Source organism: Lactuca saligna, chromosome 9, assembly GCF_052625555.1.
Source record: "Lactuca saligna cultivar CGN05327 chromosome 9, ASM5262555v1, whole genome shotgun sequence".
Lineage (NCBI taxonomy): Eukaryota > Viridiplantae > Streptophyta > Magnoliopsida > Asterales > Asteraceae > Lactuca > Lactuca saligna.
The window spans coordinates 87,301,576-87,373,664 of record NC_136425.1 but is presented as its reverse complement, the minus strand read 5'-3'; the positions used below and the strand labels follow the sequence as shown (position 1 = coordinate 87,373,664).

The 72,089-nt window shown below is 38.5% G+C and overlaps 2 protein-coding genes across 2 annotated transcripts; one reads left to right on the top strand and one right to left on the bottom strand.

The window, feature by feature from the left end:
• Nucleotides 1–21,040: 21,040 nt before the first annotated feature.
• LOC145018493 (protein SIEVE ELEMENT OCCLUSION B-like) lies at nt 21,041–24,049 on the bottom strand. Its single transcript, XM_078976377.1, has 7 exons — nt 23,702–24,049; nt 23,517–23,621; nt 22,914–23,362; nt 22,719–22,834; nt 22,485–22,627; nt 21,920–22,411; nt 21,041–21,827 (listed from the first exon to the last, which is right to left on the bottom strand). Exons 1-7 carry the CDS (start codon nt 24,023–24,025, stop codon nt 21,186–21,188), a joined length of 2,271 nt encoding a protein of 756 aa, XP_078832503.1. The 5' UTR covers nt 24,026–24,049; the 3' UTR covers nt 21,041–21,185.
• A 9,284-nt stretch (nt 24,050–33,333) lies between these two features.
• On the top strand, nt 33,334–35,923 carry EMB1968 (ATPase family associated with various cellular activities (AAA)). Its single transcript, XM_078972226.1, has 12 exons — nt 33,334–33,510; nt 33,605–33,683; nt 33,951–34,030; nt 34,198–34,317; nt 34,435–34,510; nt 34,601–34,674; nt 34,777–34,897; nt 34,990–35,052; nt 35,133–35,192; nt 35,296–35,421; nt 35,532–35,615; nt 35,699–35,923. Exons 1-12 carry the CDS (start codon nt 33,467–33,469, stop codon nt 35,795–35,797), a joined length of 1,026 nt encoding a protein of 341 aa, XP_078828352.1. The 5' UTR covers nt 33,334–33,466; the 3' UTR covers nt 35,798–35,923.
• Nucleotides 35,924–72,089: the final 36,166 nt, after the last annotated feature.

The following is a 72,089-nucleotide window of genomic DNA, read 5'->3' as shown; positions in this document are numbered from 1 at the left end:
TAGAAAGCAGTTATAAAGCAGTTATTTTCACTCTTTGTGACAATCTGAAAATTTTCCATCACTGTAACCCGTTCCCGTTAATAAAATCGTTTGTATTTCAATTTTTTAGTTAACTTTTGGATTAAGTTAATTAATTGAGACTTTTATTATCACCTCATGAGTGTCCAAACACATTCGAAACACGTGAAAACATTCTCGATATTCAATTGGAAAATTTTTAGTTACGACTAAGTCGGGTTACGACAACTTAATCGGGTACGACCATAAACCCTGTTTAACGTCGATATCGGGTAGATTTCCACTGGGCCATAAACTCAAGCCTTATATAAAGGATGAGTGACCTTAATTTAAGCTTTTTCCCACCTCCTCATAACTTTCTCTCTCTACTCTCTCTCTATTTAAAACTCGAGTTTTTATCCAAAAACGCCCCTTCAAGCTCCAAAAATCGTAAGGGATCTATCCTAGCTTGTTGTTTAACTTGTTAAGCATGAAAATCTGTGTTTAAACTATCCAAAACTCTCAAAAACTTGTGTTTACATTTGGGGAATATCTCCCAAAACCGTAAACTCCTATAAAGGGGTTTTGAAGCCCCGAAACCCTTCCAAGTCCCTTCTAGTGCTTCGATACGACTTAAGGACTTGCATGTACAAGCCTAGAACACCAAAACCTTGTCTTTTGGGTAGTAAACATGAGTTTACGGCGCAAGAAAATTCTTGGATCATAAACACTCCTTCATAGACCGTAAACACCTTTTAAGGTGATAAATTGCCCCTTAAACACCTCCAAAAGCTTACATGAGTACCTAGAACCTTGTATTCCTTCATGTGATGCACCAAAACATGCACAAATGATCCACACTTGAGTTTACGGTTTGGGAAGGTCTCCCAAAACCGTAAACACCTCCAAAGGGTGTTTAAGTGCCCTTAACACCTGGCATGGCTTATATTTGGGTCTAGAACTTTGCATGCTTAACCTACAACCACCAAAACAAATGAAGAATGGACCAAGCATGAGTTTACGGCCGTAAACTCATGTGTTTACGGCAGGAAACTCCCAAAGTGCCCTTCAAGAATCGTAAACCCTTTTTCCAAAGTCATTTCAAGTCCCGATCACTTCCTAAGCCACGGAATCAACCCCAAAACCTTCCCTTGTGCAATGTAAGACCTTTAAACATCCAAGAACACACCAGCCATGCGTTTACAGCCATAAAATCATAGGGATATGGTCTATCGGCTGTAATCTCCCCTAGGAGTTTACTCTTGAAGAGCAAACTCCATATCTAGGCCTTACACCTCCTTAGATGCTACCCGGATCACTCCTAACACTTGAAATAAAGTGTTTCGCGTCTCGGAGTGTACTATCTTAATTAATTAGTAGTTCAAAATCTAATTAGATACAATTATGTATCTCTTCATATTACATAGGAACCTCGCGTGTATTCAAACCCCGAACTGACACATAGCATCCTAACCGGCACATTTCTCGACTGGTGAGTTCATACCCCTACACCTTTTTCCGTGTTTTCAATGTTTTCAGGGGGGAATACAAGCAAAAGTACAAGGAAATCTTGTACTCAAACTTATTATTTCATTTGAAATGTTTCATATTTCGTATGCTTTTAACAATGAAACCCGTATTAACCAACCGTTTGACTTGCAAAGTTAGTTTTCAAACTAATTGAAAATCTCATTATATAGTGTTATATTGTATATTTCACAAATGATTTTCCATTTCATTACTGTTAAAATCATTAACTTAGAACTTTAGATACGCCCTCAGTAACACTCCACAGATATACGCGAGTGGAGGACCCCCTTTGTAACTAGAACTTAAAATAGGATTTTCCACATTATTACTTGTAAATTTGTTAATCTTAAAAATTGGAGACACGTCCTCTGAAACACTCCACAGAGATACGCGAGTGCAGGACCGCCCCTGTAACCAGAATCTCCTGGATGGAGAGCGTGACTTGAGTGTATAGATTTATACGGGACTGACTACCCCGCACCTTGCTGCTAGTTACAACGGTACCGGCAGGTCTACGGGTGACAAAAGTCATAAAATGATACTGGACTTCTTATTGCCATATCTAGTCTATCGTATGGTTATGGAACTCGCAATTTAGATTACAGATATTTACTTGTTGGTAATAATGAACTTAGTAAGCTAATAACCTTAAGAATTAGTTTACATCCCACACAATAGTTTTATATACGTGTTAAAATTAACGTACTTTTCAAGGATAACCAGGCTTTCAGGAAACTTCACACAAACATTATAAGTATGGTAGATACTTGTACACTGCATTCCGAATCGATAACCAACTACAAACTTTTAAGGAAAATAAGGGTTTTTCCTGGGATAACTGAACTGTTCATAACCAGATTGTGTAACAAATGGATAACTCAACTTTTCATATAAGAAAATATGGGATTTTCTTGGATAACAACTTTTACAAAAAACCAAAGGAAACTTGCACTTTTTACAGAAACAAACCGCTTATGAACTCACCAGCTTTATGCTGATATTTTTAAAACTGCTTGTATTCTCAGGTCCTAGTTAGATAGGTATCCCACGATCTTTTGGATAAGATGGAGTATTTTAGCAGTCTCGTCTTCACTTTTGTTATACTAATGTATAGATAAAACATGTATTTCTTTACTTTCAAACAAATGTAATTATTCCTATGTAAAGTAATGTTTTGTGTTTACTATGCTTACTATGTATATTGGTTGTGATACTTTACATGACGTCGTCCGCCCCGGAACGTTTCCGCCATCGGTTTCGGGGTGTGATAGATTGGTATCAGAGCCCTTGTTTATAGTGAACTAAATACACCGAACCTCACATGGTATAAGACTATAAACACTAAGGGGCGGAAGCGCTCTGAACTAAAAGTGTAATTTAAAATATAAGTATTTTTCAAAAGTATACAAGAATACCTAAACGTCAGAGACCGTAACCTCGAGTAAAACAAAACATAAGTAGTTGGGTGTTGTGCGTTGCGGTTAAACCTGGGCAGTTATGTAGTCGTGTCTAGGGTCAATATAGCCTGATCAACTATATTCATTCGAGACACGACCAACATGTGCTTGGGAGTGACTGTAGTGTGCAACATGCCTAAAACTTACCTAATATCCAAACAATGATTCTTCATTGCAGCGAAACATAAAATACTATGGGAGTATTTTAGCCAAAACTGAATACGTTGTAGGAATTCATTCCGAGTGTTGCTACTCATTCTTTCCTTAGTGATAGTTTATCTGCTTTGATAACTCTTTCCTATTTTATCACTTAATAGAACTATATATCTATCGTAAAGAGATATCTCTTGTTCCATATCTCTTGATTCAATTCAGAGGACTTATGATCCTCTCTTTCCTAACTATTTTAGATCAAGATGCCTCCAAAGAAAAGAGCCAGCTCAAAGAATAAAAATCCTCCTCCACCACCACCTCCCTCTCCATTTGATCCTGCCATGTTCCAAGCAGACGTTACTGATGTTGTGGCTGTTGCTATGTCACAAATGAACCCCGTGTTGGATTAGTGTCTAAGTCCATAACTATTTTGGTATGTACTTGACCCGATGGTGCATGGTCCTTTTGGGTTGCCTTCACCAAAGCAACTTGATTGGAGAAATGAATAAAGAGAGAGAGGATAATATGATTTATTAATATGTTATAAGAATAATATATTAAAGGAGAAATCATATTTGTTTAATTAATATTGGTCAATAATTAATTAAGAATTAGTTTTGTGATCAAATGTAATTAATTAAACTAGAGGGGCTGATTTGTAATTATGTGATAGTTACAAAATAAGGTAAGGATTATCTTATTTATATGGTGGACGAATTAAAGGTTGGAAAGCCTTAGAATTCGAGTATGATAAGGATTCAAGGATTATCTTATTGGTTGCTTAATGGATAATCAACTAGATAAGGATAATGACTGAAACCCTATCTCTACACCTATATAAACACCCCTAGGGTCATGAATTCGTGAATCCCTTCCCAAGAGGTCCTAGATACGAATTCTAACCTCTCACCTCTCTCTTTATACCTTCTCCATTTGCTTATGGTGTTTGTGAGCCATTAGAGGAGTGACACTTGTGACTCTAAGCATTCCAAAGTCAATCCAAGGTGGAGTTGTGATTGTTATTGCTATATAACAATCAAGGTATATTCTTAAACCTAATTATATGTTAATGTCAATTTCCATATGTTAGAATTAGGGTTTATAGTCTTGGATTCAAAGCATGTACAATAAAGAAACCTAGATCCAAGCATTAGGGTTTGTATGAGAACATAGGATGTCTTATGACCAAAACCCATCAGTGTGGTATCAGAGCCTAGCTTGGTTTCAATTGTATTGATGCATTGTATAACTGGAAAATCGTTTTTTGGGCTTTATGGCTGAGGAACTCGGCGAGTACCACAGTGTACTCGGCGAGTACAGGGTGGTACTCGGCGAGTTCGAGCGTCAGATAATGCTTATCTCAGGATTTCTTGCTGTTTTTGCATTTGGATAGTTATCTTATCATGTTAGATCAATATAAATCCAATTTTATGATATATATGACTATATTCTTGATCTAATTAAAGATAATTATCAATTAACAAGATAATTGTTTCCTTATAAGATAATTGATTAATTATTTTGAGTAAATTGATAAATTGTTTTGCAAGAAATCATTAAACAAATCAAATATGGATAATTATGTAACTAAATGATAGTTTAGATTATTTGTTATTTGATCCTTGTTGTTATGAAAAGTTTCATATTTTCCCCTTTAGGTTTTATAGTTTAAATTTGAACCCAAAAGTTTTGAAGTTTTGAAATTTAAATAGTTAAAACCCTAATGTTTTGAAAAAGGTTTCAAAACTTGCCCTCAAGTTTTGGAATTTAAAAGTTGATTAAAAGGTTTAATTAGAAATGTTAAATTCTAAAACTCTAGTAATGTTTTGAAAAGTTCAAATCACACCCTTATGGTTTTATTAATTAATTAAAGAGTATAATTAAAAGAGGTTTAATAAATCCATAAAAGTTTAGGTTAACCTTTTAATTGAATTAAAAGTGTAATTGTTAAAGTTAACCATATAGTATTTTAAAAGTATAAAATACACCCTATACTATATATATAACATTAAAAGTCTAACATTATATATATGTATGAGTAAAAGTCAGTCTTACCGTTAGTAGGCCTCATTCACGAAGCTGGTCTATAAGGGGTGTTTAAGGAAATTGCCTATAAAATGGCGATTGAATGAGTATCCACTCTTACCCACCGCACTCTTGACTAGTGGAGGGTCGTTAGCCGAATGGGTAGGATAGGACGAAACCTTCCATTATAAGTATAATGAAATACAAAGTAACTAAATGTTTTTCAAATTCCCAATCTTAGTTACTTAGGCAAAAAGTGAATTGATGCAATTCCATGAAATTACACTTTGTGCCCTTGCGAAGACGTTAGTGGAGCGTGTGTGGTTTACCGGCACACTAAATGGTTCTAAGCAAAGGTAGCATAGGGTGACTCAATGTTTGTCATAGTTCGGTGGAGCGTGTGTGGTTTACCGGCACATCGAATAGGTGATAGTAACATGTGAGGGCACCATGTAAGTTTGCATGGTTATTCACACCCGCTTTGTGATCCTCGGCATCCCAGTCACAAACTAGAGGGGCATATCGAGATTTAAACATGCCGTTGAAATGTTCAATGAATCTCAAAGGATCTAGGAGTTTTCATAGATTTAAAACTTAAATTTCTTTTTCGTTTTTCATGGTGGAAATTATTGAATCGTCATTCACTTACCTTCAAATGTTCTGCAATTTGGGTTACGGCATCCCTCTCCTGAGTTGTAGGATATTGTGTTGGGTCCTAGCCTTGGAATTTCATTTGGGTGATTTACCAAGGACTCAATCAATCAACTAACTTCAATTCGTTTTCTCCCGATGTCAAAGTTCGACAACTATGGTCTTCTCAAATCCCGTGGAACAAGCATTCCACATGAAGATGATATTCCACGATTCGATCGAGGAACAAGAAATCATGCTTCACTTCCTCCTCCTCCTCCAATTATTCTCCCTAACCCACAAGATTGTAAAATTGAAAGGTTCAATATCACTCAAGCCCTTTTGGCAAGTAAACATAAAGAGGGCAAGTCGGTGTGTGCACACGTCTTAGGGATGAAGTCACACATTGATAGATTAAGAATGATGGGATTCGTTGTCGGTGAAGCGATGGCTGTTGATTGGATTCTTCAGTCACTTCCTAACTCGTATAGTGAGTTCGTAAGAGAGTACTATATGATGAGCTACGACGTGACCCTTATAGATCTCACCTATATGCTTATTGCTGCTAAATCAGCAATGGTTTGGCGCAATAGAAAAGCAAAGTTGATTGGTGAATCTGCCTTCAAGACCTCTATGGATATAGACAATGGCAATGAAAGACATGCAATGATCGAAAAGTTTGATCATAAGAAAAAGGCGATGTCTGAAGTAGTTCCATGTGTTGTTCCAAAAGAGTCAATTTGCTTTTATTGCCAAGAGAAAGGGCATTGGAGACGAAGTTGCCTAAGAGATCTAAGAGATGGGAGAGTCAAAAGTATGACTACGCTTTAGGTAAGAATCTACTATCTAACTCCATTAAGTTCCTATTCATTGATTCTTAATACATGATGTGATAAGATTGCATTTGAATGTTTTGAAGGATCGGTGAAAAGAAAGGAAGCTTGATAAGAAAGCAAGATGAATCTAATCACAAGAGATGGATCTTGATCGCATGGACTTGAAGATTGGATTTTGAGCTTAGATAGTTATGATAGAGTTGTTAGAAATTTTCTTTTTACATAGTTTTCAATAGATTTTGCATTGTAAGGACAAATGATTTTCCGCTGCTTTTATAAATGAAATAAATTTTGTTTGACTTATTTATTTATTTGTTTACTTCCTTGCAATAAAATCGTTATGTGAAAATTGATGTTTACATATTTCTACAACGAATGGATATGATTCTTAGTTATGTTATTTATGGAAACATCGAGAATTTACCAAATAGGGAGAGTTTCTCATCGCCCAAAGTTTCAATTGGACAGAAATTTGGAATCATGCAACTTGGTTGCATGATGAATGAGAAATTTCGTATTTGGAAATTAGACTAATTCATTGACAAAGTGTCAAGTGAAGGATTAGGAGATCGAGTACACAAAGTTGTGTGTTGATCAAGTTCACCATAAGAGTAACAAATATATTCGTCATGATTTACTAAAGGCTTAGTAAATATGATTACACTTACAAGATTAAGTGTAATTTTGAATTGATTAAAGGGTTTAGATCAATAGCAAAACGAATAAGAAGAATCAAGTAGGCAGAAAGATAAGAGTTTCTCCATTCTAAGAAGAAGGGAGAGTAGCTTTTATGCTTTATGATAGGTCTTAATGATTTAGAACCATATCTCAATTGATCCTCTAAGTGAGTCTTGGTACAATTGTATGTCCAAGAAGAGGAATCAAAGATTGAAGAAATGGTCAAATCAAGAAGTCAATCATACTTCGTTCCAAAACAAGTCTTAAAGTCAAGATTGTGACATTGAGTGAATAGTATTAAGAAGGTTTATAACATTCATCAATTGTGGAAAGTTTTGATGTCTTGGATAAGACAAAGACCAACTAAGACCATTTTATGAAGTGTTTTGATAAAAGCTACACTAACTCTTGAATATTTGGTTGTCAACAAATGTTTATTGACAAGAGAATCTTATATGTCAAGGAGTCAGTGGGAGTCTTAATGGTCTTGAAAGTTTTCAAGAACAAATCGAATAAACCTTATCGATCATCACTAGCACACGAGTTGAGGTTTACAACCTATCGTGAAGACATTATTTTGTTTCTGTGCCAATCCAATCGAGTTAATTATGCATGTGAGTCCTATGAGTTCTCATTTGAATGCATAAAAGGCAAGGACCTTGATCAATGGAAAGTACATTGATAGGAAAAGGTGAGCTACTTAACTACTTGGAAGACGTGGTGGGCAGTTGTCCTACCATAAGGCAAGAAATCAAGATTAAGGAAGTTCGATCCATATGAGTTTGAATTTGTCATAAACTTTGGTTTTAACAAATTCACATGGATAGGAACACATACACCGTTTAAATCTAAGTGTCATAAGATTTCCTCCTTCATGAAAATGATTGTGAGGAAATGCTTTCACTAAGAAAGATTTTAAAAGATAGTGATTGTAAAATTGCATTCTCGAATTCGATCATGGTTACGGCATCCCTTTCCATAATTTGAATTGTGAGGTTTGGCAATTAGTCTTAATTGTTAAGACACACATATGAACTATCTAAGGCAAAAGTGTATAAGTTCAAGAAGCCTTGATAAAAGATTATCAAAGCACTAAGTATTAGAAACATGAACTTAAGAAATTCAATAAGTATTGTTTTTCTGAAAGTTAAGATGTTTATGAATACATGTCGAAGCTAGTGGGAGCATAAGTGTTATGTTTTATAATAATCATCATGATAGTGGGAGCATAAATGTTATGATTGTATGATTATTAAGACACGTATTGCAAAGTTAGCAATATTAATTATAGAAAAACAAGAGTTATACCTTGCAAAGTCGTAAGGGTTGTATAGTTGTTTTGCTATAATTAAGGGAGAGAATATTATGCTTCATTTCAAATCTAAAGGATTAGGTTGTGGAATGTTAATAAATTTAGTCAAAGGTACATAGTGTGTTCTTAAAATTTCGATTATGATTACGGCATTCCTCTTCACAATTCGAATTTTGAGAACATAGCAAATAAAACATTGTGCATCGTGTCCCATACGCTATGGGTATAGGATCGATTGCAAATGCTTTAATGTTTGACCATTCTAAAATTTTCCAAATGTCTAGTGCATTTAGAGGGAAAAGGGACTAGAATTGGTTTTGACTAAAATAATTAAACAACTATCAAAGGACAATCCAAAGTTCGACGAGGATTGGTCGCTTGTGAGTAGTTGGAAGTATAGTATTGGAAATTATGGAAATGTTTCCATATTGGATGGACAATATCAACATCATTACGAATAGATAAGATTCTATTAAGAAATGAGTTGTCATATGGAAAATATGGAAGCGTGTCCATATTAGGAAGTAAATATTGAAAATCGATGTCTAGATTAGAAACTTTTATGCAAAAGGATGTTCAAAGGAATGTACTTTGAGTGAGAGACATCATATCTAAGGAATTGTCTTGTAACAATCTCCGATAGAGGACTTTGTAATATCATTGGCAATAGTCTTTGAGACTTTAGTGCAGTGACATTACAAAAGGATCGTTGCATAAAGTGTTAGAATCTAGTATATTCTATAAGTAACAAGAATTTGATATTCTTACACTTAAGAAAATGGATTTGGAGTTGTAAAATGAGAAGGATTGGAAACGTGTTCAATTTGTCTATTTCACAAAAGTAAGAACCATAGGTAAACATTGTGTGCATGCTAGGAGCATGGGACAAGTGTTGGAATTCAAGTAAGAAGTTGATTACCCGAAACGACAAATAATGAGTAATCGATATGGTGATAAATAAAATGTGTTTTGTTTATACTCAAAGGTTTGAGGCCATATGTGATTAGTATTATTCTTGTGTTTCACTTTGCATGTTTTGACTTCCAGAATAATTGAGTTTATTAAGAATAATCGAATTATTCAAACGGGCCACAGTCGTTCATATGTTGGAAGTAGATATGAATGAAGACTATCGTGAATTGGTGTGTGGATTGTCTAGAAGAGTATTAGACATAAGCAAATGTTTGCTGCAACGTTCATGAGTGCTTATGAATATGATTTGAGTATTGGATTAAACCCACGCTCACTTGGATCACTCCATGAATTGTATTACGAGTGATTAGTGAGACGATAACATCTTATATTCTTGAAACCGAGATGTGTGAGTTGTATCTTGCTAATCGGTTGCACATTGATAATATGTAAACGCACTAGTAACTTGGTGTTATAAAACATATTGTTGTGTGTGATTTGGTTAATGAGTGCAAGCAAGCATTGTATCAAAGTTTATCCGTTCCTTTTATTCAAAGAATAAAAGCGATATCTTTGGGCCCCTCGATGGTTTAGTGATGACATACGTAAATGCTCGGCCGGGCTAGGGCTAATTTGATTTGTTCAATTAGTCTGTCGTCATAAATCAGAAATCGAGAAGTAGTACAAAGAGAATGATTAGAAATCATATCTCATACGATATCTAGAATGGAGGAATATATGATCCCTTATCTAAGGACATGCGTATCTGATATGATCAGAGTTGACAGCGGCTTTGGAAAGCTACGACTGCAGATCAAGATCTGAAGTCATACGCAGAATAGTTGTTAGACTTATCCAAGTGGGAGACTGTTGGATTAGTGTCTAAGTCCATAACTATTTTAGTATGTACTTGACCCGATGGTGCATGGTCCTTTTGGGTTGCCTTCACCAAAGCAACTTGATTGGAGAAATGAATAAAGAGAGAGAGGATAATATGATTTATTAATATGTTATAAGAATAATATATTAAAGGAGAAATCATATTTGTTTAATTAATATTGGTCAATAATTAATTAAGAATTAGTTTTGTGATCAAATGTAATTAATTAAACTAGAGGGGCTGATTTGTAATTATGTGATAGTTACAAAATAAGGTAAGGATTATCTTATTTATATGGTGGACGAATTAAAGGTTGGAAAGCCTTAGAATTCGAGTATGATAAGGATTCAAGGATTATCTTATTGGTTGCTTAATGGATAATCAACTAGATAAGGATAATGACTGAAACCCTATCTCTACACCTATATAAACACCCCTAGGGTCATGAATTCGTGAATCCCTTCCCAAGAGGTCCTAGATACGAATTCTAACCTCTCACCTCTCTCTTTATACCTTCTCCATTTGCTTATGGTGTTTGTGAGCCATTAGAGGAGTGACACTTGTGACTCTAAGCATTCCAAAGTCAATCCAAGGTGGAGTTGTGATTGTTATTGCTATATAACAATCAAGGTATATTCTTAAACCTAATTATATGTTAATGTCAATTTCCATATGTTAGAATTAGGGTTTATAGTCTTGGATTCAAAGCATGTACAATAAAGAAACCTAGATCCAAGCATTAGGGTTTGTATGAGCACATAGGATGTCTTATGACCAAAACCCATCACCCCGGTGGTTCAGGCGGGCCAGGAGGGGTACCCAGTCTCAAAACCAGGAAGGTAGTCAGGAACACCGGAAGGAGTGTTCCTACAAGGACTTTATGAACGCGAAACCCACGCCCTTCAATGGCACTGGAGGTATCATTACCCTAACTCGGTGGTTCGAGAAAATCGAATCTATCTTCGAAATCTGTGCCTATTCAGAATCCGACAAAGTGAAGTTCGCCGCCTGTACGTTCACCGATAAAGCCCTAACTTGGTGGAATGGCCGAGTCAAATCCTTAACCCTACCTGTAGCCAATGCTATGGGTTAGGAGATCATGAAGGAGCTTCTGCTTGTGGAGTACTGCCCTCATGGCGAAATGTAGAAGCTGGAACATGAGCTCTGGAACCTGAAGATGAAGGGTTCTGATATCGCCGCTTACACTTCCAGATTTGATAACTTGGCGCTTCTCTGTTCGGGTATGGTTACCCCAGAGAGTAAAAAGATTGAGAGATTCAAATGGGGTTTGACTCAACCAACCAATGGTAACGTTTTAGCTGCGAAGCCAGACACCTACGACAGCGCCAAATGCTAGTGCAAACTTTGATTAACCATAGTGATGACCTTGAGGAAGCGGCCAACACTCCTAAACCGAAAAAAAGGAGTGGTGAGAAAAGAAAATTTTAGAAGAAGAAGAAGAGTCAGTCTTCGTAGGAGTCCTCGAAGAAACAGCAAACTGTGGCAGTCCACGCTGCTACTACCCCTCCTGTTGTTTCTATCGCCGGATCCACGGACCAAACACCTACTAGTAGGTATGCTGGTACCTTTCCCCGATGCGACAAGTGTAACTTCCACCATAACCCCGGCTCCTGCCATGAACTGTCATGCTCCAACTGTGGTAAAAAGGGGCATACGATTCGATTTTGCAAAGCACAAACCCAATCAACAAATCAATCTTCCGAAGCAGGTGTCGGACAACCTACTACGGATGTGGTGAAGTTGGGCATTTCAATCGAAACTTCCCCAAAGCAGCAACAACTGGCAACACTGGGAGAGTCCTAGCTATGGGACGAGAGGAAGCAATCGCCGACCCCACCGTTGTCTCGAGTACGTTCCTTCTCGACAACTCTTATGCTAGTATCCTTTTCGATTCTGGTGCTAAAAGAAGTTTTGTTATCCATTCATTCAAACATCTCCTTAAGCATAATCCCCAACCATTAACCGAAACATTTAGCGTAGAGATGGCTAACGGTGAAAAAGAAAATGCTAGCGATATATTCATAGGTTGTACCCTTACCCTGAACGATCATTCTTTTCCCCTTGACCTAATGCCAGTTTCCATAAAGAGCTTTGATGTTATCAGTGGCATGGATTGGTTGAGTCCCAATGATGCTGATATCCTTTGTTATGAAAAATCCATTTATCTCAATCTCCCCTCTGGCCAGACTCTTATGATCTACGGCGATAAACTTAGTTCCAATCTTCGCATCATATCTTGCATCAAAGCTCAAAAGCTTCTGCGAAAGGAGTGTCATGCATTGCTAGCTCATGTAATCAATGAGAAATAGGAAGTTAAAGACCTCGAGAGCATCCCCGAAGTCTGCAACTTTCCTGATGTCTTTCCTGAAGAGCTCCCGAGAATTCCTCCCGAACGTCAAGTCGAGTTTCGCATCGACCTAATTCCTGGAGTTAATCCTCTAGCCAAGTCTCCATATCTCTTAGCTCCTGCAGAAATGCAGGAGTTATCCAGTCAGCTCAATGAGCTGCTCGACAAAGGGTTCATCATACCGAGTTCCTCGCCTTGGGGAGCCCCGATATTATTTGTGAAGAAGAAAGATGGATCTTTTCGAATGTGTATGGACTACTGTGAGTTGAACAAATTGACCGTCAAAAACGTTATCTGCTTCCTCGAATAGACGACCTTTTCGATCAACTTCAAGGATCCAGTTACTTCTCAAAGATAGACCTTAGATCAAGGTACCATCAGCTTCGAGTTCACAAGAATAATGTTTAAAAGACAGCATTCAGGACTCGATATGGTCACTACGAGTTCGTAGTGACGCCTTCGGCTTAACCAATGCACCGACTGTGTTCATGGACTTGATGAACTGGGTGTGTCGCCTCTTTCTGGACAAGTTCGTAATTGTGTTCATTGACGACATACTTGTCTATTCCCGAAGCAAAGAAGATCACAAACAACACTTGAGGTTAGTGTTGCAAACTCTTAGAACGGAGAAGCTATACGCGAAATTCTCCAAGTGCGAATTCTGGATTCGGAAGGTAGCTTTCCTTGGTCACGTGGTAAGCGAGGAGGTTATACACATGGACCCATCCAAAATCAAGGCGATAGAGAATTGGTCGGCACCGAAGACACCCACAGAAATCTGTCAATTCTTAGGTCTCGCTGGCAACTACCGTAGGTTCATCCAGAATTTTTCCAGAATCGCCAAACCCCTAACCACTCTGACACAGAAAGGTGTACCATTTTGTTGGAATGAGAAACAAGACACCGCATTCCAAACATTGAAGCGAGCCCTGTGCAGCGCACCTATCCTGTCCCTGCCCGAAGGAACAGAGGATTTCGTTGTCTATTGCGATGCGTCCAATCAGGGTTTAGGCTGTGTGCTTATGCAGAGAGGAAAAGTTATTGCTTATGCCTCAAGACAGCTAAAGGCACATGAAGTTAACTACACGACTCATGACCTGTAGCTAGGAGCAGTGGTCTTCGCACTAAAGATTTGGAGACATTATCTCTACGGAACTAAGTGAACGATTTTCACCGACCATAAAAGCTTGCAACATATCTTCGATCAGAAAGACTTAAACATGAGGAAGCGGTGATGGGTAGAACTACTCAGTGACTATGAGTGCGAAATCCGCTACCATCCTGGGAAGGCCAATGTGGTAGCAGATACCCTTAGCCGAAAGGAAAACTCAAGCAACAAGGCGAAGACATTAACGATGACCATACATTCCCACTTATCCATATAGATCCGAGAAGCCCAGTTGGAAGCCCTAAAACCAGAGAATGTGTTGAATGAAGCCTTGAGGGGAATGGATGAGAAACTTGAGATCATAGGTGACGGGGTCTATTGTTTCATGGATCGAATCTGGACCCCAAAGTTCGGAGGGTTCAGAGAGGTTGTTATGAACGAAGCTCACAAGACCAGATACTCTGTTCACCCAGGTTCGGATAAGATGTACCTGGATCTCAAGAAGCTATACTGGTGGCCAAACATGAAGGTCGTAATCGCTACATTTGTGGGCAAGTGTTTGAGTTGCGCCAAGGTGAAGGTTGAATACCAGAAACCCTCGGGTCTGCTCCAGCAGCCCGAGATACCTGAGTGGAAATGGGAGATGATTACCATGGATTTCATCACCAAATTACCTAGATCTCCGAGTGGGTACGATACCATATGGGTAATTGTCGATCGTTTAACAAAATCCACTCACTTCCTACCTATCAAAGAATCATTCAAGATGGAAAGACTTACACGAGCCTACATCTAAGAGATAGTCCGACTGCACAGTGTGCCTACGTCCATTATCTCTGATCGAGATAGCAGATTTACTTCAAGATTTTGGCAGTCCCTTCAAAAAGCTCTTGGAACAAAGCTGAATATGAGTACAACTTATCATCCTCAGACTAACAGACAGAGTGAGAGAACTATCCAAACCCTGGAAGACATGTTGAGAGCATGTGTCATCGAGTTCTTGTATAACAACAGCTACCACACAGTATCAAGGCTGCCCCGTTCGAAGCCCTCTACGGTCGCAAGTGCAGATCCCCTCTGTGTTGGGCCGAGGTAGGGGACACGCAGCTAGCCAAGAGTCGAGTCCCCAATAGTGCTCTCACTGGTCCTACAATCATCCGCGAAACCACCGAGAAAATCATCCAGATCCGAGAACAACTGAAAGCTTCACAAGACAGACAAAAGAGTTACGTTGATAAACGACGAAAACCCTTAGAATTTCAGGTAGGAGATCGTGTCCTATTGAAGGTCTCACCCTGGAAAGGCATGATATGCTTTGGAAAGCGCGGAAAACTTAACCCGAGGTACATAGGACCTTTCGAAATCCTCGCTAGGATCGGTCCTGTAGCCTATAAACTCCGACTACCTCAAGAATTTAACAACATCCATCCTGTCTTCCACGTCTCTAATCTTAAAAAGTGTTTATCTGATGAAACCCTCATGATCCCTCTTGATGAGATCGAGATCAACGAAAGTCTGAACTTTGTGGAAGAACCAATCGAAATCATGGATCGAGAGATCAAACGTATGAAACAAAGCCGTATCCCGATAGTGAAGTTTCGCTGGAATGCCAAGCGGGGACCCGAATTCACTTCGGAGCACGAAGACTCGATGAAACAGAAATATCCGCATCTCTTTCCAAATCTATGATTTATATCTTAAATTCTAAATTTCGGGACAAAATTCCCTCTAATGTGCGCGGGGGGGGGGGGGGGGTAATGTGACAATCCGAAAATTTTCTGTCACTATAACGCGTTCCAGTTAATAAAACCGTTTGTATTTCAATTTTTCCGTTAACTTTTTGATTAAGTTAATTAATTGAGACTTTTATTATGACCTCATGAGTGTCCAAACACATTAGAAACAGGTGAAAACATTCTCGATATTCAACTGGAAAATTTTTAGTTACGACTAAGTCGGGTTACGACAACTTAATCGGGTACGACCATAAACCCTATTTCAAGTCGGTATCGGGTAGATTTCCACCGGGCCACAAACTCAAGCCTTATATAAAGGATGAGTGACCTTCATTTAAGCTTTTTCCCACCTCCTCATAACTTTCTCTCTCTACTCTCTCTCTAAAACTTGAGTTTTGATCCAAAAACGCCCCTTCAAGCTCCAAAAATCGTAAGTGATCTATCCTAACTTGTTGTTTAACTTGTTAAGCATGAAAATATGTGTTTAAACTATCCAAAAATCTCAAAAACTTGTCTTTATGGTTGGGGAACATCTCCTAAAACCGTAAACTCCTATAAAGGGGTTTTGAAGCCCCAAAACCCTTCCAAGTCCCTTCTAGTGCTTAGATATGACTTAAGGACTTGCATGTACGAGCCTAGAACACCAAAACCTTGTCTTTTGGGTAGTAAACATGAGTTTACAGCCCAAGAACATTCTTGGACCGTAAACACTCCTTCATAGAACTTAAACACCTTTTAAGGTGTTAAATTGCCCGTGAAACACCTCCAAAAGCTTACATGAGTACCTAGAACCTTGTATTCCTTCATGTGATGCACCAAAACATGAACAAATGAGCCACACTTGAGTTTACGGTTTGGGAAGGTCTCCCAAAACCATAAACACCTCCAAAGGGTGTTTAAGTGCCCTTAACACCTGACATGGCTTATATTTGGTCTAGAACTTTGCATGCTTAACCTACAACCACCAAAACACATGAAGAATGGACCAAGCATGAGTTTACGGCCGTAAACTCATGTGTTTATGACATTAAACTCCCTAAGTGTCCTTCAAGAACCGTAAACCCTTTTTCCAAAGTCATTTCAAGTCCCGATCACTTCCTAAGCCATGGAATCAACCCTAGAACCTTCCCTTGTGCAATGTAAGACCTTTAAACATCCAAGAACACACCACCCATGAGTTTACGACTGTAAACTCGTGGGGATATGCTCTATGGGCCGTTATCTCCCCTAGGAGTTTACTCGTGAAGAGCAAACTCCATATATAGGCCTTACACCTCCTTAAATGCTACCCGGATCACTTCTAACACTTGAAATAAAGTGTTTTCGCCTCTCGGAGTGTACTATCTTAATTAATTAGTGGTTCAAAATCTAATTAGATACAATTATGTATCTCTTCATATTACATAGGAACCTCGTGTGTATTCAAGCCCCAAATTGACACTTAGCATCCTAACCGGCACATTTCTCGACTGTGAGTTCATACCCCTACACCTTTTTCTGTGTTTTCAATGTTTTCAGGGGGGGGGGGGGGGGGAATACAAGCAAAAGTACAAGGAAATCTTGTACTCAAACTTATTATTTCATTTGAAATGTTTCATATTCCGTATGCTTTTAACAATGAAAACCGTATTAACCAACCGTTTGACTTGCAGAGTTAGTTTTCAAACTAATTGCAAATCTCATTATATAGTGTTATATTGTATATTTCACAAATGATTTTCCACTTCATTACTGTTAAAATCATTAATTTAGAACTTTAGATACGTCCTCAGTAACACTCCACAGAGATACGCGAGTGGAAGACCCCCTTTGTAACTAGAACTTAAAACAGGATTTTTCACATTATTACTTGTAAATTTGTTAATCTTAAAAATTGGAGACACGTCCTCTGAAACACTCCACAGAGATACGCGAGTGGAGGACCGCCCCTGTAACTAGAATCTCATGGACAGAGAGCGTGACTTGAGTGTATAGATCTATACGGGGCTGACTACCCCGCACCTTGCTGCTAGCTACAGTGGGATCGGCAGGTCTACGGGTGACAAAAGTCATAAAATGATATTGGACTTCTTATTACCATATCTAGTCTATCGTATGGTTATGGAACTTGCAATTTAGATAACAGGGATTTACTTGTTGGTAATAATGAAGTTAGTAAGCTAATAACCTTAAGAATTAGCTTACTTCCCACACAATAGTTTTATATATGTGTTAAAACGAACATACTTTTCAAGGATAACCAGGCTTTCAGGAAACTTCACACAAACATTATAAGTATGGTAGATACTTGTACACTGCATTCCAAATCGATAACCAACTACAAACTTTTAAGGAAAATAAGGGTTTTTCCTGGGATAATTGAACTGTTCATAACCAGATTGTGTAACAAACGGATAACTCAACTTTTCATATAAAAAAATATGGGATTTTCTTGGATAACAACTTTTACAGAAAACCAAAGGAAACTTGCACTTTTTACAGAAACAAACCGCTTATGAACTCACCAGCTTTATGTTGATATTTTTAAAACTGCTTGTATTCTTAGGTCCTCGTTAGACAGGTATCCCATGATCTTTTGGAGAAGACGGAGTATTTTAGAAGTCTCGTCTTCACTTTTGTTATACTAATGTATAGATAAAACATGTATTTCTTTACTTTCAAACAAATGTAATTATTCCTATGTAATGTAATGTTTTGTGTTTACTATGCTTACTATGTATATTGGTTGTGATACTTTACATGACGTCCTCCGCCCCGGAACGATTCCGCCATCGGTTTCGGGGTGTGACACTCTTGAATCTCGAACTCGTCGCCGCCTAATACATAAGGCAATATCTCTAATTAACACTCGTAATCTCAACTCTAATTAAACCGACGATTACTCTTTCCCTCTCTAATCAGGAAGTGGGTAAAAGACCATTTTACCCCTCTGAGGTCCCCATTACTTATATTGATAAAAACCCCAAAGTCAAAAGAAGTCAACTCAAGTCAACAATCCACACTTGACCCTACTCGTCGAGTGCATCCTTGCGACTCATCGAGTCCTCTTGCATTATCAGAACTTTACTCGAGTCTCACTCAGCTCGCCGAGTTGACCCCAAACTCGGTAAGCCAACACTAGGTTAAGGCTACTTGGTCAAACCCGCTATAACTCGTCGAGTCACCTCATGGACTCGGCGAGTTGGCTCCTACAGATTGCTCATTCTGCCATCTAAGGTCAGATCTGCAACCTACGCTTATAGATCTAACCTCCCACTACCCAATAGTCACGTAAAGGTTTGAGCTTGAGGCTCATGTATTGTGTCTTTTTCTCAATACACCATTTGGACTCCATTGAAGCTCCATAGCTTCAAAACTCCCAAACAGCTCTTTCATGGCTACCTACTTTCTGGTTCCCTGGACCTCACAAGGTCCAGATCTACACATGACTTGAAAAAGGGTTTGGATGCACCCACAACCCTATCTAAATGGTGATCTAAGCCCTAACTTAATCAATCAAGGAAATCCATACAAAACAAGGAAGGGAAGAGCTCATACCAGATCTGGAGCTTGCAATGAAGATGAAACTGATCTTCTAACTCTCCTCTGAGATCCTTGCAACACCCTTGTTCCTCCTTTCCAAGAATCAACCTCCAATAAGCCATTTTCTTCTCTAGATCACCAATCACTCTAGGGTTTCTCTCAAGGAACGAAAACTCTAGTGGGGAGGGGCCAAGGAGGTTATATGTGCCTTTAAATAGGTCCCAAACCCCAGAATTTAGGGTCTCTCTACCTAGCACCTACTCAGCGAGTCCCTCCTCGGACTCTTCGAGTCCACCCATTAAACCCGCGAGAAAAACCCGGCTTGACTCGGCGAGTTGGACCCTCAACTCGTCGAGTCTCTCCTCTAATCACAAAATTAACTTGCACAATAATAACCCTAAAAATCCGGATGCTACAGACAACAAGGTATGGAAGCGATCGATGAAACTAGGTTAGATTTCACGCCTAAATGATTAGGAAGAAACATCACAATTCTCTTCCGAATGAAATGAACTTGCAGTTGGATAAAATTAGGAACAAAAGGTGTCGAGGTGGAGGGAAATTAGGTCGAAAATTTTAGGATTAGAGGGAAACAAATAGTTTAAAATGAAAATGAATTGAATTTAGGATGGCGGAAAGCTTTTTTCTTTTTTTTGGAATAAGAGGAAAATGAAAATAGAGGCAAAAGGTGACACAAAAAAAATATGTGCCATAAAAAGTATAATATAGTGGCACAAAGAATAATATGTCACTAAAAACTTGTGCCACTAAATGTAATTTTGTTTATAGTGGTGGGTGCTTGTATTTAGGGTTTCAGTTGCCACCCTTTTAGTTTTTAGGGTTTCAGCTGTCATTTAGGGTTTCAGATGAAAATCCTCATGCCGAAGAAGAAGATTTATCATCCTTAACCATCATCGAGATCTGAACATTTAGAGTTTTCTTGTCGTCACCCCTTGATGCTCATCAGATCTTGAAGACGGTGTCGCCAGAGGAGAGACACGATGCCGACTCAACAGATCTTGAAGACGGAGAAGCAAAGAATTCACATGTTCAGATGACGATTTATACTCTGCTTCACATCCCAAATATGCAGATCTTTGTATTTTTGTGTGTGTATTTGGATTTGTGTATATTTGGAGTTCCATTCTAAACCATTGAACTCGATCTCTTTCATGGTTCCAAGTTTAGGATTTAGGAAATTCATATTTTTTATGTGTTCTTGTATGCTAGATTTTTTATTATCTTTTGTGTGTTCATATATATATATATATATATATATATATATATATATATATATATATATATATATATATATATATATATATATATATAGAGAGAGAGAGAGAGAGAGAGAGAGAGAGATATTTTATTTTTGTTTCATTTTTAATTGTTTTTTGTTGTTTAATTGTTGTAATAAAAGAAAAATAAAAAATAAAATAATAAGGAGCAAATCCATCAATATAAAAAAGTTAATAGAAAATTGGATTAAACTCGCAATAAAACGAAATTATTAATCTATCCTTGCAAGCTAAACTCATTTTGGATCAAAGTTGTTAGTTCTAACACGTCACATCATGACCATTCTTACAATTTTATCTTGTCTATAATTTTATCTACTAATATATTTTGCTCTAACTAAATCATTTCACTGAGTTGATTAGGCATTACTTCCAATGATTTTTGGAGAGCTTTGGAAAGGTAAACCCATTTCGTGGCATCAACTGCCAATCAAGCAAGAACAAAACTTGAAAATTTTGTGTCTTCATATTTTTAAAAAAGGGTTTTTTGGGTGCACATGGTATTGATCATACTTCTACCGATAGCAATTGTTCAAATTAGTAGATATACTCTTATGTAAACTGTTTTCCTACATCAATAGCTATTCAGGCTTGAAACTTATTGATCGAAATTTATTCCTCAATGTGTATTAAAATTTATAGGAAACAAACAAACATAGTACACTCATTTATTCAAAGGATCAAGAACACTCATGGTCAGAACCCTTGTGATTGGTAGTTCCATAGTTGTATGTAGATAATTCTCAATCGAGTTCAAGTAGGCCTTCTTGATCATGGCAACAAAGAAAAGCAATGTGTTTCTCCATGACACGATGACACTCAGGGCACCGCATCCCATCAGGGACTCTACCTGCTGCAACTGGAAACTCAAATCTACAACAATTATTCGCTGCAACATGAAGCTTATCATGATACTCCATAAACGACAAATCAAACCCCTTTGTTCCAATATCTTTCTTCCACAAATCAAAGTCAGATGGTGTTTGCATCATAGTGGTTCCATGTCCATTAGTCAGAATCTTTGACCCTCTACACAACAAAGCCCATGATCCATCTTTGTCATAGCTTAGAAGTTTCTTGATCTGTTGCATCATGGGGTCTTGATCATCAGCCTTCTTTAATTGAATCTTGGAGTACAACATGCTTTCTAAACGCGTCCAGAAGAACCACATTAGGGTTGGATCTTGCCAGCTGTAGCTAAGCTTCTCCACATTAATGGTAGCAACAGCCCTACGTACGCTTTCCTTTTTCTTGCTTTTTCCAACATACGCCATCTCTAATGGGATTCGGGCAGCAGTCGCCATTGCCCGAGCTGTGGTTGTGAATTTGCGTATCCACTCGATATCATCACCTCCAAACAAGAATATGTATTTGTCTTCTCTTATCTAAAAAAATACGTTACACATTTACACCCATTCATCACATAAAATTAATAATATTAGAAAAAAATTACTATTATTTTAAAGAATTAACTCACCCAATTATCTATGGTGGGGTCCATGCCACTAACGAGCAACTCTAGCCTCCACGTCTCATCCCTCCATAACAATTCTTCTTTCATGCTGGTGAAAGGGAAGGCATTGCTGCCCCAAATCCACATCATGTGGATTGCATTAGGGCTCAACTCCTTTCCTTGTGGGTCCAACACCACTAGTATAGGCCTTTTCCTAAAGTGCCACCTGTCCTCTATGGACCTGATAACCACCTTGTCTATTATTGAAGGGTGGGATACAGAGTACCATGGCATTTTCACCTTCATCTCCTCGAATTTCGTGTCCATTTCAATGGTGTAGTTTACAGAGGGGTCCACAATGGGCATCCACACGACTTCATAAAGAGCATTCGTTCTTGATCCGTGAATGCGAGACTCGTTGTAAATATCTTCAAGAATTGAAAGCTCCTCACGAGACATGTCTAGCCCTGATATCAACAACAACACGTTCCTCCTCCTCAGGACTTCTAGACTAACCTGTGTGTGGAAAAGACGTAAATGTCCTCCTCAAATAACAAAATCACAAATATTGAAAGTGTTGATAGTATACCTTCATCTTTGTATTGCCATCGAAGAGTGGTTGTATATCATCCCTTGGATTAATCAAGATTTTAAGGATTTTCATGTTATCCATATGGCTTGTTTCAAACAGCTGATTGAAAGACCTCCTGAATTCAATTTCCTTCTTGTCTCCTGCATCAATCAAATAAGATTTAAGATACCCTTTACTATATACATATAAATAATCGAATCTTTTTTATGTTTACATAAATCTGTAGCATACCAACAACACGATTGCAATTCTCCAACTGTCGCCTGAGAAAGTCATGTATATGATCAATCTTTGAAGTCAATGACGATAGTTCCCATGATTGCATCTCTGTTGATGCAATCCCATACCTGAAATCCCATAACTTTATAGGTCTATATATGTACATTATAAATGTTATTTTGTAAAATGGGGTTAAAGTTTATTTACTCATGGCCCATGCTAGTCAAGTGAGCAATCTGTGTAGCACAAGTGATAATGCCTCTGATGTTCCAGTAGACAGCTGTCGGAATGGTATTGATTGCTGATGACATGGCTGGCATATCAGGAGTTATGTACATAGACGGAAGCTCTTTGAATTGGACAATACATATTGTCAATTCCAGAATGGAATGGATTAGTTTCTTAAGAGCTTCAAATCGAGGTTTCAATGGAGCCGTATGCTCCATGATTGTTGGAACTTGTTTAAGGATTGCCATAGATTTTGCTAGTTGATTCGATGAGTAGATTTGAGCCAAAAGCCAGAATTCTCCATAGTTGAGTGCAAAAGCTGCTAGCGTTAGCACCAGTTTCGCATCCCAATGGAAGTTTCCGACAGTGTGGAATAACGCAAGGGCTGTAGTGTGTCCATCTGTAACCGTTAAGCACTTGAACGCCATCTGTAAATAAAATTACATTCCACGGATTAGTTGAAAAACTACTCACAGTTGAAAAGTTAGCTGTTTGTTGATAATAAAAATGGTTTTTGATAAAACGAGTTGATATATATGTAAAATGACATTAAAGGATATGTAAAAGATTGAGTTTTTATACCTCGCTAGCAAGTTTTTCGATTATATGAGAAAGCGAATGGAGCATCATAATGGCATTGTTCTGATTTGGTTTACCATTCGGTTTATCTCCATTTGTATGTGGACCCTACCCCGGATAAATGAACTACAAATGATTAGAAATGTAATTTTAGATTAATAGATGTGAAAAATAGTAATTAATAATACCGATGAAAGAGGATCAGGATTGATGGTAGCATGTCGAAGGATGTCTTGTATGATATCAAGAAGAGGTCTGACATCAACATCGGTTCCATCAGGGAGATGAGTATCGATAACTTGCTTCATTATCACATTGTCATCAGATGCACTAAAGATCGAGTTTCCTTCGCTTCTGGTGTGCTGCTGCTGCACTGGATTATGTATGGGACCCACCATCGGTTGCTTTTGCTGCTCTTGTTGTTGTTGTATTGGGTTTGTGGGGGGTGTTAAGGGCTTCTTTTCGGTAGTAAGTGGTGGGATGCCCTTCATAAAGTTAGAGAATGACTCCATTTTTAATGATAGGTTTTGGTTTTAGTTGTGTTATGTTGTTAAGGAATTATAATGTGGTTGGGTTTATATAGAAATAAAGTGATGGTATAATTTAAGGAATTAACTTCCTTGCTTCAGGTAGTAGAACTCTTTATATAATTTAAAAATTATCAAGTACTTTCAACTATTAGAGTTGATTACTACATCTCACTTTTATTTCTTTCCATTATAGTGTTGTATTTTTTATTTTTTTATTATTAGTAAGGCATTGTATTTTAAAATATCTAATTAGTTATAGTATTGTTATACTTCCAACTTTCTTTTATTACTTGGACATTATACTTTGAAAAATATATCTAGTTATACTAGTGAAAATTGCTTTATATTTGAGTAGATTTTGAAATTAGAATGGTGTAATAAGAAGAATTGAAAGTAGGATGTAATAAAAGTACGTAGATTGCTATTTTGTTGCATATAACCTTACTTTTTTCATCATTTGTAAACCAGGAATCTCCAAGTAACATGATTCATGTGATTGAATATAGTATTTAATGAATCAACAGAGATCTGCATAAATCTGATAGGAGGATACTCAAGTAAAGGAAACCACATAGGTTGAGAATATGTTTGACTATGATTCCTCTTTTCTTCTTTTGTTTGCTTTCAAAGTGTTTTATTCTGAAGTGTAATTATTCTTTGCTTATAATCCTAATCACTTTGGAGTAGTGTAAACAACCTTACATAATTAAAATTTTTATTATGTAGCATTTGTTACATTTATTAGAATTAATTTTATTATTATTTAATGAAGATGGGCAATAACGACTTTTAAGTCCCATTCCTTTGTATCATTCTCACGAAAAAATGATTATTCTCTTTACTGAATGATAGGTTTAGTCCCAGTCTCGTGTCATGCTAATTGCACAACAACATATAGATAAGATTTACGTTTGTATATTATATCACAGCTGGGGTTGTTTTGTTGTTAGCAAGAAAATCTAGTGATCAAAGGTCGGATATCACGTGTTACAAAAAAATGAGTATTAAAAAAAACAATAGACTGTGGAATAAAGGACGAAAACAAATCGAGCATTAAATGCATAAGTTTGTGCCGCAGTATTGGGTTGTTTTTTAAAACAATAAATATATTAATAAATAAGACTCATGGGTAGCAAGTAACTAAAACGTTTTTTTTTTTTTTTTAAAAGGGAATTTGCCTAACGAAGGTTTATGGGTTAGTTTTCGCGCACAAACTAATCTTCCGCTGTAAATATGAAGTTTTGTCTCATATATCCTGAAGTCACTGCAGGTGAACCTCTATAGCCACAAGGGCTGAGTGGTGCTAGAATTTGAATATGAGTCAATAGGTTTTCTACTATATCCTCAATATGTTTTACCAAATCACCACAACCCAAATGGTTAACTATGTTTGTTTAAAATCATATGATCAATATCTATAAATATGTTTATTCAAAATCACATGTTCAATATTTTTTCCTTTTTTTATGGATATGCTCTTTAAGGTTTTTAAAACATGCACAAATGGTCCTTGAGCCACCTAAAACGACTTCTTTGTCCTTTTTAATTTCTTTTATTTTTTTTCAAAAAACTAATAATAATAATTACTATTTATTTAAACCAGGTTTCTGCTTTTACAGGCAAAAATGGTGCATAATGTACTTATGATATTGTTAAATTCCTTGACAACATATTAGCTGTTAGAAATTGAGTTATAGTAAGGTTTGGAATTCTGAGAATTGTGTAAAACACTTTCAGATTAAAGCATTTTGGTGGTACTCTCAATATTCTTTAATCGTATAGGACTCAGAGAGACAAGAATTTAAAGTGTTTTGATGATAGTTTCGTATATACCAGAAAATGAAACCAAAATCGACTTTATGATTTTTGTCTGAAAACTATCATATGATAGTTTCAAATTGTCATAAAACTATAAAAAGTAACATAAAAACAGAAGTTTGGATAAGGGTAAAACAATGGTTAATTCTCTAAAAATCCAATTTTCTGATGCATATTTGATATAGCAACATACCCTATATATATATATATATATATATATATATATATATATATATATATATATATAAAATCGTGCTGACCTGGCAGCTCGACCCCAGCTAGGGGCTGCTGCCCCTTGGACCCCACTCCCAGGGGCACTGCCCCCGGAACCCCGTTCATTTAGGGGTTTCGCCCCTAAATGACACTGTACTTTGAAAACTTGATCAAACTTAAACAAGTGTGTACTTCACACCTTCCTTACTTGTTTAATATTTATCAATAGCACTTTTGGTCAACAAAGTAATCTCATTACACTTCAATAATATTGATGATAACAAATCACCAACAAACCTCCCCCATTTAAGTGCAATCTTGATTAACTTAAAATGGAACATAACACCAACTAACTGATGCATAAATGAAATATCGTGATGATTGAATTTCACCTTAGTATATTACACAATCCAAATATTCAAATATCAGGGTGTCACTAAGGATTGAACCCTTTCTATCCATAGTGAATACATGAAGATAATACACACAACAGTTTACATTCTCATAAGTTCTAAGTTTACACTATATTTTACTAGCTTGTGTTCCATCCTTCAATAAGCATATCAAAACCAAGTTCTAACTTCTTAAAGCAGCTAAACTTCATGTTTATATAGGTAGTCCTTTTATTCTTGCACCTGCAAATGCAATTTTTCAAAAGAACTATTAAGAATATAAATTCAACCTCCTTTAATAATAATGTGTTCTAATGATCAAATATCAAGCTTTCCACATTGAATTCAACATCTAATATCACATTAGATGGGAATTGGGTATCTCAATATAAAAGATTTTAAGTGGACTTTAAACCCATCCCTACAGTCGCCTTGTGCACAAGATCTCTTGCTAACCCTTTGGTTAGATGATCAGCTAAATTCAACTGAGTTCTTACAAACTCCACAGATATCACACCAGTCATGATGAGCTCACAAATCATGCTATGTCTAACACTTTAATGTCTAGACTTTCCATTGTACACTTGACTATAAGCCTTAGCTAAGGCTGCAGCACTATTACATCTGATAAAAATGGTAGATATCGGTTTGGGCCATAATGAAATTTCATAAATCAAATTCCTTAGCTACTCAGCTTCTTTACCAGCATCAGACAATGCAACAAACTCAGACTCCATGGTTGAGTTAGTAATACAAGTCTGTTTCTTAGATGCCCAAGAAATGGCACCTCCTCCAAGAAGAAACATCCAACCACTTGTAGAGGAGTGATCCTCTAAGTTGTTGATCCAACTGGCATTTGAATAACCTTCCAAAACAAAAGGATATCCACTATAAGTTAAACAATAATTCATGGTCCCTTTCAAGTACTTGAATACTCTACTCACAGCTTGCCAATGATATGAACTAGGATTACTAGTATATCTACTAAGCCTTCCCACAACATATGTTATATCAGGTTTGGTACTAATCATGGCATACATTAGACAACCAATAGCCCTTGAGTATTCTAGTTGAGACATTGGAGATCCTTTATAAGGTAGAAGCTTAAGACTAGGATCTATATGAGTGCTAACAGGAGAACGATTCTCAAAGTTAAACTTTTTCAATATCTTCTCAATATAATGAGATTGAGAAATTGAAATCCCATTGTTTTCTTTTCTAATTCTTATACCAATAATTACCTCAGCCTCCCCCATGTCTTTCATATCAAAATCAGATGATAAGAATTTCTTGGTTTTATCAACTTCTTCTAAATCAGTACCAAAAATCAACATATCATCTACATATAAGGAAATCATGACTCCTTTACCAGAAGTATCAAATTTGCTATATACACACTTTTCAGCTTGGTTTAATGCAAAACCATTAGACAAGACAACATCATCAAACTTTTGATGTCATTGTTTTGGTGCTTGTTTCAAACCATATAATGATTTCTTCAACTTACACACTTTGTGTTCATTTCCATGCATCACAAACCCTTCAGGTTGTTTCATGTATATTTCCTCATCCAAGTCACCATTCAAGAATGCAGTTTTCACATCCATTTGGTGAATCACAAGATTATGTATAGCTGCAAAAGCTAATAATAATCTAATAGTAGAAATTTTGGCTACAAGAGCATAAGTATCAAAGAAATCAATGCCTTGCTTTTGTCTAAAGCCTTAGATAACCAATCTGGCTTTATACTTATCAATTGTGCCATCCACCTTCATTTTTTTTTTTTTGATCCATTTACATCCTAATGCCTTGCAACCAGGAGGTAAATCAGCCAATACCCAAGTATTGTTATCCATGATAGAATCAATCTCATCATGAATTGCCTATTTCCAGAAATGAACATCCCTAGAAGCCATAGCTGCACTGAAAGTCTTTGAATCCCCTTCAATATTAAAACAATATTGATGTTGAGAAATAATCTCATTCCTTGTTCCTTCAACTAAGTGTAGTTGAAAATCAGATCCAATAGACTTAGCTTTTCTAGCTCTGGTGCTTTTCCTAGGTTCAGGTACAAAACTTGTACCACCAGAAACATCTTCAACTTGATTAGTACTCTTGCTGGAAGAATGATGAATCATGTCCCTTGGTCTAGGTATAGACGTAAATCTTTCTTCATCAAAGATAGCATATCTTGACTCTATCACTGTGTTCATAGACACAGAGTCATTAGATTCTAAAACATAGAATCTATATGCTTTGGAATGCTCAACATATCCAATAAAGATACAATCTATACCTCTCTCACTCAATGTTTTCCTTTTGGGTTTAGTGAGCCTTACAACTGCTCTACAACCCCAAACTTTGAGATAATTCAAATTTGGTACCTTTTTACACCAAAGTTTTATTCAAGATGTAACATGCAGTTAACATTGCCTCACCCCAAAACCCTTCACTTAAACCAAAATATGACAACATGGAATTAGCCATTTCTTTCAAAGTCCTATTCTTCCTTTCATCTACACCATTTTGTTGTGGTGTATATGGAGCTGTGGTTTGATGTATATTTCCATTTGATTCAAAATAAAATGGATCATAATACTCACCATCTCTATCAATACGCAACACTTTTATTAATTCATTTTTATGAAGCTCGACTTGTTGTTTATAAAATTTAAATTTATCAAGTGCTTCATCCTTAGAATGTAGTGTATATATATATATATATATATATATATATATATATATATAACAATATATAGATGCATCATCAATAAAAGTAACACCATACTTCTTGTTTCCAAGGGAAGGTGTTGCATGGAAATCACTTAAATCACTATGTATAAGATCCAACACCTTGCTTTCCATAACATCATCTTTGAAAGGTTGTCTAGTGATTTTAGTTAGCATGCATATTTTACATTTTCATTATTTTGCATATCAAAAACAAGAATTAAACTCATTTTAGACATGTCTTTTAATCTCTTGTAATGAATGTGTCCTAGTCTAGCATGCCATAATTCAGATTTATGAAAATTATTGCTAGTACTACTAAAATCCATGCAAACAAAATTAACACTAGAAGGATAATTAATATTAAGCCTAATCATTCCATTACATATATAGCCAAATCCCATAAACGAACCATGTCTTGACAAGATATACTTGTCAATTTCTAACACTTGTTTGTAACCACAATTATTTAATACAATTTCAGACACGAGATTCTTACGAATTCGTAAAATATATAAAACATTGTTCAAACACAAACATTTCCTAGAAGTAAAAGTAAGTAAAACAGATCTTATGCCCTTGATTGGTTCAGTTGCAACATTTCCGATCTTCACAACAGATCCATCTTCAATTGGTTAAAAGTCCTCAAACCAATATAGATCTTTGCAAACATGACTTATTGATCCTAAATCAACCTACCATGCAACTTTATCATCTTGCACATAAAATGCTTCAGAAATCACATAAATATATTTAGAATTTTGCATGAAAACAAAAATCTATCCTTGTTGCTTTTCTGGATCCTTGGATCCACTTGTTCCAGCACCATCCTTGTTAACTTTGCGAAGACAACAATATTTCTTGAAGTGATCCAGTTTGTTACAATTCCAACAAACCAACTTAGCCTTCTTGTTGGAAGACTTATCATCCTTTCCTTTAAACTTCCTTTTTCCATTAGACTTCTTGGGATTCTTTGAACTTTCTCCTTCCACCATGTTCACAGAAGAGGAACCAACATGGTTCTTGCCTTTAGGATTGTTATCAAGTTCTTGAGTCCTTATGGACTCTTCAATCCTTAAATGGCTTCCAAGTTGAGTCAAAGTAGATTCATCTTTGTTGTGTTTCAAATTGTGTTTAAAATCCTTCCAGGAAGGGGGCAGTTGGTCAATGATCACAGCCACAAAAATAGCTTCATCTATTTTCAGATTGTGTTGAGCAAACTATCCCAAAATCCTTAACATTTCATAGAATTATTCCATAACAGGCCTGCAGTCAATCATCTTGTAACCCATAAAGTTACTAACAAGAAACTTCTTACTAGAAGCATCTTCAGCCATGTACTTGGATTCAAGAGAATCCCGCAGTTCTTTTGTAGATTCGAAATTTTGATAGATATCAAAAAGAGAGTCAGACATACCATTGAGAATATGCCCACAACATATGTAATCATCATGTTCCCACTTTGATATTCTTCTTGTTGCCTCCAAAGGTTCATCTTCAACGGATTTTGGTAAGACTGGCATGGGTGTACTCAGAACATACACCACTTTCAGAGTAGTAAAGAGAAACTTCATCTTCTTCTGCTATCTACGAAAATCTTGCCCTTCAAACTTGTTTAGTTTTTCAAACGTACTTGTCATTTCCTTCATAGAATCACCACTTGCCATGATCACAGAATTGCTTTAATCTTTGTTAGAAATTGGGGTATAATAAGGCTTGAAATTCTGAGAATTGTGTAAAACACTTTCAACTTAAAGCATTTGGGTGGTACTCCTAATATTCTTTAATCGGATAAGACTCAGAGAGACAAGAATTTAAAATGTTTTTATGATAGTTACGTATGTACCAAAAAATGAGACCAAAATCGACTTTATGATCTTTGTCTGAAAACCGTCATATGACAGTTTCAAACTGTCATAAAACTATAAAAACTGACATAAAAACGGAAGTTTGGATAAGGGTCAAACAATGGTCAGTTCTCTGAAAATTCGATTTTCTGATGCATTTTTAATATAGCAACATACCCTATATAAAAAAATTATGCGCTGCCACCCCTTGGACCCCGCTCCTAGGGGCGCTGCTCCCGGACCCCCGTTCGTTTAGGGGATTCGCCCCTAAATGACAGTGTGCCTTGTAAACTTGATCAAACTTAAACAAGTGTGTACTCCACATCTTCCTTACTTGTTTAATATTTATCAAGATCACTTTTGGTCAACAAAGTAATCCCATTACACTTAAATAATATTGATGATAACAAATCACCAACATTAGCAATATCAACTTCCACCATCATCTTTTTAAATCATGCCATTTCCCTTTTATGTCCCAAGAACAAAGTAACCAAATGTAAGAAAGATGAAGAATAGTATTCATTCTATTAGTCAAAATCATAGTTTGGCTTCGAGATTTAAAAATCCAATTGTTACCAACTACAAAGCAAACAAGTGAAAAACATAACCACTACCGCACCATTTCTCATCAATGTTGCACTATGTCTCGCCAACACCAACAGCAACACGTACTCTATTCACAGTGCATATCAAAATTTTACTTTGTTCAAGTCCTTCATCCTACTCGCCGAGTTGTATGAACAACTCGCCGAGTTCATCTTCATCCGATGAACAATTTATGCTGCGACTCGCCGAGTTGTATGAACAACTCGCCGAGTCTGATCTTGATCTAAGGAGATTGCCTTGAACACGCCGAGTCGGGGCATCGACTCCCCGAGTTCCCTTATGGGTGAGTTTTGGCTTCCAACTCACCGAGTCCACCCTGGACTCACTACACAACTCGACACAGCTAAAAGGGGACAATCTCGAAGACTCGCGACTAGACTCGCCGAGTCAGATGAGCGACTCGCCGAGTCTGCTTCATGCAAGAGCCATATACGCGATTATGCTCGAATACAGTCCATGTCATTCATAGATCTGGGTTCATAGAGCACGAATAACATGTAAAGTTTCCAATTTTACGTGTAGATATTCATCCATTAGGGTTTTAGGGTTCAAAATGCACCAAAAGAGTAGATCTAAGGTCTTCATGCAACATGGGTCCATAAAGGTAGTAGATCTGAGCTCCTGGAGCTCAACCATGCCTAGATCTAGAGGCCAATCAACTTATTACGAAATATAATGCAGATACAAGCTTGGGGAAGGGCTCAAGGAAGACTTTAATGGAGTTATAAGCATAGAGACAGGGGAAAACGAGTTTTACCTCAAAGAAATCACTGAGAGGACACTAAGATGCTTGGCTTCCTTCCCTTCCTCTTGATCTACTCCACCTCATTCTCAAAATCTTCAAGAACACACACTAAAATGCCTCAAACTCACAAGAACAAGAGCTAGAACGTATGGAGAGCTTCTGGGGGTGAATGGGGCGAAGTTGGGGCGCACATGGTCGTTTAAATAGGGTGCAAACCCTTGGAAATTAGGGTTTCATCAAACAGCGCGGACTCGCCGAGTCCATAATATGGACTCGTCGAGTCGTCATCTTAACCGCGCCCCAAAGTCTCGTCTCTACTCGGCGAGTCGGGCCTCCAACTCGCCGAGTCCACGGCCAAAAACACAAAGTACTTAGGCAAAACTCACGTACCCGGAACCAGGTGCTACAATGTACGTGTATATGTGTGTGTGGGGGTAGGGGGAGCTTAAGAGAAGCCGACGTTGCCGATGACAAAGTGATAGCTACCAAGGTTAAGAAAAGAGGTTGCCACTGGTTGATACAATCTCCGACCAAAATGGCGGTTCCGACGGTGTTTGTTCATGGTGAGAGAAAGGTGAAGAAGATAAAGGAACTCTTTTGCAAGAGATGTTGACTACCGGTTTTGGGACATAGAAGGAAAGGGGAGATGAGATTTTTTTTAGTTAAGAAATATAAGAAGAAGGAAAAAAAAATAGAAAGGGATAAATCCTGTCTTTTAAGATTTTTTTTTTTTGACCAAACATGCAATGAAATTGCTATTTTGGATTATTGATGGATCAAAGTGATAATTTCCGACTAAACAGGTGGAACGTTTTTGCAATTTTATCTGAAAAAATTAACAAATTTTAGACAATATCGAACCAAAAATCATTAATCTTAAACCCACATACCCAAAAATCCTTTACTAACTTGCAGAAGGACGAAGGGGGCAAGAAATCAAAACCATAGGGAGGGTTTATTGTTCGTCCCTGTGACCCGTATATAATCAGAACCGAACCACTTCATAAACATCACTCTTCCTCCTGAAAACAAAAACAAAAGCGCGGGAAACTTAAGAGTGCGAGAGGGGATGGCGCCATTGCTGCAGAGCTCTCAACCTTGGGTCGAGAAATAGTAACAAAACTTCTCCTAATCTCCATTTCCTTTTTGTTTCTCATCAGTTGATTTACGTTTTGTTGTATGTATGTGTGTAAAATCAATATTTCAGCCGACCCAGGCGAGTTAAGGATGTTGCTCACCAAGACGAAGTTGTCCGAGTCCTCACCAACACGCTCGAGACCACCAATGTAAAAGCCGCTTCTATCATCAAACAATTTTTTCTAGGGTTTTCTATTTCAATTTCGAGAGAAATTCCGATTTATCAATCTATGACTTTCAAACGGGGTTATTTACTCATTTCAATTCGAAATTGATATTCGTTTCCCCATCAATTACACCATTGAAACTAAAAACCCAAGATTTCCATTCTCCGAATTAATGGAACATCAAGGAGAGAAGAGTTTAGGGTTTTTTCCTGATCTCTGTTATTGAGTTGAGTTGATTTGTTCGTGCAGTGTCCACACATGCTCTTTTATGGCCCACCTGGAACCGGCAAAACCACCACTGCTCTCGCCATTGCTCACCAGCTCTACGGGTACCTATATTCGAACTTTCTTCTTTGTTTTACCTCCTTTCTACTCATCTTCTCATCTCCTACCTTTTGATGATAAACAAACAGGTAGCATTAGAAATACAACACAATAGTTTTATCCGAAGAGACATACGCTTGTTATTGAATGCTATTTTTTTTTTGTTTTACAGTCCTGAACTATACAAATCTAGGGTTCTTGAGCTGAATGCTAGTGATGAGCGTGGAATCAATGTAGTTCGAACTAAAATCAAGAATTTCGCTGCAGTTGCTGTTGGTTCTGGACATCAAGGGTATATGTTGATAATTCATAGCCTCAAAGATACTTCAATTGACTTCGACTTTCTCATAACTCATATCATAATCCATACCCTCAGTTCGATTAAACCTTGTAGCTTATATTGATGTAGGGGCTATGGTTATCCTTGTCCACCTTTCAAGATCATCATCCTTGATGAGGCTGATTCCATGACTGAAGATGCTCAGGCAACTCTCTCTATCTTTTTCCTCTTTAATCATTTAACACTTACACAACTAATTATATAAATAACAAATCTGTTGTTCTTTATATTGCAGAATGCCTTACGTCGAACTATGGAAACCTATTCAAAAGTAACAAGATTCTTTTTCATATGCAATTACATCAGCAGGTTTCATTTGTTCTCTACTTCATCTTTCTCTTCCTCTTTCTCCTTTTTTTGTTTTTGTTTTTATATCTTCAGTTTTCCATTTCTTTTTACAAAATGATACAGGATCATAGAACCTCTTGCTTCTAGATGTGCTAAGTTTAGGTTTAAGCCACTTTCAGAAGAAATCATGAGCACTCGTGTGCTACATATATGCAATGAGGAAGGGCTTAACTTGGACTCTGAGGTTCACTTTTTGCTATTAAATTAAGCTTCTTGAATTATTATTTACATGTTATAACTTATAATAAATTATTATTTATATGTTATAACTTATAGGCCCTCTCAACCTTAAGTTCCATATCTCAAGGAGATCTTCGTAGGGCTATCACCTTTTTACAGGTAATTAGGATTACAATTTTTTTTAATATAATTATAAAAAATTGTTATTACAATAATAAACTTTTCAATTTTTTTCACAGGGAGCCGCTCGTTTATTCGGATCTTCAATTTCTTCCAAGGACTTGATTAGTGTTTCAGGGGTAACTTTTAACTTTTAACTTTCTAGGGTTATTTCTAACAATAAGGTTGAGGAGGAGGAGGAGGAGGGTATTTATGTCTTTTTCATTGATAAACATTCATCAGGTTGTACCCCAGGAAGTGGTTGGGGGTCTTCTTGGATCTTGTAAAAGTGGTTCATTTGACTCTGCAAACAAACAAGTGAATAATATTATTGCAGAGGGGTATCCAGTCAGCCAGATTCTCTCCCAGGTCAACATTTTGACTTTGACTTTGACCATAATCATAATGTGATATGATGATTAATATGTTGAGTTGTGTCTCAAATGAATCTTTTTCGTATGATGTAAATGTGATTTCAGTTGTTTGATTTGGTGGTTGAATCTGATGATGTGTCTGATGAACAAAAAGCAAGAATATGTAGGAAACTGGGTGAATCCGATAAGGTATTTATTTGTTTATTAATTATTATCACTCAATTATTTATTTATTTAATTTTTGGATTAAATGGAATTTTATGCATATGCAGTGCCTTGTGGATGGAGCAGATGAGTATTTGCAGCTGCTGGATGCATGCAGTTGTATGATCAAAGCATTTTCTAACATGCCAGAAGGATATTCTAATTAGATTTATACTATCAAGTATTTGGTAAAAATGTGGAATTTGTGTTTTGATCAAAGTATGACACTTGTAGTTAATGGATTTTGGTTGTTCGTGTTCATTTATATATTTATCTCACATTCTATTTGCTTATATGTTGTGTGTATGTGTATGTGTATGTGTATGTGTATGTCTATGTCTATGTATGTATGTATGTTGATGAGGCTTGAAAAAGTTTGTTTCCATCTCCCATAAAAGACTTGAGCTTGATTAGTTATGATGTAAAGGCTTACGGAGGACATGGCAAACAAGAATAAAAAACAACTTGTGTTGCATTTGTTGTGTGTAAGTTAGCGAGACAAAAAAAATATATTCTTGTCCCACTCAAAAATGTTATAAATAGGGTTAATGAGTACTTAGATTAGTGCATATTGGATTTTGTCCACCTTGGAAGTGCCTACTTTTGTGCCATTTAGATCTGAAAATCTGTGTCTTACATGTTGTGTATGCATTTAGACATGAATTTACTTGATACGAATTTGATAAACAAAAACATGTCATGAATTGTAAATGTACTTTGGGTATCAAACACAAACATGATAGGTAATTAATCTATGTGACATGTTACTTGATACGTTGGGTAGTTAATATGTGTGGCATGTGACCTGATACGAATAGACTGCGTTTTTAGTCGTGTTACATGAAAACATGAATAAACACAAACTTAATTTGTGATTTTGTTCATCAAAGGTTGGTTGGTTCATAAATATTCACTCCTTAAGCGGTTATGGATTTATGTACCAAGGGTTTAGGGTGCTAGGTTTTTTTGGATGATATTGTTATTGTTTCTTTGGAATGATCTTTTTGACTTTTTAGTTTTGAATATATAGTTACTTAGATTTTTAACATATGGTAAGTATGTTTTAATGCTAGAAAATTCTTTTAAGTTAAATTGACCTGTTTGCAAATTGAGACATCTGCAATTGGGGTGATATGTACGAGATGCTCATCATTTCTTAATTAAAAAATAAAAATAAAAAACTAAATGAATTTTGGCCAGAGGAACAACCAAGCTCACAAAGGATCAACACTTTTTAAAATCAAACAAACCCATGTATCTATCATTTACTAGTAGAGTTAAATAAAATTGCTAATTAAATTTAATTTTATTAATAACTATATTTTATTTTAAGTAGAATATTAAATAACATATACCAAAATCCGTTATTAATTCTTCTCTACAACATGATACTAATATTGATATAGTTTTTTCGATATCTTTTAAATATAAAAAATGGATTGAATTGGATTTCTAATGAGAGTAAAAGATAGGGTTTAATTGAATTATGGATGTGGAAGAGAAACAAACTAGTTGTTTTAAAAAAAAATGAATGGATTTGATTTGGTTGTGTAAAAAAAAAAAAAAAAAAATTGATGGTGTTCACATAAATACGTGAAGATTTTAAAGTGAAGCTATGTATTGCAACAATCCTTGCGCAACTAATTCGTGTAATATTTTGGATTTTCAGAAATTCAATATACAGCATTTTGATTACATAATTTAATTCAAGATAATATCACTTTAAACATGAGAAATAGATATTCTAGGTACCTACTCTAGCCTTTTTTTTCGAATTTATTTTTATAGAAATGCAAAACACATTTGGAAAACCTAGGAAACGAATTGAAATGAAACATCTTCATAAAAAGATGACAAATTGAATTTTACCCCCATATATTTCCATATATTTGGTTATCTAAAGTATATTTTAAAAGTAAGACAAAATTTCACAAATGATCGTTTTCATTTTTTTTTCTTCCTAAAATAGTCTTTAAGATTTTTTCCCCATGAATGGTCTTTTTATAGCAAACCTTATATATACATCAAAGGTTATTTAGTTTTAAATTTGTCATATTATTATTGGTCCTTTTGAGTAACGATTGTTAAAATTTTCTTAAACTTACGTGAAATTATCATGAATTGTGTTAGTACTAGCCTTAAATTTTTCTTAAATGTATAATCAATATATATATATATATATATATATATATATATATATATATATATATATATATATATATATATATATATATATATATATATATATATATATATATATATATAGGTTCAGGTTCATTTGAAACCATGCTAATTTTGTGAGACCGTGAGACCAAATCTAAAAATAATTTTAAAATGCAAAATAAATGGAAAAATCCAAAATTTCTTTTTTTAAATATTATTTTCCGAACTTGAATTAACTAAAAAAAATTAAATGAAAAATAAAAAAAATAAAATAAAATCCCGTTTTTTTTTTTTTTTGAAAAATATGTGAAATATTCTAAATAGAATATTGCACTGACATATTCTAAAATATAATTTTAAAATGCAAAATAAATGGAAAAATCTAAAAATTCTTTTTTTAAATATTACTTTCGGAACTTGAATTAACTAAAAAAAATCATATTTTTTTTTGAAAATACGTGAAATATTCTAAATAGAATATTAAATGCTAAATAAATGAAAAAATCAAAAAATTCTTTTTTTAAATATTATCTTCGGAACTAGAATTAACTAAAAAAAATAAAAAAAAATAAAAAAATGCGTCTCACGGTCTCACAAAATTAGACCGTCTCACATGAACCTAACCCTATATATATATATATATATATATATATATATATATATATATATATATATATATATATATATATATATATATATATATATATATATATATGCAGTGACGAGTCTAGAACGTAAAAATACATTGTTCACTATTTAAATAATATTGATATTAAAAAAAAAAAAAAACTAGTTGCGGTTTCGGATCAAGTCAGGTTGTATAAACAAAAAATAAAATAAAAATTCTTACAATTGTACAAAACAAGTTCTTAAATATTGATATATTTTTACAATTGTATCATTACTAAAACTCTTTAAAACCGAACCTCATATAAAAAAAAATTGGTTAAAAACCAGGCGGGTTTTTAAAATAAACCTAATTCGGTTATAACTGACGTTTGTGCACCTACATCTTGGATAGATTATTTATTTGGGCTATTGAAATATAAAACACGAGCTTTAAAAATTATGAGTTAATCATATGTTTTGTTTCCAAAAGATTAAGATAGTTCACTAAATATAATTAAGATTGGTCACAATTTTTATTTCTATGTATTTTTTATATAAAAAAAAATAAGATGGGTCAAGTTATATACCTTAATTATATATAAACATGTCAGTGAGTAGAGGTTAATTTAAGACTATTCTAATTTTGTGAGATATGGGGATACGATCATAGTCATTTATTTTGGAGATCAAAAAAATTATAAAATGCAAAATAAAATGAAAAAGCCATTTTTTTAATATTATTTTCATCATTTAATTAATCCAAAAAAAATTAAAAAAAATTAAAAATTATCGTTTTTTTTTTTTTATAATAGAATATTACAATGTAAATATTCAAATAGAATTCTTAGAATGTTAGAATATATAAAATCTTACAAAAATTGAGGGGATGATATATAAATTTCTAAAACTGATTTTTTGAAAAAATAAATTAGATGATTCTTTAAATCGTAAAAGTGAGTATAAATAAGTGGTAAAACTATAACCTAGAGTTACGATGTTTATAATGGCACAAATATAATGTATAATAACAAATTAACAATATAAAAGAAAAAAAAAAAACTGAAAATTTGAGGGTGGCCCCATGTGGCTCTGTGGCTCGGCCTAGGGGTGTCAATGAGTTTGGTTGAGTCGTAAACATGTTTGATTGGCTCGTAAAGTTGCCGACATGTTTAGTTAAATAAGTTGAAATTTTCTATCCATTCCAATCTGTTTAGGTAAATGTGTTTAGAATTTCCAACTCAACTCAACATTTTCATTGAATGGATTGAAATCGGTTGACCTATTTATTATTTTTCCACCCCAACTAATATACTAAATAAGTTAAACACGGGTTCACCCGTCTAAATTTTCACAAAACAACCGTTTAAAAATCAAATAATACATCAAATAAAAATACATACAATTTAAAAGTTATAGGGTGTGTTTGGCACGAAGCTTTTGAAAGCGTTTGAAAGCTTCTATCTTTTAACTTTTGATAAAACGTTATTTTTTTTAAACAAAAAACTTCGTTTGACTGTACGAGCGTTTAACTTTTAGTTTTAACAAAACGCCCCGATTCTAACTGCTACTTCATGTAACGTTTGATTAAACGTTCCTGAGCTTTTGAAATCAATTTCCATAATTACCCTTAAAATTATATTTATATATTAATTTGTTTTTAATCAATTGTCTTTAATGTAATTTTATATATTTCAAAAGTTTCCAGTTACTTTTACCAAACATTCATATAACAAATAAAAGCTACAGCTTCCCGCTACCAGCTATCTGCTACACGCTACCAACTACCTGCTACCAGCTAACCGCTATCCAGTTCCAGCTAACAACTACTTTTGCCAAACAAGTCCATAATAATTCTTCAACTTTGAAATTATACAACAATAACTTTATAGACCCATAACATAAACACAAAAAAGTGTTTACAACCACAAAACATTATAAATGTTTAATTTTTAAAGTTTAGGCAACTCGACTATCACTTTAATCAACTCGAATTTTAGTAACGGTTATTGACCCATGATTTTTGATAAATAAAAATAATCGAAATAATGATTAACTAAATAATAGTATTAAATAAATATAAGTTAAAAAACATTTACAAAATTTAAACGTATAGATGGATTGTAAACGAGTTAGGAATTTCAACCCCAACCCAACCCATTTAATTAAACAGGTTAGATTGATTGACCCATTTAATTGAATGCGTTCAAAATTTTAACACAACCCACCTAGGACACCACAACTTAATGGTGCGGCTGAGAGGCGTAATTGAACCTTGTTGGACATGGTTCGTTCTATGATGATTCGAACTTCGTTACCTATCTCTTTATGTGGGTATGCCTTAGAGACTGCCACCCATATCCTTAATCTAGTCTCTACTGAAAAGGTTTCCAAAACACCTCATTAGAGTTGGACAGGGAAGGTTCCCTTGTTAGACCACATTAAAGTTTGGGGTTGCAAGGCTTTCGTGAGATGCGAGACTCACGACAAGCTCGAACCTCATAATGAGCGATGTATTTTTATCGGCTACCCACATAAGTCATTTGGATATCTCTTCTATTGACCGAGTGGCAATGTTGTCTTCATTGCGAGGGGGGTGGTTTTCCGAGAGAGAGAACTAATATGCCAAGAGGATAGTATGAGGAAAATTGATCTGAAAGAGCTTCAAGAGTTAAATGATGAAGAAACCTCAAACACCAGTGTTCAACCTAAGGAGGAAACTCTTGTTGAACCGATTGACGAGTTCGTACCTCTGAAACGTTCCGATCAAGGGCGGAAGGAGTACAGGGGCCAGCAAGTGTTCAGCCCCCCTTATCCCTTTGAATTAGACTATAAGAATATGAATATTAATATATAGGCTATAAGATTCTCCATAGTTTCATTTATTCATTTTACCCATTGCCACCTCCAATTAGAGTAGGCCCATAAATAGATTTCTATAAAATATGATATTACCTCCTGTTTATCTTTTACCAATTCAGATTCCTCGTAATTTCCAATAAGTCAAATATCTCCTTTATCTTTAACCAATTAATCTATTTACTTTTCTTTTCTTATACAAACTTCCTAAATAATCTTTATAAAATTAAAAATCACTCTATCCAAAACATAAACTAGAACCTTTATACCCAATTCGTTATCATCGACAAATAACGCCGCCATCGACTACAGAACTCCAAGTTTCAATATCATTTTTGAACTTATATTAAAAATTCTAATTTCAAAGTTTTATATTGCTATCTATATTTCACTAATAATTACATGTTAGAAAATATTATTGGTGTGACCTACTCACATTATATTGATAATGTTAAGATGCTCTCTTTAGAATATATATATTTATTACTAAGTTAGCTTTGGTTTTGATTGAAAATAAATATGTATGTTATTAATTATTAATAATTTAGTTAGTATTTCCATCTTCTAAATTGTTCATATAAATTATGTTAATTATTAATTAAGACATAATAATAAAGAGTCGGTTAATATTAAACTTGAAATGAAAATAATATGAAAATTTTAAAATAAATAAATTTAGATTTTTTTATTTATTCCGTAATACATGAAAACGCCTTATGATCTTAAGCTATACTAGCCACAAACGTGGTTTAGATATAAATTATATTTCATATTATATTATGATATAAGACCCCTTCATTCTGAAATCCTGGTTCCGTTCCTTGTTCTAGTAGAGTTAGTGTTCCACCTGTGTTATATGGTTTTCATATAACAGTTGAAGGTGATACATTTATCAGTGATAATGTAACATTCCAAAATTCAAGACTGAAAATTTTATTTTTATCCATAATAATATATAATATCAAAACCAGTATTATAGCTAGAAAGTATGCCGCATTTATAAAATCATTCTAAGACATCCCACTATTTATTGGGTTGAGTTTGAGTTAGGTTGAGGATTGATCCGCTGTGTATGTAAGACTCTTTGTGCATAAACCAAAGATGATGTTGGTGGTTAGTATTATAGAAAAAAAGTATGCAGCATTTATAAAATGGTGATCATATGTTTTTTTTGAAAACTTTTAGTAATTTGAATATTTTTGTGAAAAACTTTTAGAAATAAAATGATCTTTTTTGAAAATAATAATAATAATAATAATAATAATAATAATAATAAAAATAAAGTAACAATTTTTCATACACAATATTAAACATAAACGTTTTTCCGAAGTTTTCCTAATTCAAAAGGGCAATGTTCACATTTATGCAAAACACCACTTCACTCCTCAATGATCTTCAAGCATATCCGAAACTATATCGAACATAAACTATTAGAATGATCCACTAAAAAGAATAAAAATAAAAAAATAGTTCAACTAGCTTATCAATATCTCAATAGCTTATAATATTTGATAAATTATTTTTATAATCTTACCAAACACTAAGTTATGGGTGTTTGGGATTGCTTACGAAAACAATTTATTAACATTTTAATTTTAATAAGTAAATTTTTTTATCAATATCAAAATACTTTTCAAAATAGCTTTTCAATATACTTTAGAAGAGATTTACAAAAGTATCTCCAACATGAATTATTGTTAGTTTTTTTTTTTTTTTTTTTTTTTTTTTTTTTTTTTTTTTAAGTATAATAGCTTCAAAAAGAAGTTTTTTAACTAAATATTTCTTTTAACTTATTGTATTATTGATTTTTGTACCAAAAAAATTAATACAAACATTTTTTTCTTAAATTCATTTTGCCAACATCATAATTCAATAAATACTTTTGACCAAAATCAATTTTGGAGTTCAAAAAACAATCAAGACACCCCTTTATAACTCAAAAAACACAAGCTAATCCCAAAATAAACATTTGAGAATCAATGTCCGCTTACCTCTCTTAAATGTGTTTGGCAGATTTTGGGTTATGATTTTCTCAAATATTATATATATTACTTACTGATTAATTTTTTTAATATATATTTTATAAAATATTGATCGACAACAAATACAACATTCGAATTCATGGTTTCAAAGTTACCCACCCGCGAGTTACGGCAAAATCTTGCATGTTCTTAACTTCTTTTTATAGCGTGATCACTTTTGCATATTTTGGTGTAAATAGCATTGTTCATGTTTTTTTCATTCATGGAAAGCGAACTTACAAAAAATAAAAAAGTGACCCAACTTTCATTTTTTTAAAAATATGAAGCATGCTTTGCTTTGTCGCTTACACGATGAAAATATTAATTTCATGTTTACTCCGTTTTGCACATTTCACATAAATAGATAATACAACGCGGGTAGAAATACTCTTGCATGTCAATATAAATTTTAGTTATAAAGTAAAAAGCATAAATAGTTATTAATAAAGTAATTTCATATTTGAAATATTTATAAAATCTTTCAATAAATAAAATCATAAATTAATGTAACAAGATAACTTAATAAAAATATAAAAAAAGTGATAATCTAATTTCGTAATATAAATAAAATAATTATAGGGTGTTTGTCGAAATAACAACGAAAATTATATTAGTATGATGTGATATGTGTGTTCTATCACTTTTTTTTTTTCATTCGAAAATAGTCTGTATAGTTTTAATTTGTTATAGTTTAGTAACTATTATACCTTTTTTTGTTTAGCTTTTCCTTTTAATGTTTTCTATTTTTATAATAAATTTAATATAAATGACTCTCGCTTTTTCCCTGTCTTGTCCCTTATTGAACAGATCTACAAATCGATACCCATGCTTCAACCTAGGCGAAGAGCAAGACCATGTCTCCACCATAACCTATATCCAACACCGGTCAACCTCCTCCCCGGTCATCGCCATACTGTTTGCACCATTCCTTTTAGGTCAACACCCCACTTTTTACAACTTTTTAAACCCATATAAAAAGAAAGACTATATTTCCGATTAATCCTTGTCTTTGTCTTTCTTATCCGATGATTCCAATGACAGTGGGAAAAAATTCTTGCAAAATATGATGTTTCCAAAGAAGATTTCAAAAGCCAAATAGTTCAAAATTGTTTATTAATAGAAGGGAATTAGCATTTGTATAGTGTTGGCAATCAAGCAAAATAGAAGAAGTGTAATAGAGTTGATAGCCTAATGCTTGCTTTATTGAATGATTAAAACTAGAAAATGTTACATAGCCTAATGCTTATTGTATTGAATGATTAAAACTAGAAAATGTTACATACTAAAACAGTTAAAACATTGAAACTTAAATAGGCTAAAATACAACTGAAAGCAGAAAAATAGCAACAATTCTTTTACTGGGTAAACGACCCACGTGCCCTCTTATTCTCCTGATTACTAGGTCAACTTTGACTATCATTTCTCCCCCTCAATGTTGATGTAACGTCCTAAAATTTCCAACCAAAAATTTTCATTTTTACAACCATCAGAACATGAGTAATAAGTTTAGATTTCCATAGTAACAATGTAGTCACAACCGATTACATAACAAAAGATAACAAAATAGTTTCCCGAGTGTGTGTACGGTCACGCTGGCGCCTTCCTACAGTCCTCACTCGTACCTGAAACACATAAAGCAACAATTGTAAGCATAAAGCTTAGTGAGTTCCCAAAATACAACATGCGCACATACGCCTTTCCAGGCCTTGACCTTCCGGTCCATGTGTCTCAGGGGACTTCCGTCCCGACTGGGTAGACCTTCCGGTCCCACCCACGTCAACCCTTACAGTCCATATGACCACGCCTTCCGGCCCATATCAAACATATCATACATGACACATATAGCAAATAACTTAACACGCATAAGGCATATATTTCATATCATATTCGACCTTCCGGTCACACAGTCAAAACCCCTCCGGGCACAGTATAGTGAGAAGACTCACCTCGTATGCCTCGCTAAGTCGCTAATCGTGAATCCTGGAATCACTCGGGCTCGAACCCTCGAGCTGCAATCCTCCTATGATATTATAAATCTATAATTATTACTTGTACCACTAAGGTGGACCACCCAAACCAAGTCAACATAGGTTGACCTGGTCAACAGTCTTTAGTCAATTTGGACCAGACTCGGCGAGTCTACGCGTTTTTACCAACTCTCAAGAATTTTCCCTTTGACTCGTCGAGTACTCCCCCGACTCGACGAGTTCCACCTGGGCCTGAATCACAGGGCCACCGCGACTCAACTCGCCGAGTCGAAGGTTAACTCGGCGAGTCCCAACCTGACTCAGTCCACCTGTCAAAACCTTTCCAACTCTCTGCGACTCACTGAGTCGCCCACAACTCGGTCCGGTCTACACACAGGATGGTCTTAAGGACAATCTTCAAGCGACTCGTCGAGTCTGTTCTTCAGACTCGGCGAGTCCATGCCATGCACCAGCTAAAACTGGCTTTTGCGGTCAGATCCGTTCCATAAATACATAGATCTGGCCTTCCCAAGCTTATTTGTCACGTAAAGTCTCAGTCTTGGTTGCCATGCAATGCATACAAGGCTTATTTTGAAGAAACAACCTTTAATATGGCAAGTTTAACTTCTAACTCAAAAGGATGGACATAAAGCTTGTCATAAGGGGTCTCCTGGACCTGCTAAAGTCTAGATCTAGGTCCCATATCCCCATGGGACCTCTCATACTTCTTATTCAAGCCAAGAAATGCAAGAAGAAACCCTAGATTTGGTACATCAACACAAAACACGAAGTTTGGCTCTGAAAATTACCTCAAGAATACTCCCTTGATGAAATAGCAACAGATCTAAGCTCCCCAACACTTCAAGCTTGCTACTCTCCCTCCTTTCCTTGCAAAATCCCACAAAATGATGAACAAATGGCCTTCAAACACACTCACAGGGGCTTACAGACGTATGGAGGCTCTTAGGGTTCAAGGTGGCCGCAAATGAGGGCCATAAGGTCCTTTAAATAGGGCTTAGGACCGGGAAATTAGGGTTTCATTAAACAGCGCGGACTCGCCGAGTCCGGACGCGAACCCCCGCTAAAAACCGCGACCCGACTCGGCGAGTTCGACCACCAACTCGCCGAGTCCCCTCACAGAATGTCAAAATATAAGAAATGAAGATACCTGGGGATCCGGGCTGTTACAAATCTCCCCCACTAGAATAAGACTTCGCCCTCGAAGTCCCGCTTAGGCAAAAAGCTCCGGATGCTGCTCCCGCATCTCCCGTTCCGGCTCCCAGGTCATCTCTGATCCCTTACGATGCTGCCACTGAACCAATACCAGGGGTACCTCCTTGTTTCTCAAAACCTTGATCTTCCGATCTCTGATGGCTACAGGTCTTTCAGCATAATTCAGACTTGCATCCACCTGAATATCCCCTAACGGAACCACCGCTGATTCGTCGGCTATACATTTCCGCAGTTGCGACAAATTGAAAGTATCGTGAATCTGTCCCAAATCTGCTGGCAAGTCTAAACGGTAGGCTACCCGACCCACCCTTGCGATCACACGGAAAGGACCAATATATCGGGGCCCCAACTTGCCCCTCTTCCTGAACCGAATCACTCCTTTCCAAGGAGAGACCTTCAGGAGCACGAGATCACCCACTTGGAACTCAAGCTCGGACCGTCGCCTGTCTGCATAACTCTTCTGCCGGCTCTGAGCGGTCAACAACCTTTGCCTGACCATCTGAATTTGCTCGGTCGTCTGAAGCACGATCTACTTGCTACCCATAACCTGCTGTCCCACCTCACCCCAACAGATGGGGGTGCGACACCTCCGCCCATACAACAGCTCAAAGGGTGGCATACCAATGCTCGAATGATGGCTGTTGTTATACGAGAACTCTGCTAAAGGTAGATAGGTGTCCCAACTCCCTCTGAAGTCCAACACACATGCCCGAAGCATGTCCTCGAGTGTCTAAATTGTCCGCTCACTCTGACCGTATGTCTGAGGATGATATGCCGTACTGAAATGTAACCTAGTACCCAACTCTTCATGGAATTTCTTCCAGAACCTGGAAGTGAAACGCAAGTCACGGTCCGAAATAATCGAGATCGGCACCCCGTGCCGAGATACTACTTCCCTCACATATAACTCAGCCAACTTCTCCGCAGAAGAGCTCTCGCTAATGGCTAGAAAATGAGCGCTCTTTGTCAGCCGATCCACGATCACCCAAATTGCATCGACTCCTCTCGCAGTTCGCGGTAACTTGGTGATGAAATCCATAGAGATTTGTTCCCACTTCCATTCGGGAATCTCTAGCGGTTGCAGCTTGCCGTGCGGTCGCTGGTGTTCGGCCTTGACCTGCCGACAAGTCAAGCATCTCTCGACGAACCAAGCGACATCCCTTTTCATACATGGCCACCAGTACTCCTTCTTGAGATCCAAATACATTTTCGTAGCACCAGGATGAATCGAGAATTTCGATCGATGCGCTTCCTCCATCAAAATAGTGCGCGCACCGTCCACAAACGGCACCCAAATCCGCCCCTGAAAAGTCATAAGCCCTCGACCATCCATAACAAATCCTGATACCTGACCTACAACCCGTTCCTTCTTCTGATGCTCCGGCTTCGCAGCCTCCACCTGAGCCCCTCGGATAATATCCAGAATCGGGGTCAAAACCGTCAACCTCATACAAATATCTCGGATCTGGGCGCTATCCGCCCTACGGCTCAATGCGTCGGCTACCACATTAGCCTTGCCCGGATGGTACAGGATCTCACAATCGTAATCCTTCACCACATCCAACCACCTTCTCTGTCGCATATTCAGATTTGGCTGATCCATTAAGTATTTCAAGCTCTTATGGTCCGTGTAAATCGTACACCGAACCCCGTACAAATAGTGTCGCTAGATCTTGAGGGCAAACACCATCGCCCCTAATTCTAGGTCGTGCGTGGGATATCTCGACTCATGAGGCTTCAACTGCCTCGAAGCGTACGCTATCACATGACCTCTCTGCATAAGTACCGCCCCCAAACCCGATATAGAGGCATCGCAGTATACCACAAAATCCTCCATCCCTTCCGGGAGTGCAAGCACTGGAGCCTCGCACAATTTCTGACGAAGCGTCTCGAATGAAGACTGCTGCTCCGGTCCCCACGAAAACGTAACACCCTTCCGGGTCATCCTAGTAAGTGGCACAGCGATCTTGGAGAAATCCTTGATAAATCTGCGGTAATATCCAGCCAAACCTAGAAAACTCCTGATCTCGGTGGGCGATCTCGGCACCTCCCACCTCAACACCGCCTCAATCTTGGCCGGGTCGACCAATATCCCCTTCCGGTTCATAAGATGTCCGAGGAACTGGACCTCTCATAACCAGAAATCACACTTGGAGAACTTGGCATACAGTCTTTCCGATCTCAAAACCCGAAGAATCTCCCGCAAATGTTCCTCATGCTGGTCCCTAGTCCTCGAATACACCAAAATATCATCGATGAATACGATCACCGACCGATCCAGCATCGGTCGGCACACCCGGTTCATGAGATCCATGAATGCGGCCGGGGCATTGGTGAGCCCAAAAGGCATCACCACAAACTCATAATGTCCATAACGAGTCCTGAAGGCAGTCTTTTGGATATCCTCCTCGCGAACCCTCATCTGATGATATCCCGACCTCAAGTCAATCTTGGAAAACCAAGATGCCCCCTGCAACTGATCGAACAGGTCGTCGATCCTTGGTAACGGGTATCGGTTCTTAACCGTCAACTTGTTCAATTCCTGATAATCGATACACATCCGATGTGAACCATCCTTCTTCTTGACGAACAAAATCGGCGCTCCCCAAGGCGAACTACTCGGTCGAATGAATCCCTTCCCCAACAGCTCCTGAAGCTGCGAGGATAATTCCTGCATTTCCGGTGGAGCGAGACAGTAAGGTGCCTTGGCGATGGGCTCCGCTCCCGGAACCAAATCGATACGAAACTCCACTTGCCTCTCCGGAGGCACACCTGGTAACTCCTCGGGGAACACATCCGCAAACTCGCATACAACCGGAACGTCATCAATCGAATTGGGCCTCTCCGTGGTCACACAAGTATCCATCACATAGGCTATGAATCCATCACAGCCCTGCTGCAAACTCTGCCTTGCCCTGGCCGCTGAACAAAACGTCGATCCACACCGGGTCCCTTCGCCATAAACCGTGAGCACTCCCCCACTAGGGTCTCGAATCATCACCAGCTGTCTCTCGTAGTCAATGACTGCTCCAAACTTACTCAACCAATCCATGCCCACGATAATGCAAACATCCCCCATAGCTATAGGGACCAAGTCTATAGGAAACTCGACCCCAAAAATCTCGAGCACACATCCTCGAATTACCTCGGTGGCGTATACCGCTCTCTCGTTCGCTATAGCAACTCGCAGGGGACGACTCATCGTCTCCCGATCGATATCGATGTGCTGGCTAAAAGCCAACGAAACAAAGGACCGACTCGCACCCGAGTCGAATAATACCAAAGCAGGCATATGATTCACAAGAAAAGTACCTACGCAGATAGTAATATAAGCATAATATCTCAGCATAAATGTAAATACATGAAAGAATACATACCGGCCACTACATCAGGCGCCGCGCGGACCTCCTCCACAGTCAACTGGAAAGCTCTCCCACGAGCCTTCGAGGCCTCAGTCTTTACTGGTCGAACCTCAGGAACCCTGGCAGCAGGCAAAGATCCTTGGCGAAGTTGGGGGCACTCGGCCTTCCGATGGCCAGTCTGGTTGCAATGGAAGCAAACCATAAATCCCTTGGGGCAATCCCTCGCAGTGTGTCCCTCCTTGCCACACTTGTAGCAAGCACCCGATCGACATGCCCCCTCGTGACCCTTGCCGCACTTCCCACAAGTGCGGCTCTTCTGTCCTCCGGATCTCAAATCAGCGAACTTGGTCCGCTTGGCTGCCGGCTGCGACTGAGCCGGCCGCCGATCCACCCGTTGAGACTCGACCTCCTCCCTGGCCTGGGTCTCCAACTCGATCTCCCGCTTCCTGGCATTCGCCTGAAGCTCAGCAAAAGTCTGATATGACGAGTTCGATACGAACTCCCGGATGTCTCTCCTCAGCACTCCCTAATACCGGCTCATCCGAGCCTGCTCCGTGGACACCTGCTCGGGGCAAAACATCGCCCTCTCATGAAACTTCCGCGTGATCACTGTAACCGAATCGTTACCCTGCTTGAGGGTCAAGAACTCCTGAACCAACCGTTCCCTCTCCACCGGGGGAACATACTCGTCTCTGAACATAGTAGTAAATCTCTCCCAAGTCATGGCTGAAACCTCCGCAAGAGTGAAGTTCGCCGTCACGAACTTCCACCAATCCTTTGCTCCCAGGCGGAGCTGGTTCAAGGCGAACCGCACCCTCAGATGCTCCGGGGATGAACAAGTATAGAAGCGTCCCTCGATATCAGCAATCCACCTCATCGCAGCAATCGGGTCCTGCGTCCCGTCAAACTCTGGTGGTTTCGTGTTGCTGAACTCCCGGAACAGCAGCAAATCACCCCCCTGTGGTCTGGCAGCGGCCACAACTGCGGTAGCTGCAGCGGCGGCAGCCTCGGAAAACGCGGCGTACCGCTCATCAAACGTCTCCATCAGCGTGGTCTTAATAGACCCAAACATCTCCGAAATCTCGGCCCGGATCGCTGCAGCTATCTCCTCATGAATCATCTGACGAAGCTCCTCGTCAGTCACTCCACTCGTGCTAGGTCTGTGTCATGGTCCAACCATGATGTCTCTGAAATACAACATAAAAATATCAGAGACTCTATCGGGCAAAAATCGCACTCGACACCGTAGTCCTACTCAGTGTCCGTTACTCAGGGGTTCTTACTTGGGCTGCCCACTGACCCGGTGTCCTTGGTAGTACGGGCCCAATACTACTAGTTACACCGCATCGGTATCCACCCCAAGTCCTCCTCCCTAAACCCCGAATCCTGAGTACTCTATTCTTATCATACTCTAGTTACCCACTCGCTCTCGAGCACCTCATAGAAGCAGGTTCCCTAGACTAAGGCATCACAAAATCAGGCCACTCTAGTCCTAATATGTATACCTAGTCTACTAGCATGCGTATCATATCATATCATATATCGTAACACATATAATAAGAGTATTTTGGGGATTTTTACCATTCGGGCGCTGGCTGACCGTACGCACTTTTTCTTCTTTGGTCATCTCACTTATCAAAATTTTTAATTTTAATTAATTAAATTAAATTTTTTTTAAAAAATTTTCTCAAATCCCCGGTTTGAGTCCAGTTACGCCCGAAGGTGTACCCGAATCCCTCAAACCAAGGCTCTGATACCAACTTGTAACGTCCTAAAATTTCCAACCAAAAATTTTCATTTTTACAACCATCAGAACATGAGTAATAAGTTTAGATTTCCATAGTAACAATGTAGTCACAACCGATTACATAACAAAAGATAACAAAATAGTTTCCCGAGTGTGTGTGCGGTCACGCTGGCGCCTTCCCACGATCCTCACTCGTACCTGAAACACATAAAGCAACAATTGTAAGCATAAAGCTTAGTGAGTTCCCAAAATACAACATGCGCACATACGCCTTTCCAGGCCTTGACCTTCCGGTCCATGTGTCTCAGGGGACTTCCGTCCCGACTGGGTAGACCTTCCGGTCCCACCCACGTCAACCCTTACAGTCCATATGACCACGCCTTCCGGCCCATATCAAACATATCATACATGACACATATAGCAAATAACTTGACACGCATAAGGCATATATTTCATATCATATTCGACCTTCCGGTCACACAGTCAAAACCCCTCCGGGCACAGTATAGTGAGAAGACTCACCTCGTATGCCTCGCTAAGTCGCTAATCGTGAATCCTGGAATCACTCGGGCTCGAACCCTCGAGCTGCAATCCTCCTATGATATTATAAATCTATAATTATTACTTGTACCACTAAGGTGGACCATCCAAATCAAGTCAACACAGGTTGACCTGGTCAACAGTCTTTAGTCAATTTGGACCAGACTCGGCGAGTCTACGTGTTTTTACCAACTCTCAAGAATTTTCCCTTTGACTCGTCGAGTACTCCCCCGACTCGACGAGTTCCACCTGGGCCTGAATCACAGGGCCACCGCGACTCAACTCGCCGAGTCGAAGGTTAACTCGGCGAGTCCCAACCTGACTCAATCCACCTGTCAAAACCTTTCCAACTCTCTGCGACTCACTGAGTCACCCACAACTCGGTCCGGTCTACACACAGGATGGTCTCAAGGACAATCTTCAAGCGACTCGTCGAGTCTGTTCTTCAGACTCGGCGAGTCCATGCCATGCACCAGCTAAAACTGGCTTTCGCGGTCAGATCCGTTCCATAAATACATAGATCTGGCCTTCCCAAGCTTATTTGTCATGTAAAGTCTCAGTCTTGGTTGCCATGCAATGCATACAAGGCTTATTTTGAAGAAACAACCTTTAATATGGCAAGTTTAACTTCTAACTCAAAAGGATGGACATAAAGCTTGTCATAAGGGGTCTCCTGGACCTGCTAATGTCTAGATCTAGGTCCCATATCCCCATGGGACCTCTCATACTTCTTATTCAAGCCAAGAAATGCAAGAAGAAACCCTAGATTTGGCACATCAACACAAAACACGAAGTTTGGCTCTGAAAATTACCTCAAGAAGACTCCCTTGATGAAATAGCAACAAATCTAAGCTCCCCAACACTTCAAGCTTGCTCCTCTCCCTCCTTTCCTTGCAAAATCCCACAAAATGATGAACAAATGGCCTTCAAACACACTCACAGGGGCTTACAGACGTATGGAGGCTCTTAGGGTTCAAGGTGGCCGCAAATGAGGGCCATAAGGTCCTTTAAATAGGGCTTAGGACCGGGAAATTAGGGTTTCATTAAACAGCGCGGACTCGCCGAGTCCATCCCTTGGACTCGCCGAGTCCGGACGCGAACCCCCGCTAAAAACCGCGACCCGACTCGGCGAGTTCGACCACCAACTCGCCGAGTCCCCTCACAGAATGTCAAAATATAAGAAATGAAGATACCTGGGGATCCGGGCTGTTACATTTGACCTTCATCTTTAGACATTCCACACCAATGAGTGTCCTAATTTCAACAAATTTTATCCTTGGCATTGCTTTTGTCAACACATCCGCCTTTTGTTGATCCCCACTCACATGCTCCACCTGAATTTGCTCTCTTTCAACACACATAAGGATAAAATGGTACTTTGTATCTATATGTTTGCTTCTTCCATGGTAAACGAGGTTCTTTATAAGGGTAATAGCAGATTGATTATCCACCAGTAGCTTCACTTTTTGTGCTTTTCTTCCAATAAGGTCACTAAGTAAATTTCTCAGCCACAATCCTTGACAAGCAGCTACAGTTGCAGCCATGTATTGTGCCTCACACGCACTTAGAGCAACAGTTTGTTGCTTTTGTGAGGCGCATGTTATAAGGTTTCCTGAGAAGTAGTATGCTACACCCGTGGTTCCTCCTCCATCCTCTCGAACATCACTGTAGTTGCAGTCACTGTACCCTACTAACATACCATCGCCTCCTCTATGATACATTAGACCATACCCGATTGTTCCTTTTACATATCTTAGGATATGTTTTATGGCTGCATAGTGGCTTTGTTTTGGGTTCTACATATAATTGCTCACAACTCCAATACTGAAGTTCATGTCAGGTCTTGTATGTACTAGATATCTTAAGCTGCTAACCAATTTCCTGTAATTTGTTGCATTTACAAGCTCTCCCTGTTCATCCTTAGTTAGCTTTAGCTTGGCTTCCATTGGGTACTGTAAGCTGTTACACTCTTCCATTCCTACCATTTTTAGGATTTTCTTTGCAAAACCCTATTGTGTGAGCATAATGCCATCCTTCCCTTGAAACACTTCTATTCCCAGGTAATAGGATAGAAGGCCCAAGTCACTCATGAAAAACATCTTCTTCATTATTTTCTTGAATTCTAGAATTCCCTTCTAACTTGAGCCAGTAACTATAAGGTCATCTACATATACACCTACGATGGGGGTTAAGTTGGGTTTGTGTACCTTATAAATTGTTTGTTCTTGAGCACATCTGGTGCATCCTAGTCCTTTGAGTGACTGGTCTAGCTTCACGTTCCAGGCTCTTGGTGCCTATCTTAACCCGTACAGAGCTTTACGGAGGCGATATACCATATTCTCCTTTCTCTTGAACGAGAACCCAATTGGCAGAGAGACATACACCTCCTCCTTGAGGTCACCGTGTAGAAATGCAGAATTGACATTTAAGTGATGTATAAGCCAGTTTTCTGTTGTCTCTAGTACAAGGATTAGCCTTATAGTTTCCACATGAGCTACTAGTGCGAAGACTTCTTCGAAATTGATACCTTTTTCTTGAACATATCCATTAGCGACTAGTCGGGCCTTGTGCTTGGTCACGTTTCCAGCTGCATCTCTTTTCATCTTGAATATCCATTTTAACCCTATGACCTTTCGGTTTGGTGGCAATTTGGTCAAAACCCAAGTATTGTTTTTCTCGACTGATTTCAATTTAGCTTCCATAGCTAGCTTCCGATTTCTTTTTGTTGATGCTTCTTCAAACGTTGTGGGTTCATCATCGATCAACAACAATTCTTGATTTTGCTCATATAGCCTATGTACCTCATCATCATCCATTCTTTCTGTATTATGGTAAATTTCATTAATTGAGCGAAATCCTTTCGCTAGGGTATCATCAAACGAGGCTGCCAACCCAATATCATCGTAATTTCTAGGGTATTAACTTGAAGATGTTGCTTGCTAACCATCTCCAGGTGAGGCTAATAACAACGATTCATCAACAGGCGTGTTACTTGTTCCAAAATTAGAAGAATGCGTGTAAATTCTAGTCGGCGTCGAGGGGCTTGTATTTACATTGTCTGATGGTTGCTGCTCTTGGGCTGGCTGTAACTGGGTTGCTTCTTGGACCAAAACATTAGTCCAATAAGGTGTGGTAAGTGGTTCTTTAACTATTTCTTCATTCCAGGCCCATGCTTTTGACTCCTCAAACACCGCATCCCTTGTTATTACAATTCGATAACTTCTGGGATTATAGAGTCGATATCCATTTTTTCCTTCTTCCACTCCCAAATAAATCATCGTCTCACTTCGATCGCTTAGCTTGGTTACGCCTCAAAACTTCTTGATGAACCCTACACACCCAAAAAACTTTGAGGTGTGCAACTAACGGCTTGGACCCCTTCCAGGCCTCATATGGAGTCGCATCCTTGAGCGCTTTTGTTCCAATCCTGTTCAGCAAGTACACCGAGTGTCCCACCGCCTCACCCCAGAATTAATCTGGCATCGTCATGGATTTGTGTAGCGACCTCATCATCTCTATAATCGTCCCGTTGCGATGTTCCACAACCCCATTTTGATGTGGGGTGTGTGGTGTTGTCAATTGTCGCTTCATCGTACATCTTTAGGAATTCTTTCTTCATTCCTATATCATATCCCTCCTCGGGAATCTGTCCCAAGCTAATTATATTGCTATGCAAGGCTGGGATATAGTATACATCTGGAATGACAAATTGGTCACCATTTTTGCAATCGAACAGTAGAGTGCCTTTCTGTAACACCGTAAATTTCAAAGCAATTTTTTTCAAATTTTATAAAATATAATTCATTTAATATTCAGAAAAACAATCACATTTAAATATTTAATCCAAGTATTACAAAATCCCAAGATCTCAAATGCATAAACTCCGTGCGTGTGTACGGATCAAGCCAACACCTTCCCGCGGTCGTCACTAGTACCTGAAACAATAACATCAAACACTGTAAGCATAAAGCTTAGTGAGTTCCCCAAAATACCACATATAACACATATTAGCCACTTGAGGCTATAACTCTGTGGGTCCGTGCACCTAAACTCTGTGAACCGTCAGGTTCTAACTCTGTAAACATGCACAACATAAATCACATAGAAATAATGCAGTACAACATATAACATACATAGCATACAAATACTCTATCACATAACTCTGGTTACCTACTCAAGGTAAAGTATAGTGAGAAGACTCACCTCGCGTGTCTTGGTAATTCGAAAATCCTGAAATCACTAGTGCTCGATCTCCCGAGCTATAGTCCTCCTATAGCACAATACATGTCTAATTAACACTTTCCCAACCAAGGTTGACTACCCTTTAACAAGTCAACTTAGGTCAACACTGGTCAACGGTCAACGATCAACGATCAACTTTGACCGGACTCGGTGAGTGCACTATAGCGACTCGGCAAGTCTGAGCGTCTACACTGATTTCCCTGGAATCCTCCCTTGACACGTCGATTATTCTCCTAACTCGACGAGTTCCACCTGGTATGAGTTGTGGGGCCACCATGACTCAACTCGCCGAGTCTCAAGAACAACTCGGCGAATCCAACTTGATTCAGTCCACCTGTCCACTCTGACTCCCCCTGACTCACTGAGTCAACCCTCCCCAACTCGGCAAGACCACTCGCTGTGTGGTCGGGGCAATATTCATACTACTCGTCGAGTCTGTTCTTCGGACTCGGCGATTCCGTGCCATGCAATGACTCAAACTTGCTCATAAGGTCAGATCCCATCCATTAACCCATAGATCCAGTCCTTCCAAGCTTATTTAGCATGTAAAGTCACTATCTTGATGCACATACAATATCTATATGACCATATATGATGCTTTTGTCTCAAATACTACAACCCAAGGTCATAATCTCCATTGCTATACATAAAGCTTGATGAGTGAGGCTCTCTGGACCTCTATGGATCCAGATCCAAAGCCTCAACACAAGAAGGGAACTATTTGGCATCAAATCACCCCAATAATGACCATAAGAAACCCTAGATCCAATTATACTTCACAAAACAGAAGATGAGCTGAAATCATACCTCTAGTTTGATGATCTAAGCTTCAAATCCACAGTATAGCAACCTCCTTTGCTTCCTCTTGTCTAGAACCTCCTCCTTCCTTGCTAAATAACACACACAAGGTCAAGAAATCCTTCCTTTCTCTCTCAAAACGTTCAAGCACTCAAGGGTTTCTCTCTATGGGTTGGTGAGCACAAATGACGACCATAAGGCCCTTTAAATAGGTCTCAAACCCCGGGAATTAGGGTTTCACCACACAGTGTGGACTCGCCGAGTCCACTCTTGGACTCGTCGGGTCCGAACGCGAACCCGTTCCCAATACCGCGATCCTACTCGGCGAGTTTGGGCTCCAACTCACCGAGTCCACTCACAATTTCCAAAAATAAACCAATAATAAACACCTGGAAATTCCGGGCTGTTACAATTCTCCCCCACTAGAACTAGACTTCTCCCTCGAAGTCTCACTCTTCAAATAACTCCGGATGCTGCTCTCGCATTTCCCCCTCCGGTTCCCACGTCATCTCGGACCCCTTCCGGTGCTGCCACTGAACCAAAACCAAAGGTACCTCCTTGTTCCTCTGAACTTTGATTTTCCGATCTATGATGTTACAATTATCCCCCACTAGAACTAGACTTCTCCCTCGAAGTCTCACTCTTCAAATAACTCCGGATCCTGCTCTCGCATTTTCCCCTCTGGTTCCCACGTCATCTCGGACCCCTTACGGTGCTGCCACTGAACCAAAACCAAAGGTACCTCCTTGTTCCTCAAAACTTTGATTTTCCGATCTCTGATGGCCACTGGTCTCTCAGCATAATTCAGGCTCGTATCCACCTGAATATCATCTAATGGAACCACTACCGACTCATCGGCTATACACTTCCGCAATTGCGACACATGGAAAGTGTCGTGAATCTGCCCCAACTCTGCTGGCAAATCCAAGCGATAGGCTACCCTGCCTATCCTCGCGACTACCCGAAATGGTCTGATATATCGGGGCCCCAACTTGCCCCTCTTCCCGAATCGGATCACTCCCTTCCAAGGAGAGACCTTCAGGAGCACAAAATCACCGACCTGGAACTCAAGTTCGGACCGGCGTCTGTCCGCATAACTCTTCTGTCGACTCTGAGCAGTCAGTAACCTTTGTCTGACCTGCTGGATCTGATCTGTCGTCTGAAGCACTATCTCAGTGTTGCCCATAACGCGCTGCCGGACTTCTCCCCAGCAAATGGGGGTCCGACACCTCCTCCCGTACAACAGCTCAAAGGGTGGCATACCGATGCTCGAATGATGGATGTTGTTGTAAGAAAGCTTGGCCAACGGCAAATACGTATCCCAACTTCCCCCGAAATCCAATACACATGCTCGGAGCATGTCCTCGAGGGTCTGAATCGTCCGCTCACTCTGTCCGTCTGTCTGGGGGTGATATGCGGTACTAAAATGCAGCCTAGTACCCAACTCCTCATGGAACTTCTTCCAGAATCTGGAAGTGAAACGTACATCCCGCTCGGAGACAATCGAGATCGGCACCCCATGTCGAGATACCACTTCCCTCACATATATCTCTGCTAACTTTTTTGCGGAAGAACTCTCACTAATGGCAAGGAAGTGAGCGCTCTTCGTCAACCTGTCCACAATCACCCAAATTGCATCAACTCCCCGAGCAGTCCTTGGCAATTTGGTGATGAAATCCATGGTGATCTGTTCCCACTTCCATTCAGGAACCTCTAATGGCTGCAACTTACCATGCGGTCTTTAATGTTCAGCCTTAACCTTACGGCAGGTTAAGCACCTCTCAATGAACCACGCAACATCTCTCTTCATACAGGGCCACCAATACTCCCTCCTCAAATCCAAATACATCTTAGTGGCTCCAGGATGGATCGAGAATTTCGACCGATGAGCCTCTTCCATCAAAATGGCACGCGCACCTCCCACGAACGGTACCCAAATATGCCCCTGAAAATTCATAAGCCCCCGACCATCGGTAACGAACTCCGATACCAATCCAACAACTCGCTCTCTCTTTTGGTTTTCCGACCTCACTGCCTCAGCCTGTGCTCCCCGAATGGTGTCCATCACCGGAGTCATCACGGTCAAACGCAAACATACACCTTGCAATGGGGCGCTCTCTGCCCGACGACTCAGGGCATCGGCTACCACATTAGCCTTGCCCGGATGGTACAGGATCTCACAATCATAATCCTTAACCACATCCAACCACCTCCTCTACCGCATATTTAGGTTGGGCTGATCCATCAAATGCTTCAGACTCTTATGGTTCGTGTATATCGTACACCGTACCCCATACAAATAATGGCGCCAAATCTTGAGGGCGAACACCACTGCCCCCAACTCTAGGTCATGGGTGGGATACCTCGACTCATGAGGCTTCAACTGCCTCGATGCATACGCTATCATGTGCCCTCTCTGCATTAGTACCGCTCCCAACCCCAAAATCGATGCATCGCAGTATACAACAAAGTCATCCATTCCCTCTGGAAGGGCTAACACCGGGGCCTCGTATAACCTTTGGCGAAACATCTCAAAGGAGGCCTGCTGCTCGGGGCCCCATGAAAAAGCAACACCCTTCCGGGTCAACCTGGTGAGTGGCACTGCGATCTTAGAGAAATCCCTGATAAATCTCAGATAATAACCGGCCAACCCTAGAAAACTCCTGATCTCGGAGGGTGACCTCGGCACCTCCCAACTCATCACTGCCTCCAATTTGGCTGGGTCAACCAATATCCCATCCTGGTTAACAAGATGTCCTAGGAACTGGACCTCTCGCAACCAGAAATCACACTTGGAGAATTTGGCATAAAGCCTCTCCGATCTCAAAACTCCGAGGATCTCCCTCAAATGCTCCTCATGCTGCTCCCTAGATCTCGAATATACCATAATGTCATCAATAAATACGATCACCGATCGATCCAACATCGGCTTGCACACCCGGTTCATGAGATCCATGAACACTGCCGGAGCATTGGTGAGCCCGAAAGGGATCACCACAAACTCATAATGCCCATAACGCATCCTAAACACTATCTTCTGGACGTCCTTATCTCGCACCCTCACCTGATGGTATCCAGACCTCAAATCGATCTTGGAGAACCAAGATGCTCCCTGCAACTGGTCGAACAAATCGTCAATCCTCGGCAACGAGTAACGGTTCTTGACCGTCAACTTGTTCAACTGCGGGTAATCAATGCACATCCGGTGTGAACCATCCTTCTTCTTTACAAACAGAATGGGCGCTCCCCACGGCGAGCTACTCGGCCGAATAAACCCTTTTCTCAGCAGCTCCTGAAGCTGCGAGGATAACTCTTGCATCTCTGGATGTGCAAGACGATAAGGCAGCTTAGCGATAGGCGCGGCCCCCGGGACCAAATCAATACCGAAATCTACTTGCCTCATGGGAGGCACCCCCGGAAACTCCTCTGGAAAGACATCCGGGAACTCACGCACTATAGGAACCTCCTCCGTGGTCAACTGAAACGCTCTCCCATGTGCCCTCGACACCTCGGCCTTCACTGGCCCACTCCAGGTAGCTCTGATGACGGCAGGGGCAGATCCCTGAGGTGCTCCCTGAGCTGATCCCCGCAACTGCGGACACTCCGCCTTCCGGTGTTCGGTATGGTTGCAGTGAAAACATACTGCAAACCCCTTGGGGCAGTCCTTGGCCATATGCCCCTCCTTGCCACATTTTTAGCAAGATCCCGCTCTACACACTCCATCATGATCCTTGCCTCACTTTCCACAAGTGCGGCCCTTCTGGCTCCCTGATTTGGGATCAGCGGGCTTGGTCCGCTTGGCTGCCAGCTGGAATTGTGCCGGTCGCCGATCCTTCCCATGAGACTCAGCCTCCTCCCTAGCCTGAGTCTCCAGCTCGATCTCCCTCTTCCCGGCATTTTCTTGAAGCTCAGCAAATGTTCGGTATGAGGAGTTAGCCACGAACTCCCGAATGTCCCATCTCAAGATACTCAAATACCGACTCATACGTGCCTGCTCAGTGGACACGTGCTCAGGGCAGAACATCGCCCTCTCGTGAAACATCCTGGTAACCACCGTAACAAACTCAGTGCCCTGTTTGAGGGTCAGAAACTCCTGGGCCAAACGCTCCCTCTCCACCTGGGGAACGTACTCATCTCGGAACATGGAAGTGAACCTCTCCCAGGTCACTGCCGCAAGCTCAGCAGGTGAAAAGTGTGTTATGACAAACTTTCACCAGTCCTTCGCTCCCAAGCGAAGCTGGTTCAGCGCGAACCGTACTCGCAAATGCTCAGGAGATGAGCAAGTGAAGAAACACCCCTCTATGTCAGAAATCCATCTCATAGCAGCCACTGGGTCCTGGGTCCCATCAAACTCTGGTGGTTTCGTGTTGCTGAACTCCCGGAACAACAACGTGTCACCACCCTCCGGCCTAGCAGCAGCAACAGCTGCGGTGGCCGCCGCAACAATAGCCTCAGAAAGAGCAGCATAATGCTCGTCAAAAGTCTCAATCAGCGCAATCTTAATAGACCCGAACATCTCTGGTATCTCTGCCCTGATGACCGCAGCCAGCTCCTCATGAATGATCTGTCGGATCTCCTCATCACTAGCCCCGACACCCTCCGGCATATGACGTGTCCTCACCATGATCAACCTCTGAAATACAACATACGATACATTAGAATCCGCTCGAGCATACACACACTCGACAACTCATCCCTCCTTGATCCTTGGTATACCAAAGATTCTTACTTGGACCGTGCACCGCCCCGGTGCTTTCAGTAGTACGGGCCCAATACTACTGTCCACACCGTCTCAGTACACACCCCGAATCCTCCTCTTCGGATCCCAACTTCCAAGTACTCTATCACTATTTAACAGATCTCTCATAAGCTCCTCGCTGCTACCTATTCGCTCTCAAGCATCTCATAGCAGCTCACACCTCCCTATGCTAAGGCATCACAAATCAGGGCACTCTAGTCCTAATAAGAATACCTAGTCTACTCTAGCAAGAGAATACATCATATCAATTTCCATAAACATATAATATAAGGGTATTTTGGGAAATCACCATTCGGGTGCTGACTGATCGTACACACGTTTCTTCTTTGAATTTCTCTAAAAATATTTTACTCTTAGAAAAGTTTAATTCTCTTTAGAAAATATTTTCCAAATCCTCAGTTTGAGTTCAAATACTCCCGAAGGTGTACCCGAATCCCTCAAACCAAGGCTCTGATACCAAATTGTAACACCGTAAATTTCAAAGCAATTTTTTTCAAATTTTATAAAATATAATTCATTTAATATTCAGAAAAACAATCACATTTAAATATTTAATCCAAGTATTACAAAATCCCAAGATCTCAAATGCATAAACTCCGTGCGTGTGTACAGATCAAGCCGGCGCCTTCCCGCGGTCGTCACTAGTACCTGAAACAATAACATCAAACACTGTAAGCACAAAGCTTAGTGAGTTCCCCAAAATACCACATATAATACATATTAGCCACTCGAGGCTATAACTCTGTGGGTCCGTGCATCCAAACTCTGTGAACCCTCAGGTTCTAACTCTGTAAACATGCACAACATAAATCACATAGAAATAATGCAGTACAACACATAACATACATAGCATACAAATACTCTATCACATAACTCTGGTTACCTACTCAAGGTAAAGTATAGTGAGAAGACTCACCTCGCGTGTCTCGGTAATTCGCAAATCCTGAAATCACTAGTGCTCGATCTCCCGAGCTATAGTCCTCCTATAGCACAATACATCTCTAATTAACACTTTCCCAACCAAGGTTGACTACCCTTTAACAAGTCAAATTAGGTCAACGCTGGTCAACGGTCAACGGTCAACTTTGACGGGACTCGGCGAGTGCACTATAGCGACTTGGCAAGTCTGAGCGTCTACACTGATTTCCCTGGAATCCTCCCTTGACACGTCGATTATTCTCCTAACTCGACGAGTTCCACCTGGTATGAGTTGTGGGGCCACCACGACTCAACTCGCCGAGTCTCAAGAACAACTCGGCGAGTCCAGCTTGATTCAGTCCACTTGTCCACTCTGACTCCCCCTGACTCACTGAGTCAACCCTCCCCAACTCGGCAAGACCACTCGCTGTGTGGTCGGGGCAATATTCATACTACTCGCCGAGTCTGTTCTTCGGACTCGGCGAGTCCGTGCCATGAAATGACTCAAACTTGCTCATAAGGTCAGATCCGGTCCATTAACCCATAGATCCAGTCCTTCCAAGCTTATTTAACACGTAAAGTCACTATCTTGATGCACATACAATATCTATATGACCATATATGATGCTTTTGTCTCAAATAATACAACCCAAGGTCATAATCTCCATTGCTATACATAAAGCTTGATGAGTGAGGCTCTCTGGACCTCTATGTATCCAGATCCAAAGCCTCAACACAAGAAGGGAACTATTTGGCATCAAATCAACCCAATAATAACCATAAGAAACCATAGATCCAATTATACTTCACAAAACAGAAGATGAGCTGAAATCATACCTTTAGTTTGATGATCTAAGTTTCAAATCCACAGTATAGCAACCTCCTTTGCTTCCTCTTGTCTAGAACCTTCTCCTTCTTTGCTAAATAACACACACAAGGTCAAGAAATGCTTCCTTTCTCTCTCAAAACGTTCAAGCACTCAAGGGTTTCTCTCTATGGGTTGGTGAGCACAAATGATGGCCATAAGGAGGAAATCGTCCACCTTGTCCACCCAGTTATAGACCAGTGGTGCTTATCATCCTCCACCCTCTCGCAAGGAGGAAATCGTCGTCGCCCTGTAGACGATAGACTTCATTCTCCGAAGTGAACACTAGGATACCGAGAACCACAGGGTAACCATCGCAGCCAAGAATACTTGGTCAAGTGCGAAGGTAGTTGCGTTAAATCTCATGACCCGGATCCCGAAAAGATTATAGACTCGACACCAGCCTTGGTGTTAGTCGAGGGATTATGCAGGAGCACGCACTTTCCACACTAGAATAAACCACAGTCTTAGAGATTCCTTGGACTATTAGGTGTTCCACGAATACTATCTCAGGCAGAGATAGTAGAACTACCGCCCGAGATAGTCCAACGCTTGTCTAGTGAAGCCCTATCTCTCTGACCCTCAGGGTTTCCGTATCTCGAGATTCTTAAGTGCAGGTTCATTTTGCACAAACGCGAGATAGACACTCTATAGCAAACCAATAACCATAGTCATGCAACCCACTCGACGATCTAGAAAGTCCCTATCAGCCAGTTGAAAGAAAACACGAAACCGAAGACCACTTGAGCTTCCTAAGGACTAACCTGAAGGACTACACATCCAGTACAAGTGAGAACGTTAGGAACTTCGTAATGGCGATCACGCCAGTGATGATCTTGCCATAGAAGTACACTATGTTCTTAGTACTGAAAATCTCTGCTCCTTTCCGAGAGCCTAGGACCATCCGAGAATCCTCATGGAGACATGGTCCAACCCTTTTTAGGCAGCTACTACTTTCGGAGATACCACAAGGTTCACATTCGATCGACTCACTTCTTAGACTTGATACGTGAATTTCCGACAACACTCTTCGTACCTCACTCATCTTGATAGAATCCATCGAGAACCCTAACCTTGTAGATACACCAGTTGGAACCCACTAGCTACACGAGACGGAATCCGCATCCCGTACGCGAGGGTCTGTTGAAATGACAAACACAGATCAGAGATCACTTGGGGATGCAAGGAAAACCACATATGAAGTACTCTCTTACCTCTACTTGGCCATTCATACCTACTTCCTTGCCTAGATCTGAATTTCGGGACGAAATTCCCTCTAACAGGGGGATGATGTGACAACCCAAGTTGTCCCGTTACATTTCTCCGTTACTGTTAACGGAATTTTCCACTGTTCAAAAGTTCCGTTAATACGAAGCCGTCAAATTTAATAAACATTTCAATTGTGTATGTTTATATGCCGTTAATTCGTGATAAAAGGAAATAAAAACACAAGACACATATTTCCATTTATTTGGAAAATGTCAAGTTTTATTATTACGACCACTAAATCGGGTGCGACCAAAAGCCCCGTTTAACGGCAGTATCGGATAGAATTCCACTGTGTCCCAACTCAAAACCCTATATAAGGGTGAGTGGAGTCTATTGGAGACTTTTTACACTCTCTCTCTATACTCTCTCTCTAGACCCATTTTCGCCCCGAAACCACAACCAAACGCTTCCAAATTGTGAGTCCGCTTACCCTAGCTTATTCTAAACATATTGATTTGTGTTTATAGCCCAAAAATCAGACTTAGAAGCTATGAAAAAGGAGTTTACGGCCTAAGAACCTCCTTAGGCCGTAAACACCCAAAATAAGGCCAAAATGACCCAAACTTGTCCCTAATGGCTTGGAAATAAATTGAGGTATTAGCCTAGGAGTGTTTAAACATTAAAACTCATGAATTTGGGGGTTAAAAGAGAGTTTACGGCCCAAGCACAATCTTAGGCCGTAAACACCTCAAAATCATGTTAAAAGATCCCAAATGCACTCCAAACTCATCCTAGGGCTTCATACATAATTTAGGGACTTGGTATTTGGGTTTAGATTAATTAAACACATCAAAATGAAGGGTAAAAAGGAGTTTACGGCCCAAGAAATTGTCTAGGCCATAAACTCCCCAAAACACACTCAAATGGTAGTTTTAATCCCCCAAAATGGCATCACACTTCATCAGAAATCACTAGGAAGGCATTAGGGGCTTTAAACTTCCCAAAACTCTAAGTATTAGAGTTTACGGCCGTAAAATCCTTTGGGAGTAGTTCCTTGGCTGTAAACTCATAGATCAAGCCCTTAGAAGCCTCAAATCCACTCATGCCTTTTATGAAAAGTCCTTAGAAAAATCCCATGAACAAGCTAGAAGCATCAAACACCCAAGAATAGGACCTTGGGAGTTTACGGACGTAAACTCCCTTAGGTTGGGCCATAAACTCCTTGTTTGGTCCATGTTGATGCTTTAAGTCCATTTACACACTTAATATTTGAGTTTAGCAAAGTTCCACAACTGATAGGAGACTCGTAGCACCCTTAAACGCTACCCGGGACCCCAAACACTTAACCAAAAGTGTTTTCCACTCCTTTGAGTGTGTATAATTGTTTAATTAGTATATTATATGCTAATTGTATGTGAACATATGTTATCATATGTTAAAATAGGTCATTGAGTGTGTTTGAGTCCTTACGTAGCACCGAACGCCCAAACAGCACTCTCGTCGGACCTACTTACACCAGGTGAGTTCATACCCCTGAATGAACCTTTTAAATGCTTTTAAATGTTTTATAGGGGGGGAATACAAGTTAAACATGCCAGTTATCATGTCAATCGCATATGATTGATAACCCGCATGCACAAGATTTTACCACTTTTACACTGTTTTACCGAGTGGGACACTAAAATGACTTTTACCTGTTTCATAACTTTTACTTATACTGATTTATTCAAATTCATCCTAAATTGGATTATGAAAGATCCTCTAAGGTTTTAAACGTATTTTACAAAGGAATACAATTTGTGATTTTCTCTGTACATAAAGACTTTTCATTAAAGATTTCCCTTTTTGACGTATACTTTTACTTGATAAACACTGCTGTATCGCTTCTACTTATTTTTATACTCTGACTCGGTAACACTTTCACTTATACCTATAGTCGCTTATACTTGATGACGCTTATACTTATTCACGCTCTTACTTAGTGATACGATTTCTCCTTCACTTATACTGGATAACGACTTTACTCCACTTATACTTGATAGACGTTCTTACATCACTTATTGTCGTCTCGGCTTCGTGATACACTTATACTGGGTACGCTTATACTTCATGGTTCGATTATCCCATACTGTACACGTATACTTCACGACTCAGATGTTCCACTGTACTCTTATACTTCACGACTCATATGTTCCACTGTACTCTTATACTTCACGACTCAGATGTTCCACTGTACGCTTATATTTCACGACTCAGATGTTCCACTGTACACTTATAGTTCACCGTATGATACACACTCAAGCGTAGTTAGATGTATGTTTATGCTTGTATAGATGCATATAAATAATGATTGAAGGACTTAGGAAGGCTTATCCGCCCTATTTCCTTTTCTTCGTTGAGATGTGGTCTGGTGGGATCGGATGTCCATCTGAAGGTCGTTCGATTTATTAGTTATATATTATGTATACGAGCATAGACATACGAGTTTTCTTCAGTCAATTCAGTTAAGAGTCTATACCTCTAGTCTACACTTACATAAGAAACCCACTCCCTCCTAGTAACACACTATCCTCTATTTGGGATGCATCTTCGGGACGCGGCCTTCTCCGTCGTCTAGTTGGTAACCAGAGTCTCCTGTAGGGAGAGAGGACATTGTGTGTATAGGCCTATACGGGATTGACAACCCCGCACCCTGACTGCTAGCTACAGTCCACGGCCTACCAAGCCAAGGGGTGACAAATGTCACAATATATAGATGCTTGTAGGGCGTCTAGAATTCTAGTCAGTATGGTTACGAGTATCCTGGGTTGCCTTATAATTCATGGCTTTAAGGTAATAGTATTTCGTCAGCGACTTACACTGTATGCTGATGTCACCTTTTTTTTTTTTTAGAGTCACACTGTTTTGACCTTGCTAGATGTATCTTTCATTTGATACCGTCTGGGGTCTGTTATCTCTGTTTGACCTTACAAGATGTACCTTTCGTTTGATACCATCTGGGGTCTGTTATCTCTGTTTGACCTTTCAAGATGTACCTTTCATTTGGTATCGTCTGCGGTCTGTTTTCATTGTTATGACCTTGCAAGATGTACCTTCCATTTGGTATCGTCTTCGGTCTGCGTTCACTGTTTTAGACCTTACCAGTTGTACCTTTCATTTGGTACCTTCGGGGGTCTGTTTCTCCATTTGTTAGACTGAACCAGGCGTGTCGTTAGTTCGATACTTTCCTGGGGTCTATGACTCTTTTGCCTTAGTCAGCAGTCCTCACTGCTGAGGCATATGTTATTCCCTGATGCCTCTGCTTTCTTTAATAATCAAATTCAATATTTTTATATTATTAGCAATTAAGGGAAACTTCTTCTTACCACAATACACTGACCAGTCTTGGTAGAAGGCTGCTTTTATTAAAGAAAATATAGGATTTTCTGGAAAGAACACGAATACACTGAAATCACTTAAACTACTGCTTTATAAAGTTATTTGACTAAATGACAATAAATACTTATGAACTCACCAGCATTGTAAAAATACTGATACTCGCTTTTCAAATAACTTGTATTCTCAGGTTAGCATTAGACAGGTACGTCCCCGGAGCTGTTGATGAAGATAGCTTAGTACCACGCTGTATTTATTCTATTACTTGTATTACTTTAAATTGTTGTAATGTAACCTTGTAAAACTATTACTATTAATGCAATGTTTTTTTGTACTTTGATTACTATAATGCATGTGTTGTGATACTTGAGATGACGTCATCCACCCCAGAACGTTTCCACCGTTCCGGTTTTGGGGTGTGACATAGCCCCATTGTATAGGTACCACAAGTTGTCATCTTCTCTTCCATTTAGCTGGTTTGGATACACCTTTTCCTTATTCAGGAGAATCATACTTGTATTCTCTTCTCCATGTACACTTAATAACTATGCATGTCCATCTTCATCTACAACCAAGTTTACCTCCTGATCTTGTTGCTTCTTTGCCTTGCATTCAGAATCAAAATGGCAAAGTTCTTAGCATTCAAAGCATCTTATGTGACTTTTGTCACGAGGCTTCTGGCTAGAATTACTTGCTTCTTGTCATGAACTACCACCAGAGTGCTGGCCTCTTCCACGAGCCGACCCTCGACCATATGAACTGCCTCTTCTGCCTCTGTTGTTGCTTGTACCTCTCCCCCGACCCTCGATCTTGCTTGGACTTCAATGACTTGAGGAGCCTTCCAATTTTGCAAGCAACAAAGTATTATCAACAATTAATATTTCCTTTTGGAGTCTAAGTTGATCTTCATAAGCCTTTAAGTGCCCAATTGCCTCCTCAAATGACATAAATTCCATGTAAGAGCTTTGCTCAATTGATGCCACAAGATTTATAAATCTTTCCGGGACAATATCAAACAACTTTCTCACATATTCCTCATCTTCCGGTATTGGCCCTGTACTCCCAAATTTTGAGATCATGGCCGATATCCTCCCTGCATAATCATCTATGGTCTCTGTATCCTTTAAATTCACTTTTCAACACCCGTAGTCTTGCTTTCTGGACCCGTTCTGCACTCACATATTGAGACTTTAGGGAGTCCCAAAACTCCTTGGCTGTCTTCTTCTTGGCATCCCGTGCAGGCATCTCATCTGGGATCGACTGGAAGATAAAGGCTCGAGCTTGCTTGCTCTTTTTCTCATCCACAACCACACCGGTTGGTGGCTCAATGACATCCCATAATCCATGGGCATCCATAATGGATTCCATCTTAATCGACCACGTATTGTAATTTGATGAGGTTAGCATCAAGAATTGGAGGGGATATGGGCTGTCTTTGGGTGGATTGGATGATGATGTTATTGCCATGGTGTCGTATATGATAATCTTGGGCATACACAAATGATCAGAACCTCAAAGATCTAATACCAATTGTTCGCAATCAAGAAAAATAGGAGAAGTATAACAGAGTAGATATAGCCTAATGCTTGCTTTATTGAATGATTGTAACTGAAAAGGTTATATACTAAAACAACTAAAACATTGGAACTTAAAAAAGGCTAAAATACAATTGAAAGCAGAAAAATAGCAACGGTTCTTTTACTGGGCAAGTGATGCACGTGCCCTCTTATTCTCCTGATTACTGGGTTAACTTTGACTATCATATATCTATACAAATTACAATTTTAGATTTAATTATCAATTTTGGCTTGATTTTGGTTTGCTTTCATACAGTTTTGTGTCAATGTTGACCAAAGGTGAATGGGGGTGCTGATGGTAATTGGTTCTGGTTGATGTACATGAACATAGGTACTTGTAACCGATGATGGTGATCATATCATTAAAGAAGGAAATAAAGGTGGGGCTAGGTCATGTTTAGTGATCCCAATTAATAAATAACAATAAATGATATAAAAGTAAGTCAAAATAAAATTTAGCACGGGAAATATAACTATTTCATGTCTGAAAATGATGAAAATCATAATATTATAATATCATAGTCACTGTTCGAGTAAAAAAAAAAGAAAAAAAAACACATAGATTGCAACAACACACAAGGACAATTCATCTAATTTATTATTTTTAAGGTGTATAAGAAAATAGCCAATTTTTTGTTGCATTTTTCACAAATGGTCACCTAGTTTGAAATTCTAAAAATTTCAAACTTAATATTTTTTTCAAACTCATCTTTTATGAAAAGTAAGCTTATAAATTTGTGTGTAGTCTAAAATTTAAGATTTTCGGACTAGTAATTTATTGTCTTTTATAGGTAGACATTTTAAACTTACTTCCCATTCCACTCTCACCTGACATCTTATCCGACTATTGCATAAACATGTTAAAATTATATTATAATTCACAACTAGTTGGTCACTTTTCTATCTCGTTGTTTTTTTTTTTTTTAAAATTATGTGAGGTCATCCAACAAGTCCGAGAAAAGGAAATTAATTGCAAGCACGTTAGATAACTATCAAGGTCGCTATAACTTTGGAGACAAACAATACCATTGATGCATCTAGAAGTAAGAACCGCAAAATTATTACTTCAATATAAAAAACTAAAGTTACTAATTTGACTTCATTTCTCCATTATATATATATATATATATATATATATATATATATATATATATATATATATATATATATATATATATATATATATTATGGAGAAATGAAGTCAAATTAGTAACTTTAGTTTTTTATATTGAAGTAATAATTTTGCGGTTCTTACTTCTAGATGCATCAATGGTATAAAGCAAAGATGGATCGAACAACAGAAATCTAAATTCCCTTGTGATGAGTGTTGGATAATATGTTTTATGTAATGGTTACCTTTTATGTAGTTTGGTTTTATAAATCAATCAAATAAATAGGGAAATCGACAAATATATTGTCGCATCTATATCTCAATAACTATTTATGAGTGTTATTACTAATAACATATGATCATATAGGGTCACACATTAATCAAGCTTGTACTTATTAAATATTTGATTATTAATAAATAAATTCAATTGTTGTATTTGATTAGAGAAAAATTATTGTTTTACGAAAACCATAATAAAATAAAGATCAAATTAGTTATTATAGCATATGATATGATTAATAAGTCATGTATAAATATTTTGGATACATTGACCTTTATCACTAAAGTGACTAGCAAAAATTTTGTCTTCTTATTCTTTTACCCAATAGACCAAAATCATCTAGAAACATGAGAGGTTATTTGACAACATCCTTTCACTTGTCTCCCATGTTTCTTATGCTTTATATTACATTAGAATATACTATTAGGTTTGATTTGGGGATACATAAAGGAGTCTTATATATATATGAGAAAAACTAATTCTTGTTTACCTAAAAACTCTCTAAAAAACCATAGGAATTTCTTCTCTTCATTCTCTCAAAATTTTGTAGTTAGATACTTGTGTTTTGGAGCTACCTTTTGTTTATCCTTTATTGATTATATTATTACTATACTTGATGGTATTGTTTGAAAATGTCATAAAATAAACTAGTTATTTTTAAATTCTTTCATTGTAGGTTTTTCTGAAAAACACACTTTTCTATGTATCAAAACTCATCCTTGGTATCACTGCAATTTTTTATATGCTATAATGATTTTTACATTTGATAATCTTTGAGTTTTAGAAAACAAATATAGATTTCATTTTGGCTAAATAAATGTTTATAT

Excerpts from the sequence above, each read along its gene's own strand:
- LOC145018493 (XM_078976377.1), bottom strand. The coding sequence starts at position 24,025 with ATGGAGTCATTCTCTAACTTTATGAAGGGCATCCCACCACTTACTACC. Across the intron at positions 23,363-23,516 it reads TCGAAAAACTTGCTAGCGAG|ATGGCGTTCAAGTGCTTAAC; the intron begins GTATAAAAACTC and ends TTTTATTTACAG. Across the intron at positions 22,628-22,718 it reads GAATTGCAATCGTGTTGTTG|GAGACAAGAAGGAAATTGAA; the intron begins GTATGCTACAGA and ends TGATTGATGCAG.
- EMB1968 (XM_078972226.1), top strand. The coding sequence starts at position 33,467 with ATGGCGCCATTGCTGCAGAGCTCTCAACCTTGGGTCGAGAAATA. Across the intron at positions 34,675-34,776 it reads ATATGCAATTACATCAGCAG|GATCATAGAACCTCTTGCTT; the intron begins GTTTCATTTGTT and ends AAAATGATACAG. Across the intron at positions 35,053-35,132 it reads GGGCTATCACCTTTTTACAG|GGAGCCGCTCGTTTATTCGG; the intron begins GTAATTAGGATT and ends TTTTTTTCACAG.